This window comes from Mytilus trossulus, unplaced genomic scaffold (genome assembly GCF_036588685.1).
Source record: "Mytilus trossulus isolate FHL-02 unplaced genomic scaffold, PNRI_Mtr1.1.1.hap1 h1tg000128l__unscaffolded, whole genome shotgun sequence".
NCBI classification, from domain to species: Eukaryota; Metazoa; Mollusca; class Bivalvia; order Mytilida; family Mytilidae; genus Mytilus; species Mytilus trossulus.
This window is the reverse complement of record NW_026963301.1, coordinates 2042067-2114155: the sequence shown is the minus strand read 5'-3', so window position 1 is coordinate 2114155 and position 72089 is coordinate 2042067. Positions and strand designations below refer to the sequence as shown.

Below are 72089 nucleotides of genomic sequence, written 5' to 3'. Positions count from 1 at the left end.
CCTGGACCCCTCACCTTGATCCTCCAATGAGCATGTTCTTATTTTATTCAAAATATTGAATCATCACAAATATCAGTACATGTAGTTTTTATACTTCAGACTGAGTCGTGTAATAAAATCTTTTGACTGCATCAACCAAAACTTACCATATTTGTTTTTTATTATGTAAATCTATATAGCTGCACAGCAATTCAGTTATAATTTTAGTTCGAGAGGAACTGTAGTATATAAATAACTGCAGTATTGGAAATCAATGACCACAATTTTTTTTCCGCATTAATTGAGGGTGCCAGCATTTCCTATTTTTATTCAAAATATAGCATTAGAAAAAAATCTCAGTAGTTTTCATACCTCAGACTGACTCATGTAACAAAATTATTTGTCTGTATCAATCAAAACTGACCATATTTGACAGCATCAACCAAAACTAACCATATTTGACCACATCAACAAAAACTGACCATATTTGCTCTTTTTTATACAACTCTTATAGCATGTATAGTCGCATAGTATATCTGTAATATTTTTATGTAAGGATGGAGTGAATAATCATTATAATACAAATGATCTATATTATAGGGTTATTGCATGAATATTGGGGAATATTGTTCCAAGTAGAATTTTATATTGCACGTGCTTATATTTTTTATACATGTATGATGTATCAGGATGGATTGTTCAATATAAAGGAAAGCAACATTAGAAAACAAAATTATGCTCGCATCAGTTTATAGTGCCAGCATGACCTCTTTTTAATCAAAATTTTGAATCATAAACTAATTTCAGTAGTTTTGATATCTCAGCCTGACTCATGGATACATGTATAACAAAATTATTTGTCCGCATCAACCAAAACCATGAAAACGGACCATATTTGACCGCATCAACCAAAACTTACCATGATATGTTACAGCATCAACCAAAACTGACCATATTTACACTTTATAATGTAAATCTTAATATATATATATAAAGCCGCATAATAAATCACTTATACATGTAGTTACATATCACGATGGATTGTATAATTCAAATGACAGCAATATTGTAACATATTGGCTAAACAACATTTTTCATTTCAATTTAGAGAACAAACAATTTGCTGCAAGTCCTCTTTTCATTCAAAATATTGAATTGTAAAAAAATTTCAGTAGTTTCGATATACAATGAAGGCCGTACTTTAACCTATAATGGTTTAATTTTTAAATTGTTATTTGGATGGAGAGTTGTCTCATTGGCACTCACACCACATCTTCCTATATCTACATGTATCAGACTGAGTCGTTTTAACAAATTATTTGACCACATCAACCAAAACTGAACTTATTTAAATATATATGGCCTCATTGTAAACCAATAATATTTCTATGTCAGGACAGATTGTAAGATAAAAATGACACCAACTTTGGAACACAATACACTATTTATTGCGAATCCTGGCTGACCCGGCCTCATGAACTTTTGAAGCATACAACAATCACTTTTCCATTGTGGCGTCAGATATTTTGCTTTATGATGTCATTTTTCTACGGGAACCCGTGTGATATTCAGTAATGGCAGACAAATAGCGATAAGGTATATTTATACCATATCTAAAATTTAACGCGCCTTTATTTCCTCTCTGTATCCATAATAATGAACCGTCACTAAACTGCTGAAGTGACTTTGTAAGTCAGTTAGATTGTAATGGGGTTTTTTTGTAAGCAAAACTATTTTACGGCATCATCAAACACTCGCATGACTGATTCATATACTTTATTTTAAAATAAAAAGAACATGTATGGGAAGTTCTCTTCTTGGAATAATATACTGTTATTATAAATATAATTTGAAGACAAATGGAAGAAGGCAAAGAAAAATGCATGATTTTGTTTGTAGCCGAACGTCCAGTGGCAAATGCTTCATTTATGTTCAGATGAGTATATTTTTCTGAGTTTCAGACTCCGAGATATCATTTATAATCGTTATGGATAAGTCTGGCTAAATTGACGAGATGGTGCAAATGAATATAGCTTTTTTACGTTATAAATTACAACACTTTTTTCATTAATATTCCATAATTCATCCACTGTACAATTTTCGTATGAACATTTGTCAAAACAGAATCTTAAATGAATGTAAATCCAAGGCAAACAAGGTAAATTACGATTAAAACTCCATGAATCAAATGTAGAGTTATATTTATGAAGAGACTGTTAAAAACGGGGAACGAAGAAACGTAAACAATGATGTTTCCTATGCAATCTTATAAAAATATTTCTCCGATGAGTTGGATAACCTCCTATTTATTGCGATATTTGTACATGTAACGTTTGATCAGTAAAAAATATAGAAAATCTGCTATTATCTAGCAAAGTGATTGGAAGTAACTTATTTCTTCTAAATTCTAAAGTGCCCTTACTGCAGTGACGTCATTTAGAACTGTTCTACAGTCCTGACTGATTTAGTCAGTTCTGCTGACAGTTCTACGGTTAGAACTGATTTGGACAGTTCTACCTAGAACTGATCCTGACAGTTCTACCCTAGAACTGATCCTGACAGTTCTACCTAGAACTGATTTAGTCAGTTCTACCTAGAACTGATTCTGACAGTTCTACTTAGAACAGTTCTAGGGTAGAACTGTTCTAGGTAGAACAGTTCTAGGACAGGTTAGAACAGTTCTATGACAGTTCTCCTGACAGTTCTAATGAGAGGTTAGAAGTGATCTCCACTGTATGTTAAAATTATTGCTTTGGTAACTTATTTGTAATTATTTATTTGATGAAAAAGGTATGATAAAACGCAAATATTTAAAGGTTTGCAAAATTTGTGTTTGATATTAGAAAAAAGTCATAATAAAGACCCACTTTCTGATGGAGTCGTTGTTTAACATTTTTGGATACTATCTAATTGTAATCTTTGCAGCTCACAAATTAAAAAAATAAGGAAAAGGCCGAAAAACCTTACTGAAACGTATACAATACGTATATACATTTTTTGTAAACGATTCTAATTTTTTCAATACCTTCTCTGAAGAAACTTTGCAAATGGTGCACTATATAAGGATTTCAAACCCTTTACAGAGTATGCTAAGCTCTGAAAGAAGTAGCTTGTTTTGATTCGTATTCTGCAGGGAAAACAGTTGTTTTTTTGGTGTTTTGCTCATGTTTTTATTCCATTGTGTTGTGTTTTGCTATTGCTTTTATAAAAGGGGGAGTCGTGAAATAGATTTTTTAAATGATAAACTCCAGGTATGAAATAAGTTGATATTTTTAATGTTTTGAAGTATTTTTCTCTTCTTTAATTTTTCTCCTCATTTAGTTTTCTTTTATTTGAATGTCTCCAAAAAAGTAGAAAGATTTACATAGAGCGGGCATGGATGCATGTGCCACTTTCCCAACAAGGTTTGTGTGTAAATTCTTTTAGTATGCGCTTAACTGCAGTCTGGACTAGCAGAAGGTACAGAACCACTCAGAATTCGTACCTGCTGACAAAAAGAACGTATAAGAAAGTAGTACATAGTTAAAACAAAATAGTTCCTACGGATGGGTGTTACTATAGAACTATGTAGAATATAATTTAGTTAATAAGGTATCAAATGAAAGGTGAATGATGACTGCGGGTCCTTGTAGAACACATATTGACTGGCAATTCTGAATGACACATAAATGTATGAATGAATTCTAAAATTGATCAAGAGTGCATATTTTGCCTTTTCACAGATATGAAGTACCTGGTTTTGGTGTATCCAAAGTTGCGGTAACCAGTACGGTACGTTTGTCTGATGATTAAATTACGGTATCTTGATCCCATCCCGCCTCTATACAATTTTTGGAGAGAAAAAAAAATCGGCCAAGAAAGAGGGCGTGCCTGTCCCAAGTCAGGAGCCTGTAATTCAGTTGTTGTCGTTGGATGCTGTATGTATCATATTTGTTTTGCGTTCCTTGCTTTGTACATGACTGTACATAAATCAGGCTGTTAGTTTTCTCCTTTTGAATTGTTTTGCACTTGTCTTTTCGGGGCCTTTTTAAAGCTGACTATGGGGTATGGGTTTTGCTGATTGTTGGTGCTTGTACTGCGAACTAGAGTTGTTTATATTAATTTCTATGTTAGTTAGTCTCTGGAGAAGAGTTGCCTCAATGGCAATCAGGCCACATCTTCTTATTCTTCTTAGTGTAAGCGGGCGGGGGGCGTTTTAATATTTTTTGTCCTCGGGTTAGTACCAGTTTCCTGGGATTTGAAGAGCAATCCAAAATTTCGAGAGTCAAACAGTTTACGCTATACTAACAAATAATAATAAAAAAAAGTATGACATACAATGAATTTCATCACCTATCAACCTAACCCGAAGCTGGGAATTTATATTACCGAGAAGCTACCTACTATTTATACTAGGAAAGCGGACCTCGACGAGAGCACCCTAGCAACAACTGTAAAGGAAAAGCGTCTTATAGCAACCGAGGATAAAGGGATGATTTTCAATGCCGTTTTCAACAATAAAAATGTCAAATGGGGATACCATAGCGAAATCAGACAATACATAACTGTTACTGTAGTGATATTGCAATATTCTTAAACTGTAAAATTAGTAAAATTAACACGCAATTCTTTACTAAGGGGGTGGGGGTGGAGGCGGATATTGCGATATGACAAACAATAACTAAAGACAACGTTCTTCACTGATGCGGGATTCACACGTTAAGGAAAAGGAAGTATTACCAAGTTGAATTGCAGTTTTCTTTTATCTGAACTATCCCCCTTTTATCTAACAACGTTTCAATGAGAGAGAAAGGAAAGTGTCATATAAGATTACTAAATTCCGTCGACTCAATGTGCATACGAGTTTTACTCAGCACCGTCGAAAAGTACACTCCCAACAGAAATAGTTTGTTTTATCTAAACTGCGAGTTATGTTAAAATTATTGCTTTGGTAACTTATTTGTAATTATTTATTTGATGAAAAAGGTATGATAAAACGCAAATATTTAAAGGTTTGCAAAATTTGTGTTTGATATTAGAAAAAAGTCATAATAAAGACCCACTTTATGATGAAGTCGTTGTTTAACATTTTTGGATACTATCTAATTGTAATCTTTGCAGCTCACAAATTAAAAAAATAAGGAAAAGGCCGAAAAACCTTACTGAAACGTATACAATACGTATATACATTTTTTGTAAACGATTCTAATTTTTTCAATACCTTCTCTGAAGAAACTTTGCAAATTGTGCACTATATAAGGATTTCAAACCCTTTACATAGTATGCTAAGCTCTGAAAGAAGTAGCTTGTTTTGATTCGTATTCTGCAGGGAAAACAGTTGTTTTTTTGGTGTTTTGCTCATGTTTTTATTCCATTGTGTTGTGTTTTGCTATTGCTTTTATAAAAGGGGGAGTCGTGAAATAGATTTTTTAAATGATAAACTCCAGGTATGAAATAAGTTGATATTTTTAATGTTTTGAAGTATTTTTCTCTTCTTTAATTTTTCTCCTCATTTAGTTTTCTTTTATTTGAATGTCTCCAAAAAAGTAGAAAGATTTACATAGAGCGGGCATGGATGCATGTGCCACTTTCCCAACAAGGTTTGTGTGTAAATTCTTTTAGTATGCGCTTAACTGCAGTCTGGACTAGCAGAAGGTACAGAACCACTCAGATTCAGAATTCGTACCTGCTGACAAAAAGAACGTATAAGAAAGTAGTACATAGTTAAAACAAAATAGTTCCTACGGATGGGTGTTACTATAGAACTATGTAGAATATAATTTAGTTAATAAGGTATCAAATGAAAGGTGGAAGACTGCGGGTCCTTGTAGAACACATATTGACTGGCAATTCTGAATGACACATAAATGTATGAATGAATTCTAAAATGTATCAAGAGTGCATATTTTGCCTTTTCACAGATATGAAGTACCTGGTTTTGGTGTATCCAAAGTTGCGGTAACCAGTACGGTACGTTTGTCTGATGATTAAATTACGGTATCTTGATCCCATCCCGCCTCTATACAATTTTTGGAGAGAAAAAAAAATCGGCCAAGAAAGAGGGCGTGCCTGTCCCAAGTCAGGAGCCTGTAATTCAGTTGTTGTCGTTGGATGCTGTATGTATCATATTTGTTTTGCGTTCCTTGCTTTGTACATGACTGTACATAAATCAGGCTGTTAGTTTTCTCCTTTTGAATTGTTTTGCACTTGTCTTTTCGGGGCCTTTTTAAAGCTGACTATGGGGTATGGGTTTTGCTGATTGTTGGTGCTTGTACTGCGAACTAGAGTTGTTTATATTAATTTCTATGTTAGTTAGTCTCTGGAGAAGAGTTGCCTCAATGGCAATCAGGCCACATCTTCTTATTCTTCTTAGTGTAAGCGGGCGGGGGGCGTTTTAATATTTTTTGTCCTCGGGTTAGTACCAGTTTCCTGGGATTTGAAGAGCAATCCAAAATTTCGAGAGTCAAACAGTTTACGCTATACTAACAAATAATAATAAAAAAAAGTATGACATACAATGAATTTCATCACCTATCAACCTAACCCGAAGCTGGGAATTTATATTACCGAGAAGCTACCTACTATTTATACTAGGAAAGCGGACCTCGACGAGAGCACCCTAGCAACAACTGTAAAGGAAAAGCGTCTTATAGCAACCGAGGATAAAGGGATGATTTTCAATGCCGTTTTCAACAATAAAAATGTCAAATGGGGATACCATAGCGAAATCAGACAATACATAACTGTTACTGTAGTGATATTGCAATATTCTTAAACTGTAAAATTAGTAAAATTAACACGCAATTCTTTACTAAGGGGGTGGGGGTGGAGGCGGATATTGCGATATGACAAACAATAACTAAAGACAACGTTCTTCACTGATGCGGGATTCACACGTTAAGGAAAAGGAAGTATTACCAAGTTGAATTGCAGTTTTCTTTTATCTGAACTATCCCCCTTTTATCTAACAACGTTTCAATGAGAGAGAAAGGAAAGTGTCATATAAGATTACTAAATTCCGTCGACTCAATGTGCATACGAGTTTTACTCAGCACCGTCGAAAAGTACACTCCCAACAGAAATAGTTTGTTTTATCTAAACTGCGAGTTATGTTAAAATTATTGCTTTGGTAACTTATTTGTAATTATTTATTTGATGAAAAAGGTATGATAAAACGCAAATATTTAAAGGTTTGCAAAATTTGTGTTTGATATTAGAAAAAAGTCATAATAAAGACCCACTTTATGATGAAGTCGTTGTTTAACATTTTTGGATACTATCTAATTGTAATCTTTGCAGCTCACAAATTAAAAAAATAAGGAAAAGGCCGAAAAACCTTACTGAAACGTATACAATACGTATATACATTTTTTGTAAACGATTCTAATTTTTTCAATACCTTCTCTGAAGAAACTTTGCAAATTGTGCACTATATAAGGATTTCAAACCCTTTACATAGTATGCTAAGCTCTGAAAGAAGTAGCTTGTTTTGATTCGTATTCTGCAGGGAAAACAGTTGTTTTTTTGGTGTTTTGCTCATGTTTTTATTCCATTGTGTTGTGTTTTGCTATTGCTTTTATAAAAGGGGGAGTCGTGAAATAGATTTTTTAAATGATAAACTCCAGGTATGAAATAAGTTGATATTTTTAATGTTTTGAAGTATTTTTCTCTTCTTTAATTTTTCTCCTCATTTAGTTTTCTTTTATTTGAATGTCTCCAAAAAAGTAGAAAGATTTACATAGAGCGGGCATGGATGCATGTGCCACTTTCCCAACAAGGTTTGTGTGTAAATTCTTTTAGTATGCGCTTAACTGCAGTCTGGACTAGCAGAAGGTACAGAACCACTCAGATTCAGAATTCGTACCTGCTGACAAAAAGAACGTATAAGAAAGTAGTACATAGTTAAAACAAAATAGTTCCTACGGATGGGTGTTACTATAGAACTATGTAGAATATAATTTAGTTAATAAGGTATCAAATGAAAGGTGGAAGACTGCGGGTCCTTGTAGAACACATATTGACTGGCAATTCTGAATGACACATAAATGTATGAATGAATTCTAAAATGTATCAAGAGTGCATATTTTGCCTTTTCACAGATATGAAGTACCTGGTTTGGTGTATCGAAAGTTGCGGTAACCAGTACGGTACGTTTGTCTGATGTTTAAATAACGGTATGTTGATCCCGCCTCCATACAACTTTTGGAGAAAAAAAATCCACCTGGATTGGCATGAGGGCCAAGAAAGAGGGCGTGCCTGTCCCAAGTCAGGAGCCTGTAATTCAGTTGTTGTCGTTGGATGCTGTATGTATCATATTTGTTTTGCGTTCCTTGTTTTGTACATGTACATAAATCAGGCTGTTAGTTTTCTCCTTTTGAATTGTTTTGCACTTGTCTTTTCGGGGCCTTTTTAAAGCTGACTATGGGGTATGGGTTTTGCTGATTGTTGGTGCTTGTACTGCGAACTAGAGTTGTTTATATTAATTTCTATGTTAGTTAGTCTCTGGAGAAGAGTTGCCTCAATGGCAATCAGGCCACATCTTCTTATTCTTCTTAGTGTAAGCGGGCGGGGGGCGTTTTAATATTTTTTGTCCTCGGGTTAGTACCAGTTTCCTGGGATTTGAAGAGCAATCCAAAATTTCGAGAGTCAAACAGTTTACGCTATACTAACAAATAATAATAAAAAAAAGTATGACATACAATGAATTTCATCACCTATCAACCTAACCCGAAACTGGGAATTTATATTACCGAGAAGCTACCTACTATTTATACTAGGAAAGCGGACCTCGACGAGAGCACCCTAGCAACAACTGTAAAGGAAAAGCGTCTTATAGCAACCGAGGATAAAGGGATGATTTTCAATGCCGTTTTCAACAATAAAAATGTCAAATGGGGATACCATAGCGAAATCAGACAATACATAACTGTTACTGTAGTGATATTGCAATATTCTTAAACTGTAAAATTAGTAAAATTAACACGCAATTCTTTACTAAGGGGGTGGGGGTGGAGGCGGATATTGCGATATGACAAACAATAACTAAAGATAACGTTCTTCACTGATGCGGGATTCACACGTTAAGGAAAAGGAAGTATTACCAAGTTGAATTGCAGTTTTCTTTTATCTGAACTATCCCCCTTTTATCTAACAACGTTTCAATGAGAGAGAAAGGAAAGTGTCATATAAGATTACTAAATTCCGTCGACTCAATGTGCATACGAGTTTTACTCAGCACCGTCGAAAAGTACACTCCCAACAGAAATAGTTTGTTTTATCTAAACTGCGAGTTATGTTAAAATTATTGCTTTGGTAACTTATTTGTAATTATTTATTTGATGAAAAAGGTATGATAAAACGCAAATATTTAAAGGTTTGCAAAATTTGTGTTTGATATTAGAAAAAAGTCATAATAAAGACCCACTTTCTGATGGAGTCGTTGTTTAACATTTTTGGATACTATCTAATTGTAATCTTTGCAGCTCACAAATTAAAAAAATAAGGAAAAGGCCGAAAAACCTTACTGAAACGTATACAATACGTATATACATTTTTTGTAAACGATTCTAATTTTTTCAATACCTTCTCTGAAGAAACTTTGCAAATGGTGCACTATATAAGGATTTCAAACCCTTTACAGAGTATGCTAAGCTCTGAAAGAAGTAGCTTGTTTTGATTCGTATTCTGCAGGGAAAACAGTTGTTTTTTTGGTGTTTTGCTCATGTTTTTATTCCATTGTGTTGTGTTTTGCTATTGCTTTTATAAAAGGGGGAGTCGTGAAATAGATTTTTTAAATGATAAACTCCAGGTATGAAATAAGTTGATATTTTTAATGTTTTGAAGTATTTTTCTCTTCTTTAATTTTTCTCCTCATTTAGTTTTCTTTTATTTGAATGTCTCCAAAAAAGTAGAAAGATTTACATAGAGCGGGCATGGATGCATGTGCCACTTTCCCAACAAGGTTTGTGTGTAAATTCTTTTAGTATGCGCTTAACTGCAGTCTGGACTAGCAGAAGGTACAGAACCACTCAGAATTCGTACCTGCTGACAAAAAGAACGTATAAGAAAGTAGTACATAGTTAAAACAAAATAGTTCCTACGGATGGGTGTTACTATAGAACTATGTAGAATATAATTTAGTTAATAAGGTATCAAATGAAAGGTGAATGATGACTGCGGGTCCTTGTAGAACACATATTGACTGGCAATTCTGAATGACACATAAATGTATGAATGAATTCTAAAATTGATCAAGAGTGCATATTTTGCCTTTTCACAGATATGAAGTACCTGGTTTTGGTGTATCCAAAGTTGCGGTAACCAGTACGGTACGTTTGTCTGATGATTAAATTACGGTATCTTGATCCCATCCCGCCTCTATACAATTTTTGGAGAGAAAAAAAAATCGGCCAAGAAAGAGGGCGTGCCTGTCCCAAGTCAGGAGCCTGTAATTCAGTTGTTGTCGTTGGATGCTGTATGTATCATATTTGTTTTGCGTTCCTTGCTTTGTACATGACTGTACATAAATCAGGCTGTTAGTTTTCTCCTTTTGAATTGTTTTGCACTTGTCTTTTCGGGGCCTTTTTAAAGCTGACTATGGGGTATGGGTTTTGCTGATTGTTGGTGCTTGTACTGCGAACTAGAGTTGTTTATATTAATTTCTATGTTAGTTAGTCTCTGGAGAAGAGTTGCCTCAATGGCAATCAGGCCACATCTTCTTATTCTTCTTAGTGTAAGCGGGCGGGGGGCGTTTTAATATTTTTTGTCCTCGGGTTAGTACCAGTTTCCTGGGATTTGAAGAGCAATCCAAAATTTCGAGAGTCAAACAGTTTACGCTATACTAACAAATAATAATAAAAAAAAGTATGACATACAATGAATTTCATCACCTATCAACCTAACCCGAAGCTGGGAATTTATATTACCGAGAAGCTACCTACTATTTATACTAGGAAAGCGGACCTCGACGAGAGCACCCTAGCAACAACTGTAAAGGAAAAGCGTCTTATAGCAACCGAGGATAAAGGGATGATTTTCAATGCCGTTTTCAACAATAAAAATGTCAAATGGGGATACCATAGCGAAATCAGACAATACATAACTGTTACTGTAGTGATATTGCAATATTCTTAAACTGTAAAATTAGTAAAATTAACACGCAATTCTTTACTAAGGGGGTGGGGGTGGAGGCGGATATTGCGATATGACAAACAATAACTAAAGACAACGTTCTTCACTGATGCGGGATTCACACGTTAAGGAAAAGGAAGTATTACCAAGTTGAATTGCAGTTTTCTTTTATCTGAACTATCCCCCTTTTATCTAACAACGTTTCAATGAGAGAGAAAGGAAAGTGTCATATAAGATTACTAAATTCCGTCGACTCAATGTGCATACGAGTTTTACTCAGCACCGTCGAAAAGTACACTCCCAACAGAAATAGTTTGTTTTATCTAAACTGCGAGTTATGTTAAAATTATTGCTTTGGTAACTTATTTGTAATTATTTATTTGATGAAAAAGGTATGATAAAACGCAAATATTTAAAGGTTTGCAAAATTTGTGTTTGATATTAGAAAAAAGTCATAATAAAGACCCACTTTATGATGAAGTCGTTGTTTAACATTTTTGGATACTATCTAATTGTAATCTTTGCAGCTCACAAATTAAAAAAATAAGGAAAAGGCCGAAAAACCTTACTGAAACGTATACAATACGTATATACATTTTTTGTAAACGATTCTAATTTTTTCAATACCTTCTCTGAAGAAACTTTGCAAATTGTGCACTATATAAGGATTTCAAACCCTTTACATAGTATGCTAAGCTCTGAAAGAAGTAGCTTGTTTTGATTCGTATTCTGCAGGGAAAACAGTTGTTTTTTTGGTGTTTTGCTCATGTTTTTATTCCATTGTGTTGTGTTTTGCTATTGCTTTTATAAAAGGGGGAGTCGTGAAATAGATTTTTTAAATGATAAACTCCAGGTATGAAATAAGTTGATATTTTTAATGTTTTGAAGTATTTTTCTCTTCTTTAATTTTTCTCCTCATTTAGTTTTCTTTTATTTGAATGTCTCCAAAAAAGTAGAAAGATTTACATAGAGCGGGCATGGATGCATGTGCCACTTTCCCAACAAGGTTTGTGTGTAAATTCTTTTAGTATGCGCTTAACTGCAGTCTGGACTAGCAGAAGGTACAGAACCACTCAGATTCAGAATTCGTACCTGCTGACAAAAAGAACGTATAAGAAAGTAGTACATAGTTAAAACAAAATAGTTCCTACGGATGGGTGTTACTATAGAACTATGTAGAATATAATTTAGTTAATAAGGTATCAAATGAAAGGTGGAAGACTGCGGGTCCTTGTAGAACACATATTGACTGGCAATTCTGAATGACACATAAATGTATGAATGAATTCTAAAATGTATCAAGAGTGCATATTTTGCCTTTTCACAGATATGAAGTACCTGGTTTGGTGTATCGAAAGTTGCGGTAACCAGTACGGTACGTTTGTCTGATGTTTAAATAACGGTATGTTGATCCCGCCTCCATACAACTTTTGGAGAAAAAAAATCCACCTGGATTGGCATGAGGGCCAAGAAAGAGGGCGTGCCTGTCCCAAGTCAGGAGCCTGTAATTCAGTTGTTGTCGTTGGATGCTGTATGTATCATATTTGTTTTGCGTTCCTTGTTTTGTACATGTACATAAATCAGGCTGTTAGTTTTCTCCTTTTGAATTGTTTTGCACTTGTCTTTTCGGGGCCTTTTTAAAGCTGACTATGGGGTATGGGTTTTGCTGATTGTTGGTGCTTGTACTGCGAACTAGAGTTGTTTATATTAATTTCTATGTTAGTTAGTCTCTGGAGAAGAGTTGCCTCAATGGCAATCAGGCCACATCTTCTTATTCTTCTTAGTGTAAGCGGGCGGGGGGCGTTTTAATATTTTTTGTCCTCGGGTTAGTACCAGTTTCCTGGGATTTGAAGAGCAATCCAAAATTTCGAGAGTCAAACAGTTTACGCTATACTAACAAATAATAATAAAAAAAAGTATGACATACAATGAATTTCATCACCTATCAACCTAACCCGAAACTGGGAATTTATATTACCGAGAAGCTACCTACTATTTATACTAGGAAAGCGGACCTCGACGAGAGCACCCTAGCAACAACTGTAAAGGAAAAGCGTCTTATAGCAACCGAGGATAAAGGGATGATTTTCAATGCCGTTTTCAACAATAAAAATGTCAAATGGGGATACCATAGCGAAATCAGACAATACATAACTGTTACTGTAGTGATATTGCAATATTCTTAAACTGTAAAATTAGTAAAATTAACACGCAATTCTTTACTAAGGGGGTGGGGGTGGAGGCGGATATTGCGATATGACAAACAATAACTAAAGATAACGTTCTTCACTGATGCGGGATTCACACGTTAAGGAAAAGGAAGTATTACCAAGTTGAATTGCAGTTTTCTTTTATCTGAACTATCCCCCTTTTATCTAACAACGTTTCAATGAGAGAGAAAGGAAAGTGTCATATAAGATTACTAAATTCCGTCGACTCAATGTGCATACGAGTTTTACTCAGCACCGTCGAAAAGTACACTCCCAACAGAAATAGTTTGTTTTATCTAAACTGCGAGTTATGTTAAAATTATTGCTTTGGTAACTTATTTGTAATTATTTATTTGATGAAAAAGGTATGATAAAACGCAAATATTTAAAGGTTTGCAAAATTTGTGTTTGATATTAGAAAAAAGTCATAATAAAGACCCACTTTCTGATGGAGTCGTTGTTTAACATTTTTGGATACTATCTAATTGTAATCTTTGCAGCTCACAAATTAAAAAAATAAGGAAAAGGCCGAAAAACCTTACTGAAACGTATACAATACGTATATACATTTTTTGTAAACGATTCTAATTTTTTCAATACCTTCTCTGAAGAAACTTTGCAAATGGTGCACTATATAAGGATTTCAAACCCTTTACAGAGTATGCTAAGCTCTGAAAGAAGTAGCTTGTTTTGATTCGTATTCTGCAGGGAAAACAGTTGTTTTTTTGGTGTTTTGCTCATGTTTTTATTCCATTGTGTTGTGTTTTGCTATTGCTTTTATAAAAGGGGGAGTCGTGAAATAGATTTTTTAAATGATAAACTCCAGGTATGAAATAAGTTGATATTTTTAATGTTTTGAAGTATTTTTCTCTTCTTTAATTTTTCTCCTCATTTAGTTTTCTTTTATTTGAATGTCTCCAAAAAAGTAGAAAGATTTACATAGAGCGGGCATGGATGCATGTGCCACTTTCCCAACAAGGTTTGTGTGTAAATTCTTTTAGTATGCGCTTAACTGCAGTCTGGACTAGCAGAAGGTACAGAACCACTCAGAATTCGTACCTGCTGACAAAAAGAACGTATAAGAAAGTAGTACATAGTTAAAACAAAATAGTTCCTACGGATGGGTGTTACTATAGAACTATGTAGAATATAATTTAGTTAATAAGGTATCAAATGAAAGGTGAATGATGACTGCGGGTCCTTGTAGAACACATATTGACTGGCAATTCTGAATGACACATAAATGTATGAATGAATTCTAAAATTGATCAAGAGTGCATATTTTGCCTTTTCACAGATATGAAGTACCTGGTTTTGGTGTATCCAAAGTTGCGGTAACCAGTACGGTACGTTTGTCTGATGATTAAATTACGGTATCTTGATCCCATCCCGCCTCTATACAATTTTTGGAGAGAAAAAAAAATCGGCCAAGAAAGAGGGCGTGCCTGTCCCAAGTCAGGAGCCTGTAATTCAGTTGTTGTCGTTGGATGCTGTATGTATCATATTTGTTTTGCGTTCCTTGCTTTGTACATGACTGTACATAAATCAGGCTGTTAGTTTTCTCCTTTTGAATTGTTTTGCACTTGTCTTTTCGGGGCCTTTTTAAAGCTGACTATGGGGTATGGGTTTTGCTGATTGTTGGTGCTTGTACTGCGAACTAGAGTTGTTTATATTAATTTCTATGTTAGTTAGTCTCTGGAGAAGAGTTGCCTCAATGGCAATCAGGCCACATCTTCTTATTCTTCTTAGTGTAAGCGGGCGGGGGGCGTTTTAATATTTTTTGTCCTCGGGTTAGTACCAGTTTCCTGGGATTTGAAGAGCAATCCAAAATTTCGAGAGTCAAACAGTTTACGCTATACTAACAAATAATAATAAAAAAAAGTATGACATACAATGAATTTCATCACCTATCAACCTAACCCGAAGCTGGGAATTTATATTACCGAGAAGCTACCTACTATTTATACTAGGAAAGCGGACCTCGACGAGAGCACCCTAGCAACAACTGTAAAGGAAAAGCGTCTTATAGCAACCGAGGATAAAGGGATGATTTTCAATGCCGTTTTCAACAATAAAAATGTCAAATGGGGATACCATAGCGAAATCAGACAATACATAACTGTTACTGTAGTGATATTGCAATATTCTTAAACTGTAAAATTAGTAAAATTAACACGCAATTCTTTACTAAGGGGGTGGGGGTGGAGGCGGATATTGCGATATGACAAACAATAACTAAAGACAACGTTCTTCACTGATGCGGGATTCACACGTTAAGGAAAAGGAAGTATTACCAAGTTGAATTGCAGTTTTCTTTTATCTGAACTATCCCCCTTTTATCTAACAACGTTTCAATGAGAGAGAAAGGAAAGTGTCATATAAGATTACTAAATTCCGTCGACTCAATGTGCATACGAGTTTTACTCAGCACCGTCGAAAAGTACACTCCCAACAGAAATAGTTTGTTTTATCTAAACTGCGAGTTATGTTAAAATTATTGCTTTGGTAACTTATTTGTAATTATTTATTTGATGAAAAAGGTATGATAAAACGCAAATATTTAAAGGTTTGCAAAATTTGTGTTTGATATTAGAAAAAAGTCATAATAAAGACCCACTTTATGATGAAGTCGTTGTTTAACATTTTTGGATACTATCTAATTGTAATCTTTGCAGCTCACAAATTAAAAAAATAAGGAAAAGGCCGAAAAACCTTACTGAAACGTATACAATACGTATATACATTTTTTGTAAACGATTCTAATTTTTTCAATACCTTCTCTGAAGAAACTTTGCAAATTGTGCACTATATAAGGATTTCAAACCCTTTACATAGTATGCTAAGCTCTGAAAGAAGTAGCTTGTTTTGATTCGTATTCTGCAGGGAAAACAGTTGTTTTTTTGGTGTTTTGCTCATGTTTTTATTCCATTGTGTTGTGTTTTGCTATTGCTTTTATAAAAGGGGGAGTCGTGAAATAGATTTTTTAAATGATAAACTCCAGGTATGAAATAAGTTGATATTTTTAATGTTTTGAAGTATTTTTCTCTTCTTTAATTTTTCTCCTCATTTAGTTTTCTTTTATTTGAATGTCTCCAAAAAAGTAGAAAGATTTACATAGAGCGGGCATGGATGCATGTGCCACTTTCCCAACAAGGTTTGTGTGTAAATTCTTTTAGTATGCGCTTAACTGCAGTCTGGACTAGCAGAAGGTACAGAACCACTCAGATTCAGAATTCGTACCTGCTGACAAAAAGAACGTATAAGAAAGTAGTACATAGTTAAAACAAAATAGTTCCTACGGATGGGTGTTACTATAGAACTATGTAGAATATAATTTAGTTAATAAGGTATCAAATGAAAGGTGGAAGACTGCGGGTCCTTGTAGAACACATATTGACTGGCAATTCTGAATGACACATAAATGTATGAATGAATTCTAAAATGTATCAAGAGTGCATATTTTGCCTTTTCACAGATATGAAGTACCTGGTTTGGTGTATCGAAAGTTGCGGTAACCAGTACGGTACGTTTGTCTGATGTTTAAATAACGGTATGTTGATCCCGCCTCCATACAACTTTTGGAGAAAAAAAATCCACCTGGATTGGCATGAGGGCCAAGAAAGAGGGCGTGCCTGTCCCAAGTCAGGAGCCTGTAATTCAGTTGTTGTCGTTGGATGCTGTATGTATCATATTTGTTTTGCGTTCCTTGTTTTGTACATGTACATAAATCAGGCTGTTAGTTTTCTCCTTTTGAATTGTTTTGCACTTGTCTTTTCGGGGCCTTTTTAAAGCTGACTATGGGGTATGGGTTTTGCTGATTGTTGGTGCTTGTACTGCGAACTAGAGTTGTTTATATTAATTTCTATGTTAGTTAGTCTCTGGAGAAGAGTTGCCTCAATGGCAATCAGGCCACATCTTCTTATTCTTCTTAGTGTAAGCGGGCGGGGGGCGTTTTAATATTTTTTGTCCTCGGGTTAGTACCAGTTTCCTGGGATTTGAAGAGCAATCCAAAATTTCGAGAGTCAAACAGTTTACGCTATACTAACAAATAATAATAAAAAAAAGTATGACATACAATGAATTTCATCACCTATCAACCTAACCCGAAACTGGGAATTTATATTACCGAGAAGCTACCTACTATTTATACTAGGAAAGCGGACCTCGACGAGAGCACCCTAGCAACAACTGTAAAGGAAAAGCGTCTTATAGCAACCGAGGATAAAGGGATGATTTTCAATGCCGTTTTCAACAATAAAAATGTCAAATGGGGATACCATAGCGAAATCAGACAATACATAACTGTTACTGTAGTGATATTGCAATATTCTTAAACTGTAAAATTAGTAAAATTAACACGCAATTCTTTACTAAGGGGGTGGGGGTGGAGGCGGATATTGCGATATGACAAACAATAACTAAAGATAACGTTCTTCACTGATGCGGGATTCACACGTTAAGGAAAAGGAAGTATTACCAAGTTGAATTGCAGTTTTCTTTTATCTGAACTATCCCCCTTTTATCTAACAACGTTTCAATGAGAGAGAAAGGAAAGTGTCATATAAGATTACTAAATTCCGTCGACTCAATGTGCATACGAGTTTTACTCAGCACCGTCGAAAAGTACACTCCCAACAGAAATAGTTTGTTTTATCTAAACTGCGAGTTATGTTAAAATTATTGCTTTGGTAACTTATTTGTAATTATTTATTTGATGAAAAAGGTATGATAAAACGCAAATATTTAAAGGTTTGCAAAATTTGTGTTTGATATTAGAAAAAAGTCATAATAAAGACCCACTTTCTGATGGAGTCGTTGTTTAACATTTTTGGATACTATCTAATTGTAATCTTTGCAGCTCACAAATTAAAAAAATAAGGAAAAGGCCGAAAAACCTTACTGAAACGTATACAATACGTATATACATTTTTTGTAAACGATTCTAATTTTTTCAATACCTTCTCTGAAGAAACTTTGCAAATGGTGCACTATATAAGGATTTCAAACCCTTTACAGAGTATGCTAAGCTCTGAAAGAAGTAGCTTGTTTTGATTCGTATTCTGCAGGGAAAACAGTTTTTTTTTGTGTGTTTTGCTCATGTTTTTATTCCATTGTTTTGTGTTTTGCTATTGCTTTTATAAAAGGGGGAGTCGTGAAATAGATTTTTTAAATGATAAACTCCAGGTATGAAATAAGTTGATATTTTCAATGTTTTGAAGTATTTTTCTCTTCTTTAATTTTTCTCCTCATTTAGTTTTCTTTTATTTGAATGTCTTTATTGAAAAAAAAATCAGCCAAGCATTTGTATGCAAATGAACGGACACTGTTTGTTAGTCGCCCGTCCCTCAGTCGTACATCCCCAAATAAATAACCGATGTTTTCTTCTTCTTCTAAAATCCAGTTAAAACCAGATGATCGCAGGGCGCAGCTTTAAACGACCGCAGAGGTTCAACCCTGAACGGTTGGGGTAAGTATGGACACAACATTGAAGCTGGATTCAGCTCTAAATTTGGACTGTGATTAAATAGTTGACACAGCATAGGTTTCTAACACAGAATGAATGTGGTCTAATAAACTTAACATTTGTTTTGCCTTTGAGCAATTCACTATGCTGTTGAATACTATTCCTCTCAAAAAAATGTTTGACGACATTTTCTTTTTATTTATGAAATCTGAAATGAGAAAAATTTACTTCCCCCGCCCCGAATTTTTTTTTTCACATCCCCCTTTCCCTTATTACAAAACTGATCTCAATTCAAATTTCTAATGGAGTTTGCAACAATAACTACTCATTTAGATACATCATAAAATCTCAAATAGTGCTTGTTATCACTGATTGGTATAGATTGTTTCAACTTATCAGTTGGTAGTAAAAGTGAATATACATTGTATATTGTATAAAACAATGATTTAAGTTGATTCAACTATTATTCTGGACAAAGAAAAATAACTCCAATTGAAAATTTCTTGCTATTGCACATATTGTGCAATAATATATTTCTTGCTATTGCGCAATACTGTGCAATTGAAAATACTTGATATAGCACAATACTGTGCAATTGAAGATTTCTTGCTATTGCACTATACTGTGCAATTGAAAATTTCTTGCTATTGCATAATACTGTGCAATTGAAGATTTCTTGCTATTGCTGAATACTGTGCAATTGAAAATTACTTGCTATTTTATATTACTTCATATAATAATTTTGGATCCAGATTTGGACCAACTTGAAAACTGGGCTAATAATCAAAATTCTAAGTACATGTTTAGATTCAGCATATCAAAGAAGCCCCAAAAATTCAATTTTTGTAAAAATCAAACTTAGTTTAATTTTGGACCCTTTGGACCTTAGTGTAGACCAATTTGAAAACATGACCAAAAATAAAGAATCTACATACACAGAGAGATCTAGACAGATTTGGTATATCAAAGAACCCCAATTATTAAATTTTTGATGAAATCAAACAAAGTTTAATTTTGAACACCGATTTGATCCAACTTGAAAACTGGGCCAATAATCAATAAAGGGCTGTGCTTTAGCGCACGATACGCCCGTTGCTCTTTTAACTTGTCTTTTATGCTTTAAATGAATTTATATGATCAACTAGAAATAGTGACTGTGTGAGCCTGTGAGCCATCATACAAAGGATCTGTTTTCACCGATTTTATGTCTTGCTGTTTTCGAAATATTTTTTTAATAAGACAGCATAAAATGTAAAATCTGACGAAATTGGTATAGTTGATGTAAAATCTGATATTTATACAAATCAAAAGGGATGTTACACTAATATATTTACCAAAGTTTCACCAAAGTTGCATAAAATCCCCCTTTTATAAGTATAAAAATTCATTACTTAAGAAAACGTAAAATTTAAAATTTATAAAAAGGGAAAGGAAGCTTATGTCAATAGATATAAACAATTTATCAAAGTTGCATAAAATTTTGTGAAAGTGTTAGTTATTGTCCCAAAATTGGAAAATCCCCCTTTTTAGCTCACCTGGCATGGCCATGTGAGCTTATGCCATCATTTGGCGTCCGTCGTCGTCCGTCGTCTGTCGTCGTCGTAAACTATTTCAAAAATCTTCTCCTCTGAAACTGCTAGGCCAAATACTTCCAAACTTTAACTGAATGTTCCTTAGGGTATCTAGTTTATAAATTGTATCCGAAGTTTTGATCTATCAACAAACATGATCGCAATGGCTAAAAATAGAAGTTCACCATAGGGGTCAAATGCAGTTTTTGGCTTATATCTCAAAAACGAAAGCATTTAGAGCAAATCTTACATGGGGGTAAAAATTTTCACTAGGTGAAGATGTATCAGCCCTGAAATTTTCAGACGAATCTAACAATCCATTGTTGGGTTGCTGCCACTAAATTGGTAATTTTAAGTAAATTTTGCAGTTTTTGGTTATTATCTTGAATATTATTGAATATAAAGATAAACTGTAAACAGCAAACATGTTCAGCAAAGTAAGATCTACAAAAAAGTCATCATGACCAATATTGTCAATTGACCACTCAAGGAGTTATTGCCCTTTAAAGACAAATTTGCTCTATCTGTTCATCAAACTTGCTTAAATTAAAAAATCTTCTCCTCTGAAACAACTGGGCCAAATACTCTCGAATTTTAAATGAATGTTCGTTGGGGTATCTACTTTCTAAATTGTATCCGAAGTTTTGATCCATCAACCAACATGGCCACTGTGTCTAAAAATAGAACATAGCGGTCAAATACAGTTTTTGGCTTATATGTCAAAAACTAAAGCATTAAGAGCAAATTTGTCATGGGGGGTAAAAATGTTCAATAAGTCATGATCTATCAGCCCTGAAATTTTCAGACGAATCTAACCATTGTTGGGTTGCTGCCACTAAATTGGTAATTTTAAGTAAATTTTGCAGTTTATGGTTATTATCTTGAATATTATTGAATATAAAGATAAACTGTAAACAGCAGAAATGTTTGGCAAAGTAAGATCTACAAATAAAGCAAAAATAATAATTCTGAAAGGTTTAAGCAAAACGTTTCAGGTGAGCGAATCCGGCTCTTGAGAGCCTCTTGTTTAAGCATAAAATCCATAACAAGGAAATGTAAAATCTGAAATTTATAAAAATTGAAAGGGAGCTTACATCAATTGATATAAACAATTCACCAAAGTTTCATGGACATTGGTGCAAGTCTTTGTGAGTTATTGTCTTAAGTGTTAAAAATCCCCCTTTTTTTATGAAAAGCCCCATAAATCCAAAACTTAAAATCTGAAATTTATAAAAATTGAAAGGGAGCTTACATCAATAGATATAAACAATTCACCAAAATTTCATGGACATTGGTGAAAGCCTTTTTGAGTTATTGTCCAAAGTGTTGAAAATCCCCTCTTTTTTATGAATAAAGCCCCATAAATCCAAAACTTAAAATCTGAAATTAAAAAAAAACGAAAAGGAGCTTACGTCAATAGATATAAACAATTCACTTAAGTTTCATGGAAATTGGTGAAAGTGTTTTTGAGTTATTGTCCGAAGTGTGGACGACGGACGGACAACAGTATACCATAATACGTCCCGTCTAAAAGACGACGGGCGTATACAAATTTAAGTACATGTATAGATTCAGCATATCAAAGAACCCCAAGGATTCAATTTTTGTTTAAATCAAACTTAGTTTAATTTTGAACCCTTTGGACCTTTATGTAGACCAATCTGAAAACAGGACCAAAAATTAAGAATCTACATACACAGTTAGATATGGCATATCAAAGAACCCCAAAGATTCAATTTTTGTTAAAATCAAACTAAGTTTAATTTTGGACCCTTTGGACCTTAATGTAGACAAATTTGAAAGCAGGACCAAAAATTTAGAATCTACATACACACTTAGATTCGGCATATCAAAGAACCCCAATTATTTAATTTTTGATTATATCAAACACAGTTTAATTTTGGACCCTTCGGGCCCCTTCTTCCTAAATTGTTGCTACCAAAACTCCCAAAATCAATCTCAACCTTCCTTTTATGGTCATAAACCTTGTGTTTAAATTTCATTGATTTTTATTTAATTATACTAAAGTTATTGTGCGAAAACCAAGAATAATGCTTATTTGGGCACCTTTTGGGCCCCTAATTCTTAACCTGTTGGAACCAAAACTCCCAAAATAAATCCCAACCTTCCTTTTATGGTCATAAACCTTGTGTTTAAATGTCATAGAGTTCTGTATACTTATACTAAAGTTATTGTGCGAAAACCAAGAATAATGCTTATTTGGGCCCTTTTTTGGCCCCTAATTCTTAAACTGTTGGAACCAAAACTCCCAAAATCAATCCCAACCTTTCTTTTGTGGTCATAAACCTTGTGTTTAAATTTTATTGATTTCTATATACTTATACTAAAGTTATAGTGCAAAAACACAAAAGTCTTCAGACGACTACTACGACGCCAACATGATACCAATATATGATTAAAAAAAATTCAATTTTTGCGGTCGTGTAAAAACCAACAAGTAAACTTGCAGTGATCTATGACACAATATATAAATGTAATATGTAAAACAATAACAAAAAGACAACTATAACCTTGGACAAAATTGTGTGAATCAAAACCAGATGCTCCGCAGGGCGTAGCTTTATATAACCGCAGAGGTTGAACCCTGAACAGTTGGGGCAAGTATGGACACAACATTCAAGCTGGATTCAGCTCTAAATTTGGATTGTGATTAAATAGTTGACACAGCATAGGTTTCTGACACAGAATGAATGTGTTCTAATGAACTTAAAATTTTTGTTTTCTCTTACAGCAATTCACTATGCTGTTGAATATTAATCCTCTCAAAAAAATGTTTGAAGAAATTTTCTTTTTATTTATGAAATTGAACCCAATTTTTTTAATCACATCCCCCTTTCCTTTATTCCAAAACTAATCTCAATTAAAATTTCAAATGGAGTTTGCAACAATAACTACTCATTTAAATACATCATAATATAAAGATGTAACAAAACTGATTGTTATCACTGAATGGTAAAGATTGTTTTAATTTATCTGTTGGTAGTAAAAAGTGAATATACATTGTATATTGTATATAACAAAGATTTAAGTTGATTCTGGACAAAGAAAGATAACTCTAATTCAAACAAAATCTTGCTATTGCACAATATTGTGCAATTAGATAGTTCTTGCTTACTATTCTGGACAAAATTGTTGCTACCAAAACTCCCAAAATCAATCTCAACCTTCCTTTTATGGTCATAAACCTTGTGTTTAAATTTCATTGATTTTTATTTAATTATACTAAAGTTATTGTGCGAAAACCAAGAATAATGCTTATTTGGGCACCTTTTGGGCCACTAATTCTTAACCTGTTGGAACCAAAACTCCCAAAATAAATCCCAACCTTCCTTTTATGGTCATAAACCTTGTGTTTAAATGTCATAGAGTTCTATATACTTATACTAAAGTTATTCTGCGAAAACCAAGAATAATGCTTATTTGGGCCCTTTTTTGGCCCCTAATTCTTAAACTGTTGGAACCAAAACTCCCAAAATCAATCCCAACCTTTCTTTTGTGGTCATAAACCTTGTGTTTAAATTTTATTGATTTCTATATACTTATACTAAAGTTATAGTGCAAAAACACAAAAGTCTTCAGACGACTACTACGACGCCAACATGATACCAATATATGATTAAAAAAAATTCAATTTTTGCGGTCGTGTAAAAACCAACAAGTAAACTTGCAGTGATCTATGACACAATATATAAATGTAATATGTAAAACAATAACAAAAAGACAACTATAACCTTGGACAAAATTGTGTGAATCAAAACCAGATGCTCCGCAGGGCGTAGCTTTATATAACCGCAGAGGTTGAACCCTGAACAGTTGGGGCAAGTATGGACACAACATTCAAGCTGGATTCAGCTCTAAATTTGGATTGTGATTAAATAGTTGACACAGCATAGGTTTCTGACACAGAATGAATGTGTTCTAATGAACTTAAAATTTTTGTTTTCTCTTACAGCAATTCACTATGCTGTTGAATATTAATCCTCTCAAAAAAATGTTTGAAGAAATTTTCTTTTTATTTATGAAATTGAACCCAATTTTTTTAATCACATCCCCCTTTCCCTTATTCCAAAACTAATCTCAATTAAAATTTCAAATGGAGTTTGCAACAATAACTACTCATTTAAATACATCATAATATAAAGATGTAACAAAACTGATTGTTATCACTGAATGGTAAAGATTGTTTTAATTTATCTGTTGGTAGTAAAAAGTGAATATACATTGTATATTGTATATAACAAAGATTTAAGTTGATTCTGGACAAAGAAAGATAACTCCAATTCAAACAAAATCTTGCTATTGCACAATATTGTGCAATTAGATATTTCTTGCTTACTATTCTGGACAAAGAAAGATAACTCTAATTAAAAAAAAATTTGCTATTTCACAATATTGTGTAATTAGATATTTCTTGCCATTGTGCAATACTGTGCAATTGAAAAGACTTGCTATTGCACAATACTTAACAAAATAATTTTATAGATCCTGATTTGGACCAACTTGAAAACTGGGCCTATAATCAAAAATCTAAGTACATGTTTGGATTCAACATATCAAAGAACCCCAAGATTTCAATTTTTGTTAAAATCAAACTAAGTTTAATTTTGGACCCTTTGGACTTTATTGTAGACCAATTTGAAAACAAGACCAAAAATGAAGAATCTACATACACAGTTAGATTTGGCATATCAAAGAACCCCATTTATTCAATTTTTGATGAAATCAAACAAAGTTTAATTTTGGACCCCGATTTGGACCAACTTGAAAACTGGGCCAAAAATCAAGAATCTAAGTACATTTTTAGATTCAGCATATCAAAGAACCCAACCGATTCATTTTTTGTCAAAATCAAACTAAGTTTAATTTTGGACCCTTTGGACCTTTATGTAGACCAATTTGAAAACGGGACCAAAAGTTAAGAATCTACATACACAGTTAGATTCGGCATATCAAAGAACCCCAATTATTCTATTTTGATGAAATCAAACAAAGTTTGGGCCCTTTATTCCTAAACTGTTGGGACCAAAACTCTGAAAATTAATACCAACCTTCCTTTTATGGTCATAAACCTTGTGTTTGAATTTCATAGATTTCTATTTACTTATACTAACGTTATGGTGCGAAAACCAAGAAAAATGCTTTTTTGGGTCCCTTTTTGGCCCTTCATTCCTAAACTATTTGGACCTAAACTCCCAAAATCAATACCAACCTTCCTTTTGTGGTCATAAACATTGTGTTTAAACTTCATTGATTTCTATTTACTTAAACTAAAGTTATTGTGCGAAAACCAAGAATATTGCTTATTTGGGCCCTTTTTTGGCCCCTAATTCCTAAAATGTTGAAACCATAACTCCCAAAATCAATCCCAACCTTTCTTTTGTCCTCATAAACCATATGTCAAAATTTCATAGATTTCTATTAACTAAAAGTACAGTTATAGTGCGAAAACCAAGAAAATGCTTATTTGGGCCCTTTTTGGCCCCTAATTCCTAAAATGTTTGGACCAAAACTCCCAAAATCAATACCACCCTTTCTTTTGTGGTCATAAACCTTGTGTTAAAATTTCATAGATTTCTATTTACTTTTACTAAAGTTAGAGTGCGAAAACTAAAAGTATTCGGACGCCGACGACAACGCCGATGACGACGCAGACGCCAACGTGATAGCAATATACGACGAAATTTTTTTCAAATTTTGCAGTCGTATAAAAACTATACTCAGTGGTGGATTCAGAAATTCTCATAATTCCGGGCCCACTGACTGCCTAAGGAGGGGGCTTCTTCAGTGATTCCCTATATAAGCAACCAACTATTTTTACAAAAGTCTTTGTCGAGTCTGTCATACATGCAAGACAGACAAATACACCTTATAGTAATTTCATTCAACAAAAAGAGCTCACCTATTACTTATAGTACTTAAAAACACCCAAAAAACTTAACATTGACCAATGAACCTAGGAAATGAGGTCAAGCTCAGATGATACCTGCAAACAGGGGTCGAATTTGACCTTTTGAGTATACTGGCTAGATTAGACTGTTGGTTTTCTGGTTTGAATGGTTTAACACTAGAAATACTTGGGGCCCATTATAGCTTGCTGTTTGGTGTGCGCCAAGACTCCATGTTGAAGACCAAACTTTGACCTTTAATTGTTTACTTTAATAAATTGTGACTTGGATGGAGAGTTGTCCAATTGGCACTCATACCACATATTTTTATATCGACTAAATTGAAAACAATGTTCAAACCTATAATTAATTTGATAAAAAACTTAATTTTTTATACGTGTGGATGCAAAACGAATTTCTTGGTAAAGGGGTCTGAATGCAGCACAAAAAAAAAACATTTTCCAAAAAGATCAAATTAAGAAGTGAAAAGGTATATTTTAACAAAAAGGGTTTTTATATATATATATATATATGTAATCAAACATTGTTGGGCTGATGTTTAGACAAGTTATATAATATATATCAAAAGATTAGAAATAGGCTATGGTTAAAGATTTATTTTTCATTTTTCATGCCCATTTCATATAACCTTTTAACTGAATTTACAATTTCTTCCAAAGATTTCATATCCACGTAACCCCCAAGGGTGACTGGGGTATAGAAATATGGTCACTTGGTCTTCTCCTGACCGGCAGTAAAACGCTTGCCAAAGTGGGGCGTCCATTTGGCTGTGCGGAATGTATCAAGTTTGCAGTCACTTCCAGTCAGAAGGGGGACGTTAAATCCGATGCCTAGTGTAAAGAGAGTGCCATGCTCTTTGCATGTTAAGAACCCTTGCAACAACTCTTTGAGGGGTCCCTAGGTGGCCTGTTGCAAGGCAAAATTTCTGTCTCTATCCAGTATTCCTTCATTTTCCAGTGGCAGTCCAAATTTCCCCGACCATCACCCTGTATTACATGTATTATAACAACCTACCTATTTTATTTATTGTTAACTTGTTCTCGTCCTGAATATGCATGAAATATTTGCCACTGGACGTTAAGCAACCAACAATCAATCAATCAATCATATCCACGTGTTTATCAATACATAGTTTGAACATGTTAAATGATCCAAAGGCAGACTATATTCACCAATTTGTATCATTGATTCTGTTATAATACTTCATAATTTGATGCTCAATTGTTGAAATCCAGGAGCTTCCGACGTCCCCCATGGACCCTATACCAGGGCAACCAGAATTGAGACTCAATTTCATAAAATCTTGGCCTAGCCCTAGGACTTTTGAAATGTAAATTAACAACTTATACCCTTGACTTTGGAATTTTTATTTATGGTCTTCTGCTTTTAAGATCCATCCAATCATTTTAATACACCGTAGACAATTAAAGGAAAGAACTCAACACAAAAATATCCCTGACACTTTATTTTAAAGAAATATGCATGCTCCACGTAAGGACAGTAACATTTAATAGTGCATTACACAACTATTTTAAGTTTTTAGCCAATAAAACGTCTGCTTGGCAAAAGATTATATTCTACGCCCCTCTTTCAACTATTCTGGAAAATCCCCTGTGGGCTTTCAGCCATATGTCCCCATTCAACTGCATTAATTGTCTTAAAAAGGTGGGTTCCAACATCCACAACCCCCTGGGATTGTTTTGTGTGTGTAATTCTATTGTTTTTATGGATTATGTGGTAACTTCAAATACTTTTAGTAACTTCTGTTACATGTACAATGTATTTAATTCATGCATCAAAAACACAATTTTTTTGACTTTTCATTAAAAATTTATTTATTTTTATACTTATTTACAATAAAGTACACATATACAATAACAAGTACAAATTTATATATATGAAATAAATAAATAACTTGGAAATATCTAATTGAGACAACATTCAAATTTAACAGAACCTGAAAATATGTAAGGTCCAACTACATCAGTTTGCTAGCAGCTCATACTCATTTCTTTCTTTAAAGACAGAAAGGCAAAAAATTCCAGATGCTAAATCATGTTTTCTGCTATGTTTAGATGACTGGCAATTTATGATTAAAAACCAATCAAAATTTGAAGATGCTTACCCATTTATACTTTAATTTGTGCAGTTATATAATGTTTCTCATTTTTTCATTATAAAATGGCAGTATTTTAAAATCAGAATTCCAAAAATATAAAGAAGACAATATAAAACTGCAAAGTTGACTTGGAAATGATCAATTAATTTTTTTTTTTAATACAGAGAAAACACCTGTTCTAGCAAATGTAAATGATATATATAACACTAACAGTTGTGGATTTTGAACTGAATTTCACTCAGAATTGCTTCATCAGCACCTTTTACTCACTCAAACAACAACAATCATATCAGATATACTTTGGTCCCATTGAAATAGTGGTAAATGCTTCACAATATTCAAAATATGATTTGAAAGGGAGATAAATCAGATCTAACAAAATTCACTAATGTCTCTAATATAAACTTGTCTTTTTCATAATTTTGAGGAATTCTTCTTGATTGATTTCACCATCCCCATCTCTGTCGGCTTCATCTATCATCTCCTATAATAAAATACAGCAACAGTTAATATAACATGCATGTACAGTATTGTTTTAATCTCACCCCAGTGTGAAAGTTTAAATTTTATAGGTTTTAGTGACTTCAAGACCAATATAACCTGAATTATAAAAGAACAGAATTTCAATGTCCCCCCATTGCACTTTTTTTTTTTTTTTAATCCATGAGGCATAATTCTTTTAAAAAACGTTTGTTGTCCTGGCACCATCATAAAACTTGTCCAAAATATTGCTGATATTTATCTATAGTATATGTTTTGTAAAAATCTAACAAGAATTGTAAAAGTGAGAGGGCTAAGTTCTCCCGGCAAACGAGTCCATTTGAATTTGAAAAGTGATTTTTTTAGTAATACCACTGACTGGTTGTGCTTAGGAGTGCTCATGCTCACTTTCATATTTAACCATACCACATTCTTTATACACTGATCTTAAACCAGAAGCCTGTGGTTGCCATTTGTTACTTTGAACAAAAATTGTCTATTTTTTGTTAAAAGTTATAACATGTACATGATGTAGCTTAAACATGTTAAATCAAGCAGTTGTTTTCTCTTTTAAATTGCTTTGAATATCAAAAGTATAACCTCTTAAAAGAACTTTCATAGCTTACTTTATCAAATTATGCATGCATTTTGCTCATTGTTGAAGGCACTGCATGTGATAACCTCAACTTGTTAAAATCCTTGTTGTTATCTTTGTTTGATTGTTGTTTTATTGGATCCTTTGAATTCTTATTCTACGATATATTTGCGACTGGAAAGGGATGACATAAATCATCACAAAGCTAATTACCTGTAATTCTTCATCTGTGAGATTTTCCCCTAATTCTTTTGCAACTCTTTTTAAGTTTCTGAATGAGATTTTTCCTGTCTCATCATCATCAAATAACCTGAAAGCTTTCAGAATTTCTTCTTTCACATCTTTTTCACTCATTTTCTGTGTCATGATGGTGAGGAAATCATTGAAATCAATTGTACCTATAAAAAAAAAGAAAAAGAACGTCAGATGATACATGTATGCTGTGTGCATGTTGCCATAGAAGTTAGGTAAGATCAGTGATTCTCTATTTACAGTAAAGCAAACTATAGGATTAACAAAATATAAACAAGAATGTGTTCATATCATAGGGAACAAGTTTCAAGTTGATTGGACTTCAACTTCACCAAAAACTACCATGACCAAAATCTTCAACCTGAAGCGGAACCTATAAATGAACAAACGGACAGACGCACAAACGGATGCACAGACCAGAAAACATAATGCCCCTCTACTATTGTAGGTGGGGCATAAAAAAGATGTGGTTTGTTTGCCAAAAAGACAACTCCCCCACAAGAGACAAAATGACACAGAAAAAGCTATAGATCACTGTAAGGCCTTCGACAGAGAAAATATTTTCTTCTGTTACAGTACCTCAGCTTTAAAGAGATTTAATTCTTGTACTGTATGTTCTTGAAATTTCCTGTCAGAATAACTTATCTCTAAATGTGTCAATCTGATTGAAACAGATTTTGTGCCTCTACTTTTCGGTATTCGAAAACACACTGTTCTAATTTTCAGCCAATGATATTTCAGTCTACAAATTTTTGAAGGTGTGTATGAATTGCAGCCAACAAAATTTCAGTTTCAATTTTTTTTTGGGGGGTACACATCCACAAAACAAAAGAATCCAGAAACTTCTTTAAAACAGAAAGTAGAATGGATTGTTTTCAAATCCATGTGAGAAAATTAGGGAGCATTATTATCAGAACTGCAACAACTAAGATGACATTATGTGCTGATCCGTATACCACTTTTCATTATTAGGTGTTACAAACAGCTCATTATTAAATACAAATGGAAGGAGAGATTCATAGAATAACAACAGTAATGGAGTGATCTCCTCTTTCTAATCTTTTAAATAAGAACCACATTTTTAGTTGAGTGTACATACCGATAAAAAGTACTTAGTAATGAACTTTTCAAAATAGCATGTTTAATGATCAAAATATGTTCTGAATTAGAATAGTTATATATATATATACAAGGTTTCCGCTGGCGGTCGCCATTTTCGCAATTTGCGAAAAAATAATAATTGTGGCAATTAAAATTCGACTGGAAAAAAAGGAAAGTTTTAAAAGAATAATATATGTGTGTTACACATGTACTTGGCGAAAAAAATAATAAAGTGGCGAAAAATATATTGTTTTGGCGAAAGAGGTGGCGAAAAAAAATAATTGCCCCAGGGGAAACCCTGTATAATATATCATTGTACAAGGTTACATAGCTCTTGATGATTTTATCAATTTTCATGTTCATGCACACTTTTTTTGCTTCCTTAGTCAATGATGATAATCATGTTAATACATTTCAAATACTTAACCAGGAGCTCAGCAGGGCGCAGCTTTATACCACCCCAGTGGTTGAACCCTGAACAGTTTGGGCAAATTTGGTCACAATATTCAAGCTTGATTCTGTCTGAATTTAGATTTTGCGAAAATCAAGTTTTTGACATAATATAGGTTTTTGTCACAAAAATAAATATGGTCAAAAATCTCACAAATCTATTGCACAATTCTGTGCAATTTAAGATTTCTTGAAACTTTTCAAAATTTGAAATTTGAAAAATTTTGAAAAACTAGAGGCTCTAAAGAGCCTGTGTCGCTCACCTTGGTCTATGTGCATATTAAACAAAGGACACAAATGGATTCATGACAAAATTGTATTTTGGTGATGGTGATGTGTTTGAAGTTCTTACTTTACTGAACGATTTTGCTTCTTACAATTATATCTATCATGAACTTTGCCCATTAGTAACAGAGAACTATATTTGGTAAAAATTTACATAAATTTACCAAATTAATGAAAATTGTAAAAAATTGACTATAAAGGGCAATAACTCCTTAAGGGGTCAATTGACCATTTAGGTCATGTTGACTTATTTGAAGATCTTACTTTGCTGAACATTATTGCTGTTTACAGTTTATCTCTATCTATAATGGTATTCAAGATAACCAAAAACGGCAAAATTTCTTTAAAAATTACCAATTGGAGGGCAGCAACCCAACAACCAGTTGTCCAATTCATCTGAAAAATTCAGGGCAGATAGATATTGACTTGATTAACAATTTAACTTCTTGTCAGATTTGCTCTAGATGCTTTGGTTTCATAGTTATAAGCAAAAAACTGCATTTTACCCCTATGTTATATTTTTAGCCGTGGCGGCCATCTTGGTTGAATGGCCAGGTCATCGGACACATTTTTCAAACTAGATACCCCAAAGATGATTGTGGCCTAGTAGTTTCAGTGGAGATTTTGTAAAAGATTACTTAGATTTATGAAAAATGGTTAAAGATTGACTATAAAGGGCAATAACTCCTAAAGGGGTCAACTGACCATTTTGGTCATGTTGACTTATTTGTAGATCTTACTTTGCTGAACATTATTGCTGTTTACAATTTATCTCTATCTATAATAATATTCAAGATAATAACCAAAAACAGCAAAATTTCCTCAAAATTACCAATTCAGGGGCAGCAACCCAACAACCGATTGACCAATTCATCTGAAAATTTCAGGGCAGATAGTTCTTGACCTGATAAACATTTTTATCCCATGTCAGATTTCCTCAAAATGCTTTTGTTTTTGAGTTATAAGCCAAAAACTGCATTTTACCCTTTTGTTCTATTTTTAGCCGTGGCGGCCATCTTGGTTGGTTGACCAGGTCACGCCACACATTTTTTAAACTAGATACCCCAAAGAGGATTGTGGCCAAGTTTGGATTAATTTGGCCAAGTAGTTTCAGAGGAGAAGATTTTTGTAAAAGATTACTTTAATTAACGAAAAATGGTTAAAAATTGACTATAAAGGGCAATAACTCCTAAACGGGTCAACTGACCATTTTGGTCATGTTGACTTATTTGTAGATCTTACTTTGCTGAACATTATTGCTGTTTACAGTTTATCTTTAACTATAATAATATTCAAGATAATAACCAAAAATAGCAAAATTTCTTCAAAATTACCAATTCAGGGGCAGCAACCCAACAACCGATTGACCGATTCATCTGAAAATTTCAGGGCAGATAGATCTTGACCTGATAAACATTTTTACCCCATGTCAGATTTGCTCTAAATGCTTTGGTTTTTGAGTTATAAGCCAAAAACTGCATTTTACCCCTATGTTCTATTTTTAGCTGTGGCGGCCATCTTTGTTGGTTGACCGGGTCACGCCACACATTTTTAAACTAGATACCCCAATGATGATTGTGGCCAAGTTTGGTTTGATTTGGCCCAGTAGTTTCAGAGGAGAAGATTTTTGTAAAAGTTAACGACGACGGACGACGACCGACGCCGGACGCCGCCGGACGCCAAGTGATGAGAAAAGCTCACTTGGCCCTTCGGGCCAGGTGAGCTAAAAAGGAAGCCCTTCAAACCTAATTCCTACATATTTTGTGCAATTAATCCAAAACTTAATCCCAGCCTCCCCTTTGTTATATGGTACATTTTGGTACAATTTCAGAGAGATCCATACAATTACACATAAGTTATTGTCTTGAAACTATAAATGCTTGTTTTGACCCCCTTTTTGGACCTTTAAAATTCCTAAACTGGCCCCATAACCCCTAAAATGAATCCAAACCTTCTACCTGTGGTTTTAAACATTGCTGTATGTTTTCAGAGCAATTGAAATACTTCTACACAAGTTATTATCCTGAAACTAGAAAAATGCTTGTTTTGGGCCCCTTATTCCTAATCGGTTGGGACCATCATCCCCATAATCAATCCCAACCTTCGTTTTGTAGTATTGAACCTTCTGAAAAAAATACATGAAGATCTATTCACTTAAACTCAAGTTATTATCCGGAAACCAATGTGTCTTCGGACGACGAAGCAGAAGACGACATCATACCATCAAAAAAAAATTTTTGGGGTCGTATAAAAAATCAGATTAGGGGAAAAAAATGTCTGTTTTTAGGGTCACATCATCCAAAAAAAAGGTAAGTATGTTGGTATATTTTTTTCATTTTATTTTTTGCAACATGATTTTAAATCATGCAGTTTGTTTTTCCAGGGTCGTAATTAAGTTGTACATGGGCCAAAGTAACCTGCATTTTTCATGTTTTTAATAATTGGATTATTTCCCTTCACCATAGTCATAGAGAGCATTTGTTCCATTAATCTTTCCCTTTACCATGTTTACAATGGAAATAAAATGGCTCTGCTCAGGGTCAGTAATTTACAGATTTCAAATAAGGGACAGCCAGGTTACTCTAAACATGCAGTCTTCACGCTCAGTGGCAGCCCAGGCTAGTGAAATTGCTCTCGGGCCTGTAAAAATCATATCTACAGGCCAACAGAATCTAACTAAAAATTTTCAAAAATTGAGCTCTGGGCCTGTAGCTTTAATAGTTCATCGTGAAGACTGAGTTTCATGATAAACAGACATATGTACTTTTGTTGTGAAATGACATGGTTACAAACCTGATCCATCTTTATCTATCTCTTGAATCATTTTCTTTATTTCTTCTTTCTTAGGCTCAAATCCCAATGCTCTCATAGCTACCTATAACATAAAATAAATGTCATGCATGTGATTAGTAATATGAATTTACGGTTTACTTCATTGAACATGCTCCTGAAGCTACTTTAAATTTGGATTCATTTCATACCATGTTTTCTATTATTTACATCTATATTTGATTTTTGTGGTTTTGCTGAGTCTAAACCTTTAGTATGAGTACTTTGTTGATCATTAAATTGGAAGATTAGTGTCTTTTGTAATTTGATTAATACATGTAATAATATAAAACCCAAGGACAGGATGATTCCATGTACAGTTACAGGAACATGTATATTTAACTAAGGAAGAGGTCTCACTTCAAATAATTGATTCCCTAAATTTATATCATATAGTACTCCTAAGACTAAGTTTACAGACCTACAACTGACAACACAAATATAGATATATGCACATGTACAAATGTACGATTCTTTATATGTTTATTTATAATTAGTTACAAAATAAACTTACATGTACAGTGTAGATTTAGTAGGTGGGATCTGACCAGCAAACCTTACTTATTTTGTAAATTCCTTACCAGCTCAAGATATATTTTGAAATAATTGAACACATTTTCAGTAACAAGACAGTCAAGGGTCTTACTTAAATAAGTTATCAGGGAAAAATAACATGCATGTTGTTATTACAGACACTTTCATGAGTTGTCTTCTCTTTTTTCCTGAATCTGTAATAACATATGTTGGTTATGAGTGAAATATACCAAAAATGTTTATCTTTAATGGGCACTTGGGAATTCTTAGAAACTTTTGCGCAGTAGCTTAATAAATTACCTTGATAACTAATTTTCTAATTCCATTAATACAATTATGATTAACCATGGTATATCAATGAGACAAGGCTTTTAAGGGAAATTAAGCTGTAATAACAAGGCTTATGTTATTACAAGCATGTAATTTACTATATCAGAGTAAATGAGACACTTGGAATCTTGCACAGTGCCTCATTACAAGCTCTGATCATCATTTCTTACAATGAATTGAAATACATTCTTATGCAAGTCAGAGCAAAGCCTTTAAAGAGATATAGAGAAGCTGCAATAACACCCATTGGTTATTGCAGGAATGTATTTTTTGTAATAACATAGGTTTACTATGCATGATTGGTAAGCTATGAGCTGTTATATATTTGCAAAGATTAGTATACATAAAGAAAATTAGAATATCGATAGAACTTGAGAAAAATTTAACAAAATAAAGGTTTTATATTTTCCCTTTGAAACATGTAACATACATATGTTATTACAGTTTTTTGATATTTCAGCTCACAATAACAACATGTATGTTATTTTTCACTAATAACTTATTTAAGTTAGACCCTTGACTGCAAGAGGGAACATCTACAAAATGTATTTACCTTTAATTCTTTGGCATCTATCGTTCCTGAGCCATCTGTGTCAAAAAGATCAAAAGCTTCTCGTATTTCCTGTTTCTGTTCTTCTGTCAAATCTGGTTTGGCACCTCCCTTTTTTCTACCTCCTCCTGCTAGAGCTGTCTTTTTTCCGTAGCTAGACTACAAAAGACATCAATGTTTTCTAAGTTATCTTATTGACTTATTCAATTGAAAATACACTCATCATGCTCATGTTGCTATTGAAATATGAAATGTGTAACCAACATGTGGTTAGCTTGCATTTTGACATATACATATGTATACAAATATTATATTTAAATAAAATAGAGAAAGGACATGAAGGATACATGTACATGTATATAATCATTGTTATGATAAAATTTACAAGAAAAAAGAATGTATCCATAAAACACTGATGGCCCACACGCACGAACATTTTCCATGTTCAATGGACTGTGAAATTTGGCATTAAAATTAGAAAGATCATGATCATCACATGATCATAGGAACATGAATATTTAAGTTGATTGTACTTACTTCATCAAAAACTCCTTTGATCTAAAACTTTTACCTGAACATGATTACATGAAGCAAGTGGATAACAAGACACAGACCCAAAACATAATGGGCATGAATTAATGGAGAATCAGTAGGCCAGTTCCTGTATACAGTTTTAAATCAAATATTTCATGTGTTCCATCACCAAGTGACTAAAATGTATGCATCAAAATTTCCAACACGTGATGAGCAAATGGGTGAAATGTTTGATTTCATACTGCACATAATATATTGGAAATTAAAATCTAATAAGATGGTCACCCTCCCTCAGTCGTACAGTAATCAAGATTATGTACTTATGGACATAAAAATATTTCAACACTACCCTACAGATTAAGTATTTTGGAAACATTTAATAGAGCAGTTGATACAAACAAGCATACAAGCCTTCTTTCAGTAAATGACCTCATTAAAGGGGTGCAAAATTGACGATCTTTTCTGGTGAAAGTAGATATAGGAAGATGTGGTATGAGTGCCAATGAGACAAATCTCCATCCAAGTAACAATTTATAAAAGTAAACCACTATCATGTGATTAAAGGTCTAGGTACGGCCTTCAACACTGAGACTTGGCTCACACCAAACAGCAAGCTACAAAGGGCATAGGAAGATGTAGTATGAGTGCCAATGAGACAACTCTCCATCCAAGTTTATAAACAATTTATAAAAGTAAACCTTTATACATTGTAGGTCTGAACATGCTTCAACAAGACATGATTCCAGAAATGAAATGTTGGGTCAGTTAAGAAAAAATAAATATACCAGTTGTAATGCCCTATATCATACAAAATGTATAATTTGAAACTTTTTTTTCTCTAAATGTTGGTTTAATAATAAATTTTGTGTAAAAAATGCAATAATTAATTTTTATTTCAATGTTGTTAAAAATGTAAACCTGTTGCATATAGCCTTCGTTCCCTTTTACGGACAACACTGGCACCATATTAGGATCCCCATATTACATTTTACAGAAAGAAAGTGAAAAGAGGTTAATTGAGCCTGTGCCGCTCAGATATACAAGCTCAGTCTTGCTCAAAATTAAGTTCGTATCTTGTTCATGTTGTTAGTCATTATTTAATTTATCTCTCATATATTTATTATCATCTGCTCTTCTTTTACATGCTTGAAGATGAATTTCGTGAAATGAAAACGGCATTATTGTTCATACTAATGACCGTTTTAAATATAAATAACATACCATAATCTGTTTTGTTGATCTTCGAAACGGACAGGCGCTTATTTCCCGGATGTCACAACGCACTGAATTATTTCGATAAATCTGATTGGTTTAAAATTCAATCAATTTAAGTTACAGGCGCGGTTCATTTAAACTATCAGAGTTTAAATAAAAATAAATAGGTGCAATTTGGGTACTCGGTGCAATTTGGGTACCCTTACGTTATATAACGGGACAATATATAAATAAAAATTTTGTGGGCTAATTTTATCTCTTGTTTTGATGTTTAGCCCTTTATTCTTTTTTATCCATCTTTTTTTCTTATTTGTAAACTTCAACCAGAACCTCATATATCAACGCACCAAGTGGTTCGGAAGGTTTTATTAAGGATTTGAAAATGTCGTTTTGTCAATTCACTACAAGATAAATGTATTTAGAATAAAGACTCGCCAGCAAGGAGACTGAAAACAAAAATATGTGTCCGGTAAGCAAGGTCAGATTGTCATGACTTTTATCCTAATTATAGTACCATCAATATGTATTATATGTATTGACAGGTCGCAGACTTGATTATGTAAGTAATGTTTGTCACTGGACGTTAAGCAGAAATGAAATTCATTTTATCACTGTTTTTTTTTAAACACTCACGATATTGAATGGCGAAAACAAAACACCTACATGCACATTTATCATGACTTTATAATAGTGTCTGCTTTGCCCACTTTCATTATTTAGAAACAAAGCGTGGTAATTGTTATTGAAAGTTCTATCGAATTTTAAGAGATTTGATACAGAAAAATGTATCAAAATAACGCATTTTGTTTATGAATTTGATATACCGTGGCCATGATTTATTTCGATAAAAAAAAAAGAAAAATAGAATAACACAGATACATTCAAAACCGAGGTTATGTCAATTTACCAAAATTACGAAGACTTAAATTAAGAAACACATACCAGATATCATGTGTCAGAATAAAATTATATCTCGGTGAGCAATTTAAAACTATCAGATTTTATATAAAAATTTCTTTAACAACTTGGATTATCTCGCTTGGAAATGTCCAATATTCTTGAACATGTTATTTTTGACTAGCTGTGTCCGGTGCACGTGCTATTTGAACGTAAGCGGTTTTATCTATGTTTTACTGAATTTGCACTTCAATTACTTTTTCGATGGCGTCTTTGTTATATAGAATGTAATATTACTTTGAATGTTTGTTTGAATTTTTAGTCAGTTTTGTTTTATGTCTGTTGTGTATGGTACGTGTACACAGTTTTGGCTGATTGGTCCCAATTATTGTTCCATTATCATAGTAAATATCTGCTCTCCCAATTTTGTCTAACGTGACGGTACCCAAATTGCACCTATTTTGACAGTCTTTTCACCTACGTTTTTTTATGATCAGGAAAAAAATGTCCATACTGTGTTTGTTTTGTAGCCCTATCCTTCTTTATCATATAGGTACACCAATTTAATTTTTAGTCCATATTGAGTCATAAAAAAATGGGTTTGAATCAACCTCCAAACTATCCATGATTCTGTAATGAGGAGTACCCAAATTGCATCCATGCAAAAGTCTAATAACCGAGTTTTTGTTTAATTTCTTCAAATATTTTAAACAATTGGATATTTGTCCATGCTTACTATTCATATTTTACGAAATGGATACTTATAATATATTGTATTTGCCAATTTTAAAATGATGACGTTTTGATGACGTCGCATGGTGACGTTTTCGTACATTTTGTTTTTTTCAGTAAACAGTCCATCTGTTGATAAATACTGTGAACGTTTTGTGTATAACTAAATATGTTTACCTATGTTGAAAGACGGGCATAGTATCAAATCATAAAAATACAACTTGTTTAGTCTCTAGGAAATCTTGTAAGATTTTTATTGCTATTTTTTCTAAATAGGTGCAATTTGGGTACTCGGTGCAATTTGGGTACCCTTACGTTATATAACGGGACAATATATAAATAAAAATTTTGTGGGCTAATTTTATCTCTTGTTTTGATGTTTAGCCCTTTATTATTTTTATCCATCTTTTTTTCTTATTTGTAAACTTCAACCAGAACCTCATATATCAACGCACCAAGTGGTTCGGAAGGTTTTATTAAGGATTTGAAAATGTCGTTTTGTCAATTCACTACAAGATAAATGTATTTAGAATAAAGACTCGCCAGCAAGGAGACTGAAAACAAAAATATGTGTCCGGTAAGCAAGGTCAGATTGTCATGACTTTTATCCTAATTATAGTACCATCAATATGTATTATATGTATTGACAGGTCGCAGACTTGATTATGTAAGTAATGTTTGTCACTGGACGTTAAGCAGAAATGAAATTCATTTTATCACTGTTTTTTTTTAAACACTCACGATATTGAATGGCGAAAACAAAACACCTACATGCACATTTATCATGACTTTATAATAGTGTCTGCTTTGCCCACTTTCATTATTTAGAAACAAAGCGTGGTAATTGTTATTGAAAGTTCTATCGAATTTTAAGAGATTTGATACAGAAAAATGTATCAAAATAACGCATTTTGTTTATGAATTTGATATACCGTGGCCATGATTTATTTCGATAAAAAAAAAAGAAAAATAGAATAACACAGATACATTCAAAACCGAGGTTATGTCAATTTACCAAAATTACGAAGACTTAAATTAAGAAACACATACCAGATATCATGTGTCAGAATAAAATTATATCTCGGTGAGCAATTTAAAACTATCAGATTTTATATAAAAATTTCTTTAACAACTTGGATTATCTCGCTTGGAAATGTCCAATATTCTTGAACATGTTATTTTTGACTAGACGTGTCCGGTGCACGTGCTATTTGAACGTCAGCGGTTTTATCTATGTTTTACTGAATTTGCACTTCAATTACTTTTTCGATGGCGTCTTTGTTGTATACAATGTAAAATTAATTTGAATGTTTGTTTGAATTTTTAGTCAGTTTTGTTTTATGTCTGTTGTGTATGGTACGTGTACACAGTTTTGGCTGATTTGTCCCAATTATTGTTCCATTATCAAAGTAAATATCTGCTCTCCCAATTTTGTCTATATAGCGGGACAATATATAAATAAAAATTTTGTGGGCTAATTTTATCTCTTGTTTTGATGTTTAGCCCTTTATTATTTTTATCCATCTTTTTTTCTTATTTGTAAACTTCAACCAGAACCTCATATATCAACGCACCAAGTGGTTCGGAAGGTTTTATTAAGGATTTGAAAATGTCGTTTTGTCAATTCACTACAAGATAAATGTATTTAGAATAAAGACTCGCCAGCAAGGAGACTGAAAACAAAAATATGTGTCCGGTAAGCAAGGTCAGATTGTCATGACTTTTATCCTAATTATAGTACCATCAATATGTATTATATGTATTGACAGGTCGCAGACTTGATTATGTAAGTAATGTTTGTCACTGGACGTTAAGCAGAAATGAAATTCATTTTATCACTGTTTTTTTTTAAACACTCACGATATTGAATGGCGAAAACAAAACACCTACATGCACATTTATCATGACTTTATAATAGTGTCTGCTTTGCCCACTTTCATTATTTAGAAACAAAGCGTGGTAATTGTTATTGAAAGTTCTATCGAATTTTAAGAGATTTGATACAGAAAAATGTATCAAAATAACGCATTTTGTTTATGAATTTGATATACCGTGGCCATGATTTATTTCGATAAAAAAAAAAGAAAAATAGAATAACACAGATACATTCAAAACCGAGGTTATGTCAATTTACCAAAATTACGAAGACTTAAATTAAGAAACACATACCAGATATCATGTGTCAGAATAAAATTATATCTCGGTGAGCAATTTAAAACTATCAGATTTTATATAAAAATTTCTTTAACAACTTGGATTATCTCGCTTGGAAATGTCCAATATTCTTGAACATGTTATTTTTGACTAGACGTGTCCGGTGCACGTGCTATTTGAACGTCAGCGGTTTTATCTATGTTTTACTGAATTTGCACTTCAATTACTTTTTCGATGGCGTCTTTGTTGTATACAATGTAAAATTAATTTGAATGTTTGTTTGAATTTTTAGTCAGTTTTGTTTTATGTCTGTTGTGTATGGTACGTGTACACAGTTTTGGCTGATTTGTCCCAATTATTGTTCCATTATCAAAGTAAATATCTGCTCTCCCAATTTTGTCTATATAGCGGGACAATATATAAATAAAAATTTTGTGGGCTAATTTTATCTCTTGTTTTGATGTTTAGCCCTTTATTATTTTTATCCATCTTTTTTTTCTTATTTGTAAACTTCAACCAGAACCTCATATATCAACGCACCAAGTGGTTCGGAAGGTTTTATTAAGGATTTGAAAATGTCGTTTTGTCAATTCACTACAAGATAAATGTATTTAGAATAAAGACTCGCCAGCAAGGAGACTGAAAACAAAAATATGTGTCCGGTAAGCAAGGTCAGATTGTCATGACTTTTATCCTAATTATAGTACCATCAATATGTATTATATGTATTGACAGGTCGCAGACTTGATTATGTAAGTAATGTTTGTCACTGGACGTTAAGCAGAAATGAAATTCATTTTATCACTGTTTTTTTTTAAACACTCACGATATTGAATGGCGAAAACAAAACACCTACATGCACATTTATCATGACTTTATTATAGTGTCTGCTTTGCCCACTTTCATTATTTAGAAACAAAGCGTGGTAATTGTTATTGAAAGTTCTATCGAATTTTAAGAGATTTGATACAGAAAAATGTATCAAAATAACGCATTTTGTTTATGAATTTGATATACCGTGGCCATGATTTATTTCGATAAAAAAAAAAGAAAAATAGAATAACACAGATACATTCAAAACCGAGGTTATGTCAATTTACCAAAATTACGAAGACTTAAATTAAGAAACACATACCAGATATCATGTGTCAGAATAAAATTATATCTCGGTGAGCAATTTAAAACTATCAGATTTTATATAAAAATTTCTTTAACAACTTGGATTATCTCGCTTGGAAATGTCCAATATTCTTGAACATGTTATTTTTGACTAGACGTGTCCGGTGCACGTGCTATTTGAACGTCAGCGGTTTTATCTATGTTTTACTGAATTTGCACTTCAATTACTTTTTCGATGGCGTCTTTGTTGTATACAATGTAAAATTAATTTGAATGTTTGTTTGAATTTTTAGTCAGTTTTGTTTTATGTCTGTTGTGTATGGTACGTGTACACAGTTTTGGCTGATTTGTCCCAATTATTGTTCCATTATCAAAGTAAATATCTGCTCTCCCAATTTTGTCTATATAGCGGGACAATATATAAATAAAAATTTTGTGGGCTAATTTTATCTCTTGTTTTGATTTTTAGCCCTTTATTCTTTTTATCCATCTTTTTTTTCTTATTTGTAAACTTCAACCAGAACCTCATATATCAACGCACCAAGTGGTTCGGAAGGTTTATTAAGGATTTGAAAATGTCGTTTTGTCAATTCACTACAAGATAAATGTATTTAGAATAAAGACTCGCCAGCAAGGAGACTGAAAACAAAAATATGTGTCCGGTAAGCAAGGTCAGATTGTCATGACTTTTATCCTAATTATAGTACCATCAATATGTATTATATGTATTGACAGGTCGCAGACTTGATTATGTAAGTAATGTTTGTCACTGGACGTTAAGCAGAAATGAAATTCATTTTATCACTGGTTTTTTTTTTAAACACTCACGATATTGAATGGCGAAAACAAAACACCTACATGCACATTTATCTTAAGAAAAAGTACATTTTTTTGTTTAAATATAATAATCACATTAGTTTTGAATATATTTCAATTTTGAGATAAATCGTTATAAAACATACTTTATGTTATATCTTAGCATGTTTAAAAAATCAAGAAATTAATAGTATTTTTCTAATACAAATCGTTCAAGTAATTACATATCACGTTATAAACAAAAACTGAGGTAATTGCATGTGCATGCGTCGACAGGGCCAGTGTCTCATGTTATGCATACATCACAGAGAAGATGTAATTAAAAATAATGATAATTTTCATATAGCAGATGTAAAGTTTTTTAGGATTCGGCCAACCGTTTAACACGTTCAGTGTCGCCCAATATCATGCGGAAGCTCTGTTCCATCCGAAGTATTTACAGAAAAGTATAATGGAAAAGACGTGAAATGATTTCCGACTTCTTCCTTTAAATAAAAAGGATTTAGCTAACATACAAATTGTTAATCTTTATATATTTCATTTCAAATAAAAAGACCTATCAATGTAACAACGGTGTGGTAAATACCAAGACCAACACTTCTTGATAATCCCAGCTGAACAGCAGCATCGACAAAGTAACTACTAGCAAGTTTGTCTAAAGCGTCCATTCGGCCAACAACGTTATCAATAACATCTATGAACTCATCGAGGTGAAATGTATGACCAGAGTAGTCCTTCAGTAACTGTTCTGCCTTGCGTATGACTTGTCTGTTTGATGTTAGTTTCCTTGCCAGCAGTTCTAATCCTTCCTTTGTTAATTTGCTCACCAGAAATCTAAAATTGAAAAGTTTTTTACCATGCAGCTATTCTACTTTTAACAACAAATTACTAATACTTAGGCATGCATTATTTGGGAGATATAATATATTCGATGTGCAACTCTCAGATATACTGTATAGTCAATTGCGTTTTGTTAAGATTTACTTTTTCACTTTTTTAGTCTTATGGAAAATGTTGTTTGTGTCGTATTTAGACCCCTCTACCACGAATATTGTTTTACATGCACACGTATAAAAATTGCGGTTTTATCCAACGCAATCATATATTTGAATGTTGTTTTCAATTTAGACTTGTTTATTTCTTTTCGTTTGGGCTTTTATTATATTTTCCCTCCGGTTTATATAATCCGTTCATCCTATTTCGACTATTTAAAACTCACGAGTCTATCCTAAATTTAGGTAAATAGTTATCATAGGTACCAGGATTATTATTTAGTACGCTAGACGCGCGTTTCGTCTACATAAGACTCATCAGCGACGCTCATATCAAAATATTTATAAAGCCAGTACAAAGTTGAGGTAAACTATATGATCTTCCAAATACTGTTTCGATCCATAACATCACTCAAGAGCCATTAATTGTCAAAATCCGGATATGGTGTACTAATTTTTGCAGCTCATGTTCGTGGTAAACTATCTTTGCCGCAAGTTTATTGTTTTCTGTTTGGTATTAAAATTATATCAATAAAGATCTATTTTTTTTAACATCTTATGATCAATTCATTTGGCAGTCGTCAATGGCAGTCAGCAGGGTATAAGAACATCAGTTGTTCGACCTTTTAGTCAAATGCGTTTTATTAAAATATACTTTTTCACTTTTTCGGTCTTTTGGAACATGTTGCTTGTGCTGTATTTAGACCCCTCTACCACGAAATATGTTTTGCATGCAAACTTATAAAAATTGCGGTTTTTATCCAACGCAATCGTAGGTTTGAATGTTGTTTTCTATTTATACTTGTAAATATGTATGTCTATAAAATTGAGAATGGAAATGGGGAATGTGTCAAAGAGGCAACAACCCGACCAAATAAAAAACAACAGCAGAAGGTCACCAACAGGTCTTTAATGTAGCGAGAAATTCCCGCACCCGGAGGCGTCCTTCAGCTGGCCCCCAAAGAAATATATACTAGTCCAGTGATAATGAACGCCATATTTATTTCCAAATTGTACACAAGAAACTAAAATTAAGATAATACAAGACTAACAAAGGCCAGGGGCTCCTGACTTGGGACAGGCGCACAAATGCGGCGGGGTTAAACATGTTTGTGAGATCTCAACCCTCCCCCTATACCTTTAACCAATGTAGAAAAGTAAACGCATAACAATACGCACATTAAAATTCAGTTCAAGAGAAATCCGAGTCTGATGTCAGAAGATGTAACCAAAGAAAATAAACAAAATGACAATAATACATAAATAACAACAGACTACTAGCAGTTAACTGGTATGCCAGCTCCAGACTTCAATTAAACTGACTGAAAGATTATAATTTCATCATATGAACATCAGGCACAATCCTTGCTGTTAGGGGTTTAGTATCATACTATCATAACATATATGAGAAGAACATAACCCGTGTCATGCCAACAACTGTTTTTAGAATAAATGTGTTTAGTTCCGACAGAAGTTACCTATCCCTCTATATACGTCCCTGGTTCCGATGCAAAGACCTTATCAGTGACTCAATATTGACGCCAAGATATGTAATCTTTAATGACTTGACAACAGAATCGTAATTATATCCCTTCTTAATAAGTCTATTCAAAGGTTTTGTAAGTTTGTGAGGTGAATACTGACACCTTTGTGCTTTATAAAGAATATTTCCATAAAAAATTGGATGTGAAATACTTGAACGTATTAGAAATCTGCATGTTGAGCTATATTTACGAATGATGTCTTTATACCGATGATAAAATTTAGTAAATATTTTGACTAGTTTGTGATATCGAAAACCCTGGTGTAATAATTTTTCAGTAATACATAAATTTCTCTCGTTAAAATCGAACACATTGTTACATACACGAGCGAATCGTACAAGTTGAGATATATAAACACCGTAAGATGGTGACAAGGGAACGTCACCATCTAAAAACGGATAATTAACGATAGGAAATGAAAAATCATCCCTTTTATCATAAATTTTAATATTCAGCTTTCCGTTAGTGATAAGGATATCGAGACCGAGAAAAGGGCAGTGGTCATTGTTAGTATGAGCTTTATTTAAAGTAAGTTCAACAGGATAAATTTCATTAATATACATACTGAAGTCGTCATTATTGAGAGCCAAAATATCATCCAAATATCTAAAAGTATTATCAAATTTGTTTATCAGATGTTGTTTCGATGGGTCTTTGCTTATTTTTGTCATAAATTGTAACTCATAACAATACAAAAACAGGTCCGCAATAAGTGGTGCACATATAGTCTTCATTGGAATTCCGATAATCTGACGATATACGGAATCCCCAAAGCGAACAAAAATGTTATCTAGTAAAAATTCAAGGGCATATATATAGTATCAAAGCATGTCCAATTAACATAGTTTTTTTTTGTTTATTGCTACTTAAAAATGACCTAAAAGAGTTTGAACATATATAAATGTATTCACATTCTGATTTTTTGAATGCCCATTTAATTAGGTGTGTGAATTTTTTCTTAATGAGAATGTAAGGTAATGTGGTATACAGGGTCGAAAAATCAAAACTTTGAACAGATTCAAAATCACCAATATAAGCATGCAATTTATCAAGTACTTCCAACGAGTACTTGACACTCCAAAAGTAATTTATTCCACTTTTTTCGAAGGCCTTATTTGAACAATTTACTATCAGGTTTTTAATTGTACCAAGTGTGCTGGTAAGAAGAATAGACAATTTAGTAGTTGAACAATGGCTATATCTTTATCACAAGTGCGAAGTTAAACATACAAAGGAACAAAACAAAACGCCATTATTCGACCCATTTATTTACATCAAGATTATTTGACACTTATCAATGTGGTCACTTTGCCTCTATCAATTCTGCAGAAAGAAAGTAGTTGTTATTCTTTTAATCAACACGCGTTGTTTTTACCTCAGTATAACAACTATAGGGTATTTGTTTTACAATTCTACAATAAGTACAGTTACAGGACAACCGTGTGGCCATACAACTTAATGATTCTTCATTTTTTTTGTTTTGTGTGATGAATAAACTCATCATAGATATCAGGATTACATTTTGTATGTATATAATATACGCCTATGAGTTATTTTACAGAGATACAAGGATTGTAAATTCACCTTTTTGCTTCTTTTTCCTTTAGCGGATTGGCTGACACTGCTCCGGCGATTAACACTATAACAAAAAGTTTGCTGTAAAGAAAGAAAATTAAAGCGTTATTTTTTCGATTATGCAAAAATAAATAATATATTTGAGCACTTAAAACACTTACTAGTACGTACAGATTGTATTTATTATTTTCAAAGACATTTTATCGTACAAAAAAGAGCTTTGTTGCAATAAAATTATTGTTTATAGGACCTTATATAAAGATGGGAGACGTGGTATGATTGCCACTGAAAAAACAAGATTCCGGGACAGGCACAGTTTAACAATGTTTATAATTTCTATGTTTGCCGAAGAGATTTTATTTGAATAATTTACACGATAGCTAAGATTTTATAAAGATTAATTCCACTTTAAAGAAAAAGAAGAAATTTTGACTGAAAAGTAAGCATCTTTAGATATGAAATTTGATTCAGATTTCATAAGTCGAAATTATTGAATATCACAGATGCTACAGCTACATGTACTTACCCTACAACATTCATCTTCAAAATACACCTTTTATATTTGCTTCAAATTGCATACACATCGTTACAAGTTCTTAAATACTGATTTTCTTATCAACATTGTTGGGAAAGTAACATCTAGAACAATATTTACGCCGATTTTATTTGTCAACCTTCACACTTTTTGACGCATGTAGTTGTTGTTATGAAGTTGAACTCGAAAAACTACATAGTTTAATGAGTCTATTTGTACTATTCGTTTCGGTTTAGCGGTATATTGCTGTTATTACGTATCTTTTTCTTCAAACGCTATATATATTTCTTATCCTCACAAAGATGTTCTTCATGCACCTAATAAAATGTTATATTAAATTTTATGTATACTAACTTCGTCACAAATTTAGCCCTACAATGTTAAATCTGGATATTTATAGGAAATTAATGTTCTTCCCTCAGCGGGATTTAAACTGTTGCATCTGGGACATCAATACAACAGTACCTGTTCTGTAGACCATATTGTTTGTTTGTGCAATGTTTTTTTCAGTGTTCAAAGTTATCGTTTAGTTTGTAGTTGTATGATTTTTCTATAAATTGTTTTGCATTTGATTTTCAGCTCACTTGGCCCTTTGGCCAAGTGAGCTTTTCCCATCACTTTGCGACCGTCGTCCGGCGTCCGGCGTCCGGCGTCTGTCGTCGTTAACTTTTACAAAAATCTTCTCCTCTGCAACTACTGGGCCAAATTAAATTTTGATGTATCTAGTTTAAAAATTGTGTTTTTTTACCGGCCAACCAACCAAGATGGCCGCCATGGCTAAAAATAGAACATAGGGGTAAAATGCAGTTTTTGGCTTATAACTCAAAAACCAAAGCATTTAGAGCAAATCTGACATGGGGGTAAAATTGTTTATTAGGTCAAGATCTATCTGCTCTGAAATTTTCAGATGAATCAGACATTCCATTGATGGGTTGCTGCCCCTGAATTGGTAATTTTAAGGAAATTTTACTGTTTTTGGTTATTATCTTGAATATTATTATAGATGGAGGTAAACTGTTAACAGCAATAATGTTCAGCAAAGTGAGATTTACAAGTAAGTCAAATCACCAAAATGGTCAGTTGACCCCTTTAGGAGTTATTGCCCTTTATAGTCAATTTTTAACAATTTTTCGTAAATCTCCATGATCTTTTTCAAAAATCTTCTTCTCTGAAACTACCGGGCCAAATTAATCCAAACTTGGCCACAATTATCTTTGGGGTATTAAGTTTAAAAACTGTGTCCGGTTACCCAGCATCAAACCAAGATGGCCGCCAAGCCTAGAAATAAAACATGGAGGTCAAATGCAGTTTTTGGTTAATACTAAAAAACCAAAGCATTTAGAGCAAATCTGACAAAGGTAAAATGGTGTATCTGGTCTAGATCTATCTGCCCTGAAATTTTAAGATGAATGGGACAACCCGTTGTTGGGTTGCTGCCCCTGAGTTGGTAATTTTATGGAAACTTTGCTGTTTTTGGATATTATCTTGAATATTATTATGGATATGGATAAACTGTAAACAGCAAAAATGTTCAAGAAAGTAAGATTCACAAATAAGTCAAAAGGACTAAAATGGTCAGTTGATCCCTTTAGCAGTTATTGCCCTTTATAGTCAATTTTAAGCATTTTTCGTAAATCTTAGTTAACTTGTACAAAAATCTTCTCCTTTGAAACTACTGGGCCAAATTTTACCAAACATAGCCAGAATCATTATTAGACTATCTAGTTTGAAAATTGTGCTTTGTGACCGGGTAAACCAACCAAGATGGCCGCTACGGCTAAAAAAAAGAACATAGGGGTAAAATGCAGTTTTTGGCCTATAACTCAAAAACCAAAGCATTTAGAGCAAATCTGACAGGGTAAAATTGTTAATCTGGTCAAGATCTATCTGCCCTGAAATTTTTAGATGAATCAGACAACTGCCCCTAAATTGGTAATTTCAAGGAAATTTTGCTGTTTTTGGTTATTATCTTGAATATTATTATAGATAGAGATAAACTGTAAACAGCAATAATGTACAGCAATTTAAGACTCAAAAATAAGTCAAAATGACCAAAATGGTCAACTGACCCCCTAAGAAGTTATTGTCCTTTATAATCAATTTTTAACAATTTTCATAAAATTTGTAAATTTTTACCAACATTTTCCACTGAAACTACACGGACAAGTTCATTATAGATAGAGATAATTGTAAGCAGCAAGAATGTTTAGTAAAGTAAGATGTACAAACACATCACAATCACCTAAACACAATTTTGTCATGAACTGTGCGCTTCCTTTGTTTAATTCACATATACCAATGAGCGACACAGGCTCTTTAGAGCCTCTAGGGTTTTGTTATGTTTTTATTGTTTTCTTTTTGTAGTCGTTTTTTTCTTCTTTCGTTTTTTTTTAACTTTTTGACAAAGTGACTTGAAGCTCCTGTTCTTCTCTTGCTTTAGAGTAGGATTCCTGCATTGGCTTCATCTACAATTTCTCTACCGTAACATTTTCTTGGTGGTTTACACTAATACATGACGCCATTCCAGCATCACTTCTGTAAATACCTTCATAACATAATGTAAGCTTTTATTACTATGTTCTTTCACTTTTCAGAATCAAGCTGCAATCCCTTTTTTATGAAAAAGATAGGCAGTGTTAGAAATTATCCTAGAGTATGCAATTGAATAAGATTTAATTTTTTCTTTCATAAGTACAAAGATTTGGTTCAGAAGTTTTGCTGCACTCATTGGAACCTAAAAACAAACATGATAAACGGGATGTGGCATTACGGTGATGTTGTTTAAAGAGCATAATATCGTTCATTTTAATAAACTTACTATAACATTTCACCACTATTTGTCACTGTCATCTGGTCATTATATCTTTGAATATTGCCTCCATTGGTATGAATATTGATTCTATGATTAATGTATTAACACATAACTATATATTAATTCTGGAGAACAAATGCTATAGAGGTTAACAACTTTCAGTCACCGTACGGTCATCAATATTGAGCAAATCCTATACCGCATAGTCGGCTATGAAAGACCCCGAAATAAACAAATGTAAGACAATTCAAGCAAGAAACCATTCTTCTTGATTTCTGCTAAAAACAATGAACGAAAACAAATAGAAAATACAGTAACAAACGACAACATCTAAATCGCAGGCTGTTCACTTGGGACAGCCACATACAGATTGTAGTAGGATTTAACATGTAAGTAGGCGCTAACAGACTAGCATACATTGTATGAACAAATCTATGAAAATAAGTTAAAAAAGGCTTAACTCATAAGATCGAAAAACAAACCTCAATAACAATTAGGATATGCTTTGTGTATGCAATGTGAAATAAGTTTTTCTTTTTAAATAAAACTTCCAAACCAAATATCTGTAGATATGGAGGAATAAAGGTTTTATTTTAAGTAATTTGTGGTAACAAAATCCTTCACTTAATAATTTACCAGTAATGCATAGATTACTTTCGTTGAAAGGGTGAACGTTACTGCATACTCAGGCGTAGCGAACGAGTGATTCTTAAACCCTGTAAGATGGTAAGAAAGGGACATGATCATCAAAAAAGTAAACATTGACAATTAGGGAAGAGAAATCATCCCCTTTGTAGTAAATATTTGTGTAGAGTTTCGGTTCATAATAATATATCATTAAGATGTGCATGTTATTTTTAATTTACCACCAATCTACAATCTCCATCATAATGTCTGTGATACCGGAGTACAACATTAATTTTCCAAACAATATTTCAATTTCAACTTTAATTCACATCTTTTCTTGTGTTAAAATATTGATTTTATCATAAAATATGTTGGTATGTTAACATAAAGAATTAACATCAAGTTCACTTTTCGACCTTCACCTCTTGTTCACAAATGACTTGATGTAGGATGACAATGATAACCTATCTGTTTCACGTCGTTGCTGTAGTGGTATCATGTTGTTGTTCATGACAGTAGTTTATTGTCATCCCAATCAACTTTGTGTTGCTTGTCATTAATGAGACATTCCACACATTTTTATAGAAATCGTGATTAGAAAAAGTAAATCAACAAAAATAACGATCTCCACCATAGTAATTAATGTGATAGTCGGTACATTTATTGTTTTTAAGAAGACAAAGAGGGTTACTTGGAATATAAAAAAATGAAGAAAAAGTTTATCCTTAACATCTTCTTTAACATACCATGACATTATTAATGAGCATAACGTGTCTTGTGAAACCTTAATATAAAAACTATTGTTTTCTGCTCTTTGATTTTGCAGTAAAAAGAAGAAAAAATGTAAGTAATACCGAACTCCCGAAAGTACAAAAGTTTTTTCTTATCGAATGACAAAATCAAAAGCTAAAATATTTCAGACGAATAAAAAAAAAGTGTCATATTGATGTTTATAAACAGTTAAATCCGTCTTCAAACTTAAAAAATATATTCAGGAGTGAAAGAGAAGAAACATTTGAATTTTGTTCACGGTCTTAATTGATTAACACTGGACATAAAGCAACCAATTGTCAACCAATTATAAATTGATTTAAAATACATAAGCTGATAAGATATCAATTTTCAGAATAGGTAATTTTTCTGGAATCATCAATTCGCCTTGTCCCGTTAATTGATAAGTCTTGTCTTAAGGACACGATACGTTAAATATTAAAATAGTTTTCAAGGCAAACGAAAAGATTATTACAGTACGGTACCTAGTTTGGATTAGTTAATATACAGAACGTATTGAATAAATTATCAAGTCTTGCACTAAATTTCTTATACAATTTAAACTATGATAAAAAAAAAATGGGTGTTATGTGAAACTATCTTCATATAGTGGGCTTGTTTTTTGTAAGTGCATAAAAACAGTTGATGAAAATGTTTGTTTTTGTAATTATTTTTCAATGTGTTCGATGGGATAACGGATGTGACTACTTTATAAATAAAAATAATTGGACGAGTAAGGAAACGAACAGTGTTCTATTATCAAATTTCATCTTATTTAATGTTAAATCTTTTCATAAACATCAGAACTGGAGGGATGTACTGGACTATATTTTACATTGTCGTTTATCTAGTATTGAACAGACTTCTGATAGGTAAGGTGTTTTTTTGTATACATTTTTTTGACATGATAGTTGACGCTCAGATCAAAACAGTTAAAAAGATGTAATAAACATCATGAATTGCTTTAAATTCGGACATGGTCAACAGAAGCTTAATTTTAGATCAAGAAATGCATTCAAAGAAAAAGTTTTTTAATGATAAATTGACTTTTAACAGTCAACATTACACTTTTACACGGATTCCCAGGCGAGTCTCACCGAACCATCTACGTTTTTTTTTCCGGTATTATAACACTGCTTACATTTCAAGTTGCCATAAAGAACATTAAGTGTTTTTATAAGTATAACACATTTTCAGTTGTGCATGTAACATCTTCAACGTAGAGTGTGCCAACAAACTGGATATGACTAATTATTGTAAAGAGCAAGAAACTGAACAAAGATGATGGAAAACGATTAAAACTTTTTCTAACATATATATCACAAACAAACAAAAAAATAAACATTTACAAGGAGATTTAGAGGTAATGCAAACATGTTGGAAATGCTTATAATTGTTTAAATACTAGTTTTACTCTTTGTTAATGAAAAATAGTACAAGCAGAGGGTATTTGTTCGTTGTTGTTTGAAGTACAAGAATATAACGCAACCCTTATGCGATCTTCAACAATCTGTTTACAAGATCTAAATATCACTATTTTCATGCTTTAATTTAAACCAAAATGTTCACAGTTATAACTATGACATGTTAAAAAAAATATCTGTAATTTAATGGAATTGCGAGTAATTACAATTTTAAGTGAACTCTTTGATTTGTAGCCAATCTTTACGAAGATTTTTTATATTTATTTATCAATGTTATTAATTTGTTATCGATAATATTGCTGAAAGTGAATATTCTTCATAATACATTATTTGTTATTGTCAAATGCAGTTGAACAAAGTCGAAATGCATGCAAAATTTAAAAAAAATAATTAACGAAATATTGCCAAACTACGTAATATAGTTTGAACAAATATATCATGTTGTTGAGGGGTATTTGCGAAAAATGTCAGTCAAGGGACTGTAAAATTTACCAAGCCGCTAGTCGATGGAAATTCGGTCCCAAAGCTGTTATTTTTCGCAAATACCCTCCATAACATGATATATTTGTTTTATTACACCGAATAGGTTTGGATTACAAATCTCTGTACAGGTGAGGATATTTTTTTACTTTAAATCTGTAAATCATTAACATGTATATGTATAATTTTGAGGATAAGAGGATTTTATCATAGACAAAAAGTAAATTTCAACTGATTAATAACATACAAAATGTTTTCCAGATGCTTCAAAGGTTAGACTTGTGGATGGAAAGTCCTTTCATGAAAATGGCGCTGATATTTACGAAGGACGCTTACAAGTATTTTACAATAACGAATGGGGGAATGTCTGCGATGATGAATTCACCCAGACGTCAGCCAAAGTGGTTTGTGGAATGTTGGGATTTTATGGGTAAGTATGTAGTTATCTTTATTCCATGTATCTTTATAAGATATTCAAATCACATATGTAACATTAACTAATTCTGGAAGTTCTGACTGTTTACTTGAAAAACATTTTTTTGTGACATTTTCTAGAACAACTTGGATGGTCATACTGCTTAAACAAGAGATTCCAGTTTCTTTACTATTTTTTATATTGTAGTCTTTCGTCGATTAAAGGTGCTTTGGCATATAAGTAAGCAACTTATTACAACACTTTCATATGTACATACGCTTACCTTATTTTTAGAAATTATATCGAGGCATATACATTTTTCACCCAAATACTAACTATATATATATATATATAGTATAGGGATCTTGGTGACTTAATGGTCTAAGTAGTCGAACTACTGTATCTTTCGCCAGTCACCAATGATGGTGCAAATTCCTATTTTCCTAAGATTATGAATTCATGTAATTTAACTCAACTTACTGTTATTTCAAATAGATTTAAAATTTATGGAAATATTGCAAATGAGAATATTATAGCGGTATTGCACTAAATTGGTTAAAACGTATTGAGTCGAAGGTTACATTGCACGAGCTTGTAATTGCATTTGATATTCCATGAGGTTTGATCTTAAGTTACACTTTCATAGCATCAACATAAACGGAATTTATTAGTGACTCTTGAAAAGGATAAAGCACTAGTAAATGTGACAAAAGAAAGGACTGTATTGTAGACCAAAAATGGAAAATATGCGTGGAGATCTGTAACAAAACTTTTATTTTTTTGAAAAACTAACAATTTTTTTATCATAGGCATAGATTACCTTAGCCGTATTTGGCACTACTTTTTGGAATTGTGGATCCTCAATGTCTTTAACTTTGTACTTGTTTGGCTTTCTAAATATTTTGATATGAGAGTCACTGATGAGTCTAATGTAGACGAAACGCGCGTCTGGCGTACTAAATTATAATCCTGGTACCTTTGATAACTATTTACAGAAAGGTCAAATAAGTCAAGATATCGTTTGTTAAATGTTTGACGAGACGACATCTTCTACTATCAATACAACCTTTGGATTTATTTGAATGCTTTTCGACTGAACCCTCTACCAATCAAGCTGTGAATGGAAAGACATTATTTGGGATATCCTAACACTTGGGATATATTTGTGTGATGCTAGATTGTTGCTCACAAACATTCTAGACAACAAGTGATAACTAGTCATTTCAGTACTCAACCGACCTTACATGTCAATATGTAGGTGTAAAGAACGACATAAGTACCTTTTATCTGTAATTTTACATGAAACACATCAATACTCTTCCCTCACTTCAAACAAAACACGTTTTACAATAATTATGATACAATGTTATAATAGAGTTATAATTGTTAATAAACCCATCTGGCGTTATATCACTGACGATGCATAAACTAGCTTTGCTTTTATCATGTAGTGACAAGCTCGCAAGCTCGTGCAATATAAATTATACTCGGGACAATATTCCCCAATATTCATGCAATAACCCTTTTATGGTATAGCAATATAATATTTGAAAGTAAAAATTGGTTTAAACAAAGATTTTGTCGTTGATGACGTCTTTAATTTTCACGATTTATTGCACTAGTGCAATATTGGAATTTATTGCACGCTACTTTTTGGTGACTTTCTCTGGGAATTATTATATTGCCATGCAATAAATTGTATATTATTCTCCTTAAAAGTTAAATAATAAAAATACCGAATTCTTGGGAAAATTTAATACGGAAAGTCCCTATATATAATCAAATGACGAAATCAAGGACTCAAACACATCAAACAAACGTGGTTTTATAGCTAGCTAGCTCACTTTAATGAGAGTCGCAGAAAGTTTCATTATATTGATAACAATACAATGTGCGAAACAAACATACATAACAGGTAAAAATGTTAAAATAGGGGTACAGTAGTGAGCATTATGTAATAATCTAAATCATTATAAAACAGACATATATGTCGGCAAAGAAAAATCAGAAGGCATATTGACAAAGCACATTAGTAAAAACGAAAGACAATAATACAAACATTTATTATAGCACAATGACACATTGACGAGATGTATAAGTACCAAAGTACGAACACGGATATTACAAAAATAGACTTAACAAACAAGAAATGATTATCAACGACGAATGATTTGGGAAAAGGATGTGGCATATGCAGCTGATGAAGCTGGTATATTACTAATAAGGTGGGGGGAGTTAAAAAAAAAAATTGAACTTGTCTCGTTTGCCATAGATTCTGGTAATGATACTGAGAAAACCGCTTATGTTAAATACGAGGTATAAATCTAGATATGAAACAAAGTAAGCTGTGTTTGTTGTTTCTTTCGTTTCTAGTTCTGGAAGATATGTAAATAGAACCCAATCAGAAAAGTTTTGATTGTTAATGGAAAGAGCGTTATCAATATATCTGAATGTGAAATTAAATTATTTGGTTTCTTTGTTCTTCTTGTTCTTGACAAGTGTCTAAATGAACTCCGACTCATGAAAACTAGAAGAGTAAGTTCCCATAGTATTTTGTTGAAAAAGTCTACCTCCAAATTCAGCATATATGTTGTCAACAGGAAACTTCAGCATACTGATCGCTTGTTCCTCTGTGAAGTATGCTTTACTTTTTTGTTCACTGCAATGTATAAACCAAATATGAGACTGCCATGAGCACAATCACTAGAAATCATAGATGTCAACGATTTGCAGAACATTCAATATGACCGATAGAACAGAAACTCCAAGTACAATATAAGTTGTATTACTACACAATAATTTAAAAAAAATTATATTGAACATTGAAGTTGTTTCTAAGCGCCATTAAAATATAATCTTATTTGGTTTGTTTTCTGATTCAAGAAACATTTTTTTCGTAAATTATAGAATGAAAGCATGCCAAAATACATTCAATGCATATTTCTATTAACACATATTGTTCGATCTAAAATAGTGCTTTAATGTGGTACCTAACACTACAGAGAGATAACTCTGTGAAATCAGGTAAATGTTTTAATAACGTTGTAAAGTTAAGGAAATATTAAGCTTCTCTATAATCAAAATTAGTGTTTTTCAAACTGCTATATATCCAACCAAACTTTTCTGAGAAAGTTATTGGTATTTTTGAAATTTTTATATTTTTGACAAAAGGTCAAGGTAAATATTTTGTTAAAATTTTATGAAAATTAAACGAACCATATTAATTTTATTCAACACTTTAACAAGAAAAAAAAATCGACTTCATTCCTTTGCCAGTCAGGCTATCTAGACCATGCGTTGTTCGTTATTGTCTGCACATATTAACTAACGCTTATACTTTTTTCGTGTTAGTCTAATTTATTCGTTACCTGATATTATCTTTACCATAACTATACTGTATTTCTATTTAAAATGTGTTGTTCGTTATTGTCTGATCCTATCGCGTATACTCTTTTCGCATTAGTCTAATTTATTCGTCACCTTATATTATCTGTATTGTATTTCTATTTTGCCAGTAATGCAATTGCAATAGCTAGTACCTACAAGAACGGTAATAAGCGAATAGTCCTTGACAGTGTTAGATGTAATGGACGGGAAAAAGATATCATGAATTGTAAACATCAAGGATGGGGAACACATGACTGCTCACACGAAGAGGACATCGGAGTAAGATGCGGTAAATGATTTCAGTGTATTTTCTCTTCACTATTCATTAGATTGCACTTTTTTAAAGTTTTTTGTTATATCGGTAACATTTATTGGTATAACTATTGATTTTGTTATCAGTAAGATAAAACCATACTTAATATTGCACATATGAGTTTTTACGGTGCTACAATCTGTCGATATTATAGTCTGGCATTACACTATGTTTTGTTTTTTCTCTGACTATTAATGTCGTCTTTGAGACTAATTCCATTAGATGTTGAATGTGTACTTAATTGATATTTGAGACTTAAGATACATGATTTTTTTCATTAGTTGTTATTGGTTTTAAACTGCGAGTACTCTAAGAGTGTCTTTTTGTTTTTGTGATGTTAAAATACCTGTCCACGTGCACTTTGTGTTTTTGTTAGATGTATTCTAATTTCTATCCGTCTGATGAGTTGGGCCTCTTTCAAATACTGTTAATCATGTTTCACTGAATAAGACTTATCACTGGGCTTGTACTTACATTGACAACACAAATGGTGTCATATGCGGAACAGGATCTGCTTACACTTGAAGACATCTTAAATCACTATGGTGGGGTTGGTCTTTATACTTTTCTATGTTATATTCTATGTGCTGTAATGAGTTAGCTTTGCCATTATATCCAGAGTTCTACAATACCAGTTTAAATCAATATTATTTTGCAGAGCAAACTTGGAGGTTAAGCAAGTCTACAGAAGGGTTTGTTGAGATTCATATAATTGATTCTTATATACCAGTGTGCAATACAAATTATTCGGGGAAAAAGATTTGCCAATCACTTGGTTTAGTAGAAAGGTAACTCATATTACTAAAGCGAACTGAATTTGTTAGACAAAATCTGATCATAATGAAACGAACAGACAAGGAGTTGATCAAAATGAAAAAACAATATTTCCGTGAAATTTGTCACTAGAGAAATCAAAGGAATTATTATTCCTTATTAAGCAAGAAACACTTCAGCATCTTGCAGCCCTTACCTCAATTACAAGTGGCCTGAAATGTCGAATTCTCAGGTTTCTTTTATTATTTCTTTGTTAGTAATTGTCAAATCTCTCTTTCAAGTTGTTACATGAAAGTAATTTCTAAATTACATATAAAACCATCGTTGTTTATTTCATTGGCCTTCAGAGAAAGTTGATATTTGTAGCCAGGTACTTATATAAAGAATACACATTCTTATAAAAGCATATGTATTATCCTGTGTACAATTAAAATGCATGTTCATTAAATATAATATGTTTTCATGGTGACCATATCAATTATCTTTGATTTCATTCATTTCAGCAATAAGATTGTAGGAGTCGTCCCGGCCACTTCAAAAATTCTACGGTTTGTGGACATTAGTTGTACTGGCAAGGAACAGGTTTTATCACAGTGCACTAGAACGGTTATTAAGTATGGTGTATGTAAAACTGGGTTAAGTGCTTTCAAATGTAAGCTTAATTGTGTTAGAAGTTAATAGAAAATTGTAAAGGGTCAAGTTATATTATACAATACGGCAAGGTATATACCCTTTATTGCTCAGATGTGGGATTCTATCTGACGATTTACAGCCTAAAAAATAGACTGCCGATACAAAACTGACAACACGAGTTTAGAAAGAACGGGACAGCGCTTTGCAGGTTATATCATTGAAATTAGCTTATAAAGAAAAACAAAGATTGTACCGATGATAAAAAAAAAATTAAAAAAAAATTTGTCGTGTACTTCTGCACTTCTGAGTTTACTTGAAATATCATTGATATATATTCATTTTTTTGTAAAACTTATTGGTGATTAAATATTGAATTATTCAAAACACTTATGTGTGCCGCGCACATCATAAATTACCTTCTTTGAATAAGGCCCAAATTTAGGAAAGGTCTGTTTTTAGTACTATTCAACTTCGTTATGTTTCTAATTTGGTTTTCTAACTGCTTTGTTTCGAGCGTCTTTAATAAGTCTGAAGAAAAAACCTGGCATCTTTTTTGTGTCTTAAGATATAAGTGTATTTTAGCAAAAGGGATTTCTACATACATATGTTATTTGACATACGAGAACTAGGGAATATGTACGTAAAAACACAAAATGTTGTACGTCAGACGTGGGTTTCGTCACAAGGACTCACAAGTGACGCTTAAATTAAAAAAATATTAAAGGTTCAGTTAAAAAAAGGATTTTAAATATTGTTATGCATGGTTTATACCATTGTTATGATGAAAGAAACACAATAAAGATGAATATTTTGCAAAGTTTTTTTTCAAAATCTCACAACACATAGATTTGCTTAATGTATATGTAGCAAAGTTATCTTAAATCATAGTAAAAACATGACAAAAATATTTTCTTATTTCGACATGTTTGTTTTCCATGGTTACCTTTTAAATGCAATTTTTGTATACTTGTCTGATAATTTGATAATGACCTATGGGTATTAGGGTCTGGCTATTCTTGAGGATATTACAGACTAGTGTGGCTATTGTTGCAGGGTTGGTTTTTCTTGTCTTTAAGTTTTTATTTTAATCCGACTTCTATGTTGCTGCTGTTACTGAGTGTCCGGTCGTTCTGATAATATGGCAGATTATTTCGTCTCTTTTGATTAAATTTTGAAATGCAACGTATGCGGTGGGGTGCATATTAGCTCAGGGTCTTCAATGTCGAACTCCTCATTGAGATCAATCCTACTTATAATGCCTCTTTTTGTTGCCGAAGATTAGAAATGAAGTCGATGGCATGGACTTATTTGAAGTTGTACCAGCTGGTGACAATGTCGGTTTTGATGATAACTCTTATTGGCTCACCTCTTAGTGTTTCCTCTGACACACAAAATCGGCATGGTAACTTAATTGAAAAGGCATCTAGAGCGCGCAAACATTTATAAAAAGGGCACCTAGAGTGTATGGAAAATGAACAAAAAACCACCTACACTGGCTACAGTATGCTACAGATAACAACAAAGTAACAAGTAACCAGTTCAATAATCACTATATGGAACATTAGTCGTATCAAAACATTATTAAGAAATTATTGTACATGTTCTTGGTTGGAAGTTAAGATTTAGTCTCATTCAAGTTGTTTAAAAACAAAAATTTAAGTGCACACCAAAGTGGTCCTAAGTAAGGAGTTTTATAAATATAAGAGGTGGAACAGGAGATGATAAATTGATGCAATTCTACATTGCATACATTGCAGAAATTATTAACAATTACTTTTTTTTCTCCATATTTGATAAAAATTAAAGCATTTGTTAAGTGCTCCTATATAAGGAGGATTATAAATACAAGAAGTTAAACAGGAAGTGGGGCTGTACATAAACAAATGGGTAACTTGTGGAGATTATATTTCTGTTTTAAATATCTAGTATTTTAGTATTTGTTTTATTATCTTAAAACCCCTAATTAGCAGTAAACAATCATTAATAGAGGTTATAAAACTGCCAAAGGCAAGGTATTTTACTTTATCCCATTGTCAGTTAATTAGAGTGTTTCAAAATCAGGTAACAATTTTACCGGAATTGCAGATAGGTATGGATTGTTTTTTTTTTTAAAGATTTTTGAGACAATGGCGTCATTCAAAGAAGTGGGAAAAGGGCATGGCATCATTTATAACGACAAAAAGGGCATGGCGTCATCTAAAAATGGCATGGCGTCTATCCATGCTCAACATGCTTGTAGGAAAACTACTCTGTATGTTGTTGGTATGAGTTGTTCAGTTCCCTTATAGTTGTATTCAATCCAATTTTCATTCATGGTTGCGATTAAGACTTTTAATGACTGTCCACGAAATGATCGATTCGAAGTCAATTCACGAACATTGTTAGAACCGATTTCTGGTAAATAAAAAAACTTTGAAATTATACATTTTCACTACAGTGCAATAGTCAGTTCATGTGAACATCTGATTTTTATCTATTGCACCTTTATCAGGTTTAAATCAGAAACTTATAAATGGTACTACATCTTACAATGGACGACTAGAGCTTTATCATGAGGGGAAAAAGGGGTCTGTTTGTGATGATGGATTTGGCGATAATGAGGCGTCTGTAGTTTGTAGATATTTAGGACAGTCTTGGTGAGTTATGTTAATATTTTCTTATATATCATCTTTATGAAGCCTTTCTCCCTGTAAGTTAAAAACGATATTGATCAAAATCTAATTAAATCGGAGTTTGGCCGCTGATACTAGTGTGAATGATTTCACGACAGCAAATTAGTATTTTGACTTGATTACAACATTTGAACTTTATTTTTAGAACCTTTTTGCTGAAAGAAGGATTTAAAAGTTGAAAAAAATAACAAAAATACCGAAAATTACACAAGAGAACATTCATGGCATAAAACTGATTGTTTGTAAATAAACCAACAGGTAAAGCAAAGCAAAAAGTAGAATAAATATCGAACTCCATGAAAAATTCATAACGGAAAGTCCCTCATGACGCAAAATTAAACGCTCAACCACAACAAACTAAAGAAAAACATCTGCCATATCCCTGAATTGATACAAATGTGTCCGTATGCAAAAGGAAAAAATAACTGGTTATAGAGCTAGCTAAACCTCTCTCTTGCATGACAGTTGCATATAGTTCCATTAAATTGATAATAATTGTTATCCATTTGTCATATGTTTCAGTATTTTGGTTTTTAATAAGTTCTTTTGTAAATGATTTTGCATTGTACTTTATTTCATGTGTTTCAACTAATCAATTTAAGAATGTGAAGGTGATCACTCCTGTTTAGCTAGTGGCATCTATTTAATTGATTTGAACGAGTTGAAATCGGAGTATATCCCGTATTTAATGGTGTCATTAACGACAAAATGTTCCGTCTTTTATGTGTTGAAATTTATTTCATACTTCTAACTGATATTATAACATGACGTTAACTTCAAACGCTTTGAGAACACACCCGTGGTAAATTATAAATATATTGTTTGGGCTGTTCCGATTGTACTCAAACGTCGAATGCTTTCCTTATTCAGTTTGCTTTGTTCTTTCTCGTCAGTTTAATAGTGCGTTTATTTATGGGAATGACAAATATTTGCCTTCACCTAGAGCGCTTCGATTCAAAAGAATTGCCATATTTGTCCTATAAGAATAGAAATAATTCAGGGGGGCCTTGAATTTATATTGATTTTACAACGGGTTTGAATTTATGCCGATATTTTACCCCTCGCTGTCACTCATGGTAAAATATTTAGCATAAAGGACAAACACGTGGTAAAATCAGTATAATTTCAAGGACCCATGATTTATTTCTTATTCAAAACATTTCAGGAATGGACGTTTTTCCTATGAGTTTAAAGATTGGACTGAAGGTTCAAATTATCTATTGGACGATATTGACTGTACTGGAAGGGAGGCAAATATATTAAGTTGCAAGCATACGTCCTGGAATTCTCATAATTGTGACCAGAAACACAGAGAAGACGTTGGGATTCAATGTAAGTATTATTCTGAATCAATAAAAACTTATGTCTAGACATAGATCGTCTTGAAAATTTCATACTCTATAGATCCCACTTTGTAAATATAGTTGGTTCACACACAGTACCTCTGTTTGGAATGTTCTTATAATGTATTATCTATTCTAGATTTTTTAATTGATATCAAGATGTTACCAAAGTTTCCTTTTACGAAGACAAAACTTTGATATTATACGAATCTAGGTACACTCGAATAGATGTCTTGTCATAATTATTCAGGCCTCCGAGAAAAGAAACGGATGGCACATTAGTTTTTTATTTTTATTTTTTTTATTGCTTAATTAGTAAGACTTATGACTGATGTTAAATACTTTACAATCCTATGTTGTGACCATTGTTAACATTTCAAATTTCTAACTTTTCATGAAACTTCATACAAAGTGAGAATGATAAGGAATTGCTATTATTTTAGACAACAACACAGTTTAATACAACCAAAAGAGATATTTGTATATCGATAATTATATAAACCGTCAAATGCAACCGAACTAAAGACGCTTAATTCTACATCTTTGTCAATCACAAAATAAGAACAATATCATAAAAACGCTAACGATATATCTTAGAATAACATTTCAATCAGTAAATGTATCGTAGGCTTGCCAGATGAAATGGCTCTCACATTGGAAGGTGGAAACAACGAAAATGAAGGTATAGCTCAGATTTTGTTGGGGAAACAAAGAACAAACATATGCAGTTTGGGATTTGAGCGTGACGATGCCTTTGTCTTTTGTCGAGAATTAATGAATGATTGCAGGTAGGTTCTTGCTGAACTTAACTTTTCTAATACTTAAATTTCTTTCACTTAGCAATTGGGATTACCTTGTGTTTCCATGTGTATACAAGCAAGCGGTTAACCTAGCTATAAAACCAGGTTTAAGTTACCATTTCTACATAAGAGAATGCATATTCCAAGTCAGGAATATGACAGTTGTTAAACATTCGTTTCATTTTGCCTTTTGATTATGGAATAGCCGTTTTGAAATTTGTTTTGTGGTTTTAAATAAGGGACTTGTGTTTACTATATAAAGCAATCATTTAGCTGTCAGTTCATCGAAGGGCATAAAAATACCAGTTACTGTAGGTTACACGGGCAAAGTTCACTCACACAAGTTTCACGTGAATTTATATGAATCTCAAGTGAATTTCACCATGGCCGAGCTTATACGTGAAACTCATATGAAATCAGTTTATGTGAGTTTCACACGAATCTTATGTCAATCCTACGTCAATTTCACGGGAAAATAACATATTTTTTTTTTCAAATTCAATTAGAATCATGCAAAACACCATTTTTATTTGTAAAGTTTCATCTCGATTCACATAAAATTTACATGAAAACTTGCACGTGAATTTCATGTATTAGCGCTCGTTTCAGGTGGATCTCACGCGAAATTTTCACATGAATTTCATGTGAGATTCATGTAAAATTCACATGAGTAAGTTTTGCCTGTGTATAGTCAACCTTTTTTATCTTCATATTTACTAAAGTTTACGCATCAAATAAGAAAAATAGAACGTAATTTTCTGTTTTAATTAGAATTCCGTAGTTTCCAACATACTTCTAAATCTGAAACATTTGAGTTAAGATTTTAAGTAATTTATCAGGTAATACTTAACAAAAACAATTTTCGAGCTATGCATAGTTTACATGATATGTTTTAGAAATGTTATAGTAGTATCAGGAACCCAGTACAGCTCATCAACAGAATACATATACCAGGAGGCGTTCCATTGTAATGGTAGTGAAGCAAAGCTAATAAACTGTCCTCGCTACTCCATAAAATGTCCAAGTGATTTTAAAGTAGCGGTTGTCTGTGGTATATGTGTTTTACATCTTTTGATAAAATAATTAATCAGATTGAATATATAAACAGAGTGAACGGATGTTAAGTCCTCGTTCCGGTCAATGTGTTGTGTGTTTATTTTTTCATTCCTCATAGTCAAAATTTCCAATCTGAAATGAACATTCCAGAGAAGATCATATTTTAAAACATCAAACATCCCTTAGGATTATATATTGTATAAATATAAATCACATTTTTTATATCTACCCGGACGACTACAAATTGACAACGGGTAAATCTTCTACTACACAAATAGTTATTCGCATTCACGTCAATGTACATAAGCTGAACAGGAATTCAAGGAAGAATATCTGGCACCATTTAACGCCACTTAATTTATGCTTATATTTTTATCTAAAAACATGTAGACCTATTTTCTATATCTGACATCAAAAAATGCTCGCCTGGACATTGCGCAATGACAAGCGTGTCATATAAAACAGCAAGTCCTTAACAAAATTATTAGAAAGCAAATTATGTTTAGTAATGCTGCTGCCATGCAAACACTGACAGTTGATTGTTAGACATTATTAATATTTTCTTTTATTATTAGTAGTATCAAATAAATCTTCAACAAAAATTAATTGATGTTCATTTTCATAAAGATTAAATAGAACAATTTATTTCGAAAAAGAATAAATTAACTAATAATCACTTTAATATTTAATGGATTTTTTTCTTTTGATCATAGACCCAACACTTCCTTCGGTGACGTTAGAAGTTCCATCTCCTTTGATAGTTAACGAACCTGTGAACTTGACATGTACTGCCACCGGCGGAAGCCCATCTCCTAATATTTGGTGGAACTGTTGTAATGATAATAACCGAACATATGTTATCCAATCTGAGAACCAGATCAAATCAGTTTTAGAAATAATTCCTTCGCGGAGATGTAATGCCGCCACATGTACGTGTTTTGTTCATCACACAGAGACTACATTTCCGGAAATTCAAAAAGCAGAAAAACTTGTAATATATTGTAAGTGTATTTATAAAATATAAATATAGATATAGGAAGGTGTGGCGTGAGTGCCAATGAAACAACTCTCCATCCAAATAAAAATTTATAAAAGTAAACCATTTTAGGTCAATGTACGGCCTTCAATACTCTTATTAGTATCAAATATGAAAAAAAACTTATTTTCACACATATTACATCATTCCTTTCATAGCAAACAGTACTTGCTGATTGATAAAAAAAAACATAACAGAAACTTGCTAATGATAGCCGTGTGAATGAATTCTTACTAATTATTTTATACGTTCATTTTTTTATTTAAAATAGTTTTAATTTTTATAAACTTTTACTTTTATTCAAATGTCTTTTTCAACCATGTGAATAGGTTTAATGATACATCGTCAAAATTATCTACCCAATATACCATATTTATTTAAATCATGAATTTCAAAGTGGTGACCAGATGTCAATTAGTACGATCATTACTTGAAAGTTATAACTTAGAGAGCAAATGCATTAACAAGTTATCGGAAAACATTTACTTGCTTTTAATCTACACAAAATCTGATTGGTTGTCATAGGGGAATAAAAAAGTCCAATATGGTAACAAAAAATATACTTCAATATACTTCTTTTTCATAATTGGTCCCTATAATTTGGGTTCAGGTATATTTATGATTAGGTTTTCAGATTACATGTTTTCTAAGCTAGGTTAAGATTGGTTAATGATAAGTGTTGGGGATAGGGATGGTTTAATATAGTTTAGGACCCGAAACTAAAAAGAAGACCGACTATTTTGTGGAAGGCAGACAAGAAATTTTCAAAGAATTATTGATGACTGTTTCCATTTCCCTCCATAATAAAAAACATAGTAAACATAAACAAAAAAACATGTATGCTATGATGCCGACAACGTAGTTGAGGCTAAGCTTTAGAACCTACTATGAACTACTGTATAGCTATTTTGAACATTTTGCTTTGATTTTTGAGGGGATAATTTTTTTGTATCATGCTTCTCGCTTGAAATAGAAATTATTGTTAGAAACTAAGGGCACACGTGTCGTTATTACTTTAATCATTAACGACGTCATAGGAAAACATAGTGACCAATAGATTAGCAATGGTCTGTCAAACTCGATGATGTTTTTGAGCCATATATGTCATAAAATTGTGACAGAAAAACACCCTTTCGTTTAAAAAAAAACCTCGACAATTCATAAACAATATTTGTTTGCCTTTTCTTGCTGATTAACATATAGTTTGTTCAAAGCAAACATATGAATGTACACCTTAATTGGTATAAACCAAGGAAACAATTAAATCGTGTTAATATAATAAGCATTGGATGATACCAGCCAATTTTTGGTGATTGCATTAACCTTGTCAACGACTCGAGACATGCTTACTTTTGACAAATTCAGTAAATGGTGTATCGATCTTTGTTGAATAAAATAACTTGATAGAAAATACATTTTAGATTAAATATTAAATGAAAAAATAACTTTATTTTTTTAGATCCTGTCAGAGATGGTTTAAATGTAACTGCTCCACTTCTTACTGAACACCAATCTAGCATATTGACATGTGAGGTTTCTGACGGCAATCCCTTGCCTGACATTTGGTGGACATGCAGTGGAATACCATATGATAATGTTACATCGGTTGTCACACATAATTCATCTTCTTCGACCTTGTTTTTGACACCAACTGTTGATTACCATAATAAAACTTGCACTTGTATTGGGAGGCAATTCAACACAACGTTTGAAGACATATCTGAACCCACAGTATTACGTGTTTTATGTGAGTTCCTCCAATGTTTTGGGTACCTATAAAAACATATCGGGTATATTTACAACTTCATTTAAATGTTCAGATACAGATGTTGGGTTTTTGGTTTCTAATTGTACAATGATCAGCGGCAGTGAAAGTTTTCGTATTCAATACTTTTGTGAAAAACTAATGAAAGCTGTAGAAGTCAGGTTTATTTTTCTACTCCTGATATATTGGTTTCAAACCATACCGGATCATTGGAAATGGATTTAGGGTAGTTTCTATCAATACACATATTTTAGTTACAATTTTTTTGTCCGCTTCTTTCCCTTTGTGCCGCTTACAGATTTTTCGCTGGTATTTGTGGTTTCAGCAGGTATATACTCACCTTATTAACGTTTCTAGACATTGTTTTCTGGAAAGATTAAGATTCGTTAGACTAGTATAGAAAATATCTGTACGCTTTTCTTAGCATATCGTTTTTTTTGTTGTTGCGTCGGAGCTTCTTTAAAGCTTAATATGGTATAAAACGGTAAGTGACACTCACTTTGATGTCTCATTTGTAATCCTTCCACATCTTTTTATTGTAATTTATAACTTCAATTGGTATTCGATCGAATAAGTTTAAGTTTCTACATCTTTTATAGATCCATTTTTAAATCTATTTCAGATTCAGTAAACGAGGTGGAAGTATCCTCTACAAATCTAATTGTGGGAATTCGATCTTATCTGATTTGTCGCGTAACCGGCGGAAATCCAGAGCCTGTTGCAAAATGGATTTGTGATGGAAAGTTTCAAAAATCTTATGAAATTAGATCATTAGAAGCCGTATTAGCACTAATGTCATTTATTCCGACCTCAGCTCATCATGCTCAGCAGTGTACTTGTGTTGTTAGCCAGCCTGGAACAAATTTCAAAGAAGTTCATCAATTATTAGTCTTACGTGTAACGAGTAAGTAATTGTAAACACTAGTTCACTTACCTTGCATGCTTATTACCTTATAATGAACATGATTATTAAGGCATGTTGATATATATTAAGTAAGCATTTCAAGATCTTCGTTTTTAAACGGTTGAACTTATTAGGGTCATGCATCGAGGATTCGGGAGTGCCATATTTTCCACTCACATCATTGTCCGTCCATCCGTCACTAATGGTTTCAAACGCAAATGTTTCAAAAACTATTGTTAGAACATTAAATAGATCTAGTACAGTTATTGTGCATTATATGCAGAAGCTATCCTTTATATCCTACGAAAAGCTTAACATCACATTTTGATGTGTTTTGTCTGCGTTATGGCAAAATCAAATGACAAAACACATACAAAACGAATGGACAACACCTGTCATATTCCTGACTTAGTACTTCAAATGTATAAAATGAAGGATTAAACCTGGTTTTATAGCGCGCTAAACCTCTCACTTGTACGACAGTCTTATCAAATTCCGTTATATTTCCAACGATGCACAAGCTCAAACGTCTGTTTTATTCACTCACTAAGATAATCTATCAATGTGATAAATTGTTATCTGCCGGTTAAAAACGACAAGTTCTTTCAATATCTTTTAAAAAATAAAGACATATTATCCATTTTATTGAATTTAGAAATTGGATTTTACATGATATTTAACTTTCCTAAATGAAAATATTTGGATTAAAATAACTAACAAACAACAACAATTTCAATCGAGGAAACATTTCAACTAATTCTAGCTGTAACATGCTCATAGTAAAGCCATCACTTTCTTTATCTGTGACAATTTGAATGTTAAAAAAAAATATAATCCATTTTACCTACTGTTCTTTCAGGTCTTCCAACAACCACAACAAAGGAAATGATAACAGGAAATACAAGTGAACTCTGGTCAAATACATAATCTTATCAAATATGTGTTAAAATATAGCAAAACAGTTGAGACATACTGTGTCATGTTAAAGTGTATATTCATCTGGTCATATATTTTAAATAAAATATCATAAGTAGCATGTGTTACTTTTGGTTAATCTATTTAGGGTAGAGTTCACACTTCTTGCATACAGTTCAAACCTGCACACACAAATCAAAAAAGGAAGGCCACGTGTTTAGTGCATCATTAACAATCCACTCTATATTTAAATGAATAAGATATACTACACTAAACATGACCATTTTTTGCTTGATTATTGCTGGAATGGGCGTCACCATTTTAGAACAGGATACCCTAAGGATGATTTATCTAAGCTTGGTTTATATTAACCTAGCGGTTTTAGAGGAGAGGAATATTTGACAAACATCAAGTGATGGCAGTATAATAAATAGGACTTTAATCTCAGGTTAGATAAGAAGGCAAAATTAAAACATTCTTTCATAAGATATATAGAAGATTCAAAGTATATCTTTTAAACGACGCAGTTGACAACATATTAGTTGAATATGGTGAATTGATATTTTAACATACATAAATAAAGGTTATGTATTGTATATGCCATTAACACAACAAACATAAGATGTAACTAACCAAAATGTATCTAGAGGACAATTAACAGACAAATTATTCAACCATCGAGTGTAGTAATTTGGTACTAATTGTGATTAGGTACATTCTGATATGTGCTCATTGTAAACAGACTTGATAGAAAACTTAAAAAACAAGCTCATGTATCTTGATTTGAAATTTTTTTTTTTTTACATATCTGCAAAAACATGTATATTGAAATGTAAAAAACACACACATTATTCAAGTGGATGCTTGTCCCGATTTAACTACTAAGCAATTGAAACACTCAGGCATTCTACTCAAAGATATGATGTGACAATTATAATAAATGATTTTAGATTTCCTATTTTCAATGTAATAAAATTCACTCCTTTCTTTACTTCTGCATGTACATCTATGCCAGAATATGAAAGTGTGTGAAAGTGTCCTAGTAACAGAAACACTACTCTAGTATTATATGGATATAAAATAAAAGTGACTTTTATAGAAAAATAATGGCTTACTCTAATCCGTAAACTGGTTTATAATGTATATCTCTATGTCTAAACATACTATGTACAGTTAAAATCGATATAAACATCTCCTGATAAAATATATCTGTTTTTACATTTAATGACACGACATGACACTTTTAGTTTCACCCTTTAAGATATATTGTCTTAACTGTTAAAACGTCCATTATTTGAAAAAGGGTAGGAATGAGACACAACGCAAAAGCACAACGAAACAGTACATCTAGTAAGGCAGCAACCATTTGATTTTAAGTTTGTTTTGAAACTGAGAAAAAAATGTTTGTTTCACCCTCAGCTGCCACTTTTTATGTTATGCTAAGATTGAAAGAAATTGTCGCAAAAAAAAGTAGATTGTCTTTCGCCGAAATCGAAAAAAAAAGTTTATCCAGAAAAAAATCCATAGCCCCCCACCCCCCCCCCCCCCCCCCCGAAAATAAAATGGTTGCTGCCTAAAGTGTCAACATGTGTTTTCAACTATAGGGTCTCTATAGCACGTTAGTTTTTCTTTCTTTCTGATCTTTAAAGAGTAATCACAAAAGTACAAAAGTACTGCACTCCGGGGAAAATTCAATCGGAAAGTCCCTAATCAATTTAATTTAAATACTTTATATAAAAAACAGACAACCAAAGAGAAAAAAAAACAAAGCCGCAAATGTGCCTTCAACACAGCAAAACAATCGCTCACCTATAAAAAAAAAGGGGGGAGGGGTATTGAACACTCGTTATATTGTCCTTGTTAGCTAATTAAATATTTGAAACGTTTACATTTTATATATAAGGGAGTTACAGAGATATCGGATTAATCAATTGTCAAAATAGGTACAGTGAGTGCAGACGTCTTGTAAAAAAAATAATATCAAAAATACCAAATGCGAGAACAATTCAGAATGGAAAGTCTTTTAATCAAATGGAAAATTCAAAAGTACAAGCACAACAAACG

At 32.6% G+C, this 72089-nt stretch overlaps 3 protein-coding genes across 3 annotated transcripts; 1 reads left to right on the top strand and 2 right to left on the bottom strand.

Annotated features, from left to right (window-relative positions):
* Positions 1-28623: 28623 nt before the first annotated feature.
* LOC134700314 (uncharacterized) lies at positions 28624-37630 on the bottom strand. The gene is made up of 5 exons (XM_063561663.1): positions 37541-37630; positions 35789-35944; positions 34336-34417; positions 29668-29852; positions 28624-28863 (listed from the first exon to the last, which is right to left on the bottom strand). Exons 1-5 carry the CDS (start codon positions 37541-37543, stop codon positions 28774-28776), a joined length of 516 nt encoding a protein of 171 aa, XP_063417733.1. The 5' UTR covers positions 37544-37630; the 3' UTR covers positions 28624-28773.
* Positions 37631-43535: 5905 nt separating this feature from the next.
* On the bottom strand, positions 43536-48012 carry LOC134700313 (uncharacterized). Its single transcript, XM_063561662.1, has 3 exons — positions 47890-48012; positions 47373-47444; positions 43536-44086 (listed from the first exon to the last, which is right to left on the bottom strand). The coding sequence occupies exons 1-3, from the start codon at positions 47901-47903 to the stop codon at positions 43795-43797; spliced, it is 378 nt and encodes a 125-aa protein (XP_063417732.1). The 5' UTR covers positions 47904-48012; the 3' UTR covers positions 43536-43794.
* Positions 48013-52877: 4865 nt separating this feature from the next.
* On the top strand, positions 52878-70102 carry LOC134700220 (scavenger receptor cysteine-rich type 1 protein M130-like). The gene is made up of 13 exons (XM_063561579.1): positions 52878-52980; positions 54274-54442; positions 57943-58103; positions 58786-58915; positions 59405-59553; positions 62026-62170; positions 63372-63538; positions 64178-64337; positions 65246-65400; positions 66119-66406; positions 67901-68188; positions 68829-69110; positions 69970-70102. Exons 1-13 carry the CDS (start codon positions 52887-52889, stop codon positions 70035-70037), a joined length of 2256 nt encoding a protein of 751 aa, XP_063417649.1. The 5' UTR covers positions 52878-52886; the 3' UTR covers positions 70038-70102.
* Positions 70103-72089: the final 1987 nt, after the last annotated feature.

Excerpts from the sequence above, each read along its gene's own strand:
- LOC134700314 (XM_063561663.1), bottom strand. Across the intron at positions 29,853-34,335 it reads GATAGATAAAGATGGATCAG|GTACAATTGATTTCAATGAT; the intron begins GTTTGTAACCAT and ends TTTTTTTTATAG. Across the intron at positions 28,864-29,667 it reads TCACAGATGAAGAATTACAG|GAGATGATAGATGAAGCCGA; the intron begins GTAATTAGCTTT and ends ATTTTATTATAG.
- LOC134700313 (XM_063561662.1), bottom strand. Across the intron at positions 44,087-47,372 it reads AAGGAAAAAGAAGCAAAAAG|ATTTCTGGTGAGCAAATTAA; the intron begins GTGAATTTACAA and ends TTTCAATTTTAG.
- LOC134700220 (XM_063561579.1), top strand. The coding sequence starts at position 52,887 with ATGTTAAATCTTTTCATAAACATCAGAACTGGAGGGATGTACTGGACT. Across the intron at positions 63,539-64,177 it reads AGAAGACGTTGGGATTCAAT|GCTTGCCAGATGAAATGGCT; the intron begins GTAAGTATTATT and ends AATGTATCGTAG. Across the intron at positions 68,189-68,828 it reads CACAGTATTACGTGTTTTAT|ATTCAGTAAACGAGGTGGAA; the intron begins GTGAGTTCCTCC and ends AATCTATTTCAG.